The sequence below is a fragment of the Lolium perenne genome, chromosome 2, assembly GCF_019359855.2.
Source record: "Lolium perenne isolate Kyuss_39 chromosome 2, Kyuss_2.0, whole genome shotgun sequence".
Lineage (NCBI taxonomy): Eukaryota > Viridiplantae > Streptophyta > Magnoliopsida > Poales > Poaceae > Lolium > Lolium perenne.
Window position 1 is genome coordinate 63,665,778 of NC_067245.2, and position 72,089 is coordinate 63,737,866.

Genomic DNA, 72,089 nt, shown 5'->3' on the forward strand with positions numbered 1-72,089 from the left:
GTTCAGAGGTGACATAATCATTCTTAACACTTCTGGACAGTGCACAAAGCTACTGAAAGTTAATGGAATCGAAAAATCCATCAAGCATAGCAAAACAGGCAATGCGAAATAAAAGGCCGAATCTGTCAAAACAGAACAGTTCGTAAAGACGAATTTTACTGAGGCACCAGACTTGCTCAAATGAAAATGCTCAAATTGAATGAAAGTTGCGTACATATCTGAGGATCACTCACGTAAATTGGCATAATTTTCTGAGTTACCTACAGAGTATTTTGCCCAGATTCGTGACAGCAAAGAAATCTGTTTCTGCGCAGTAATCCAAATCTAGTATGAACCTTACTATCAACGACTTTACTTGACACAACAATGCACAAAACTAAGATAAGGAGAGGTTGCTACAGTAGTAAACAACTTCCAAGACTCAAATATAAAATAAAAGGTACTGTACTAAAAATATGGGTTGTCTCCCATAAGCGCTTTTCTTTAACGCCTTTCAGCTAGGCGCAGAAAGTGTGTATCAAGTGTTATCAAAAGATGGTGCATCTACAGCGGGGTGTGGAGTTTTCTCAACCATGCATAGTATATTGGATACATAAGTTTCAGCGGCTCCCTTTTCATTAGTCTTGGGCTTGCTACTCTCATCAAACAAATTTTCAGGAACAAGCCAAGCATAATTATTTTCTAGTGCCTCATGCATTGCTAGGAGCTTACATGGTATTGGTGCTTTAATCTCCCCACCATTATTAGCATTATTAGTATACTTAATTCTATCCATATCCATCTTTTCAAGTGTTCTTTTAAAATCAGTGATCATGCCAAGCCTATCATGCTTACTAAAAACTTTTCTAGCTTCTTTAGCTATATCCGCAAATTCTCGCACTAAGACTTTTAGAACAAAATCTCTCTTCTCTCTCCTCTCCATATCAGAAAGTGTAAGAAACATGTGTTGTATCATGGGGTTGAGACTAATAAATCTAGCTTCCATCATGCGTACCAAACAAACAGAGGCATCTTCATAAGTAGGGACAGCTTTTGCAAGGGGTATATCTTTAAGATCTTCATGCATACTAACATGGGTGAAAAATTCTTCTATATTATCTCTTCCAATTATAGACCCTTGTCCCACCGGTATATCTTTTACAGTAAAATTAAAAGGAAACATGATGAAATAAGTACGGTAAATGTAAGTAACTAATTTTTTTTTGTGTTTTTGATATAGAGTGCAAGACAGTAAATAAAGTAAAACTAGCAACTAATTTTTTTTGTATTTTGATTTAGTGCAGCAAACAAAGTAGTAAATAAAATAATGCAAGACAAAAACAAAGTAAAGAGATTGGGACGTGGAGACTCCCCTTGCAGCGTGTCTTGATCTCCCCGGCAACGGCGCCAGAAAAAGAGCTTGATACGCGTACAGCACGCGTCCGTTGGGAACCCCAAGAGGAAGGTGTGATGCGTACAGCAGCAAGTTTTCCCTCAGTAAGAAACCAAGGTTTATCGAACCAGTAGGAGCCAAGAAGCACGTTGAAGGTTGATGGCGGCGAGATGTAGTGCGGTGCAACACCAGGGATTCCGGCGCCAACGTGGAACCTGCACAACACAACCAAAGTACTTTGCCCCAACGAAACAGTGAGGTTGTCAATCTCACCGGCTTGCTGTAACAAAGGATTATATGTATAGTGTGGATGATGATTGTTTGCAGAGAACAGTAGAACAATTGCAGCAGATTGTATTTCAGATGTAAAGAATGGACCGGGGTCCACAGTTCACTAGAGGTGTCTCTCCCATAAGATAAATAGCATGTTGGGTGAACAAATTACAGTTGGGCAATTGACAAATAGAGAGGGCATGACCATGCACATACATGATATGATGAGTATAGTGAGATTTAATTGGGCATTACGACAAAGTACATAGACCGCTCTCCACCATGCATCTATGCCTAAAAAGTCCACCTTCAGGTTATCATCCGAACCCCTTCCAGTATTAAGTTGCAAACAACAGACAATTGCATTAAGTATGGTGCGTAATGTAATCAATAACTACATCCTCGGACATAGCATCAATGTTTTATCCCTAGTGGCAACAGTACATCCATAACCTTAGAGGTTTCTGTCACTCCCCCAGATTCACGGAGACATGAACCCACTATCGAGCATAAATACCCCCTCTTGGAGTTACTAGCAAAAACTTGGCTAGAGCCTCTACTAATAACGGAGAGCATGCAAGATCATAAATAACACATAGATATAAATTGATAATCAACATAACATAGTATTCTCTATTCATCGGATCCCAACAAACACAACATATAGCATTACAGATAGATGATCTTGATCATGTTCGGCAGCTCACAAGATCCGACAATGAAGCACATAAGGAGAAGACAACCATCTAGCTACTGCTATGGACCCATAGTCCAGGGGTAGACTACTCACTCATCACTCCGGAGGCGACCATGGCGGCGTAGAGTCCTCCGGGAGATGAATCCCCTCTCCGGCAGGGTGCCGGAGGCGATCTCCTGAATCCCCCGAGATGGGATTGGCGGCGGTGGCGTCTCTGGAAGGTTTTCCGCATCGTGGCTCTCGGTGTTGGGGGTTTCGCGACGAAGGCTATTTGTAGGCGGAAGGGCAGGTCAAGGGGCATCACGAGGGGCCCACACACTAGGTCGGCGCGGCCAGGGCTTGGGCCGCGCCGCCCTAGCGTGGCGCCGCCTCGTGGCCCCACTTCGTTAGCTCTCCGGTCTTCTGGAAGCTTCGTGTGAAAATAGGCCCCTAGGCGTTGATTTCGTCCAATTCCGAGAATATTTCCTTACTAGGATTTCTGAAACCAAAAACAGCAGAAAACAACAACTGGCTCTTCGGCATCTCGTTAATAGGTTAGTTCCAGAAAATGCATAAATATGACATAAAGTATGCATAAAACATGTAGATATCATCAATAATGTGGCATGGAAAATAAGAAATTATCGATACGTCGGAGACGTATCAGTTACCGAACCCGCACAAAGCTTGGGGCTATCTCCACAACTTAATTGGAGACTCCCAACAAATTGCCACAAAGGTCTTGTCCTTGAAGAATCTCCACAACTTAATTGGAGTCCCCAAGAACACCACTAAGATGCCACAAAGGCCTTGCCCTTGAAGATTCTCCACAACTTAATTGGAGTCCCCAAGAACACCACAAAGATGCCACAAAGGCCACTAAGCCATCTAGGGTCCAAAGACCCAAGAGAAACAACCTTCTTGCTTTCACCACCATGAATCACCGTGGAGAACTCAAACCTATGCACCAAATGCAATGGCAAGAACACCACAAAGATGCTCAAGTACTTCTCTCTCAAATTCCAACAAAGCTACAAAAGCTATTGGGGGAATAAGAGAGGAAGAACAAATAAGAGGAGGAACACCAAATTTCTCCAAGATCTAGATCTAGTGGATTCCCCTCACAAAGAGAGGGATTTGATTGGTAGGAATGTAGATCTAGATCTCCTCTTCCTTTTCCCTCAAAAAGATTCAAGAAGCATAGGATGAGTAGACGGAAAGGGAAGCTCTCAAGGTCAACAATGGTGGAGAGCACTTGGGGGAAGAGTTAGCTGCCCAAGGAGGAAGAAGGGGGTCTTAAATACCCCCTCCCATCGAAATATGACCGTTCGGGTCAGCTCAGGCCGGATTTTCCGGGCTGGATATTTGCAAAATATCCGGGGCCCCAAAATCGGCTAAGGACTTGAGAAAACTGCTCGCAGTAAGGGGGCCAGACATTTGGCCGGATATTTGGCCGGATTTTCCCAAAAACCGGATTTTTCGGGGGGGGGGGGGGGGGCGGATTATCCGGCCCAAACTTGGGCCGGAATATCCCCCCCCCCCCGAAAACTGGCAGAAACATCAAACTGAAACGGGCATAACTTTAGCATCCCGACTCCGATTTTGATGATCTTGGGCTTGTTTTAAAGCTAGGAACAAGCTCTACAAGATCATGCAGGAAACCATCATAGTACAACAAGGGAGGATAGAAACAAATGATGAAAGGTTTGACCTATCTAAAAAAGTCATACCGGTAAAACCTCCAATCTTGAAAATGCAACAAGTTGCCCATGCAAAAACCATTTTCGATGAACTAGAGCTTGTCATGAGAATAAGCACAAGCTCTAAAACATAACATGGATAAGATCCAAATAAAACCAAGAGAGATGATGAACCAAACTCGAAAACACAACAAGTGATCTATGCGAAATCCGTTTTCGATGAACTAGAGCTTGTCATGAGAATAAGCACAAGCTCTAAAACATCACATGGATAAGGTCCAAATAACAACCAAGAAAGATGATGCAAGGATGCAAAGGTTTGAGCTCTCTCCGAACGATACAATCGAGTTACTCACTCGAGAGCCCTCTTGATAGTACGGCAACTAAACTATAAACCGGTCTCCAACTACACTATGAGACCGGTGAGAAAGAAACCATATCAAGAGCAAACCTTATACTTGCGCATTCCACTTGAGCTCGATGACGATGATCTTGACCTCAACAAGATGGAACGCCTTTCTTGCTTGTGCTTTCTTGACGAAGTCTTGTGGATTGCTCCCCCATAATCCACCATGGGAGAGCTTCTTCTTCGGCGCATCTTCACATAACCATGACCACACCATGTGGATTGCTCCCCCATAATCCACCATGGGAGAGCTTCTTCTTCGGCACATCTTCACATATCCATGATCACCATATGGATGGCAAGACTCAAGCAAAGGATCTCTTCGAGATGGCTCATCTTGAACTTGCACTTCATTTCTCCATGGCAAGCTTCAAGCTTATGAACTCTTCGAGTTGGCTCATCTTGAACTTGCACTTCATTTCTTCATTCTTCATCATGTTGATGTCTTGAAGTAACTTGAGGGCTCACTTCATCTTCATCTTCAAGACATACTTGACACTTGATATCCTTCATCAATTTCTTCTTATTGCAACCTTGAAGCCAACAAATGGTTCAAGAATTGCCTATGGACAACTCCTACAAATATAACTCAATGCAAACATTAGTCCATAGGGATTGTCATTAATTACCAAAACCACACATGGGGGCTCCATGCACTTTCAATCTCCCCCATTTTGGTAATTGATGACAATCTCTTTGAGAGGGTTTATATAAGGAATTGAAGTAGCAAGCAAGTTGAATGTATAGAGCAAACTCCCCCATAATATATGCGTGTGTGAATGATCTTGACTTTCATTGCATATATTGGCATTCAAAGCCTAGTGGAGTTTCCTCTAACTATTCAACTATGCAAAGCAACAAGATGCAATGCAATAAAAGCACATGCTTGAGCACAAAGCAAAGACATAACCAAATTCTAACCAAATTCCCTTAAACCCTCCAAACTTCTCCCCCATTGGCACCAATTGCCGAAATGGGTGAAAATTTTAGAAGGTCAATATAGTGAGAGTTCCTCCATAGCGTGTGCATTTCTCATAATTTGAGTGGAATCAAATGCACGTATCCAATGACGAATATTCGGATGGAATCACACTATAGATAGGATCAAAGATTGCAAAAAGATAACAAAGTCTAGAAGCTTCAACAAATGAAGCAAGCAACCAAATGAACCACAAAGAAGATACCAAAAGAAAGATAGATATTATGTTAAGATCAAGAAGATTACTCTAAATAATATGAGGAAGCTCCCCAAGGTTTGTGCACAAAACTAGACAACTTGCATTGGAGTATAAAGTGCACAAACATGGAATCATCACTCCCATAATATCATTAAAAAACAAAAGATACCAAGTGAATCAAACTCTAATAATCACAAAAAGATAGTGCTCTAAATCAAATGAGGAAGCTCCCCAAGGTACATGCATAAATTAAAATGTTGTATTTGAATACAATATGCATAACATGGAATCCTCACTCCCTCATTACCATTTAAAACACAAACATTTGCAATAGATCATAGATAAAAAAAATAAGCTTAACACTTGCAACAAACAAATAGTTGAGCAACAAGAAAGAGGCACCATAATAAAAAGGCTCAACCAAGAGGATATGTGAAAGGCATGATAAAGCATATTATAAGACTATTACAAGGATGAGCAAAAAGCATCATCATAGTCTTCAATGAATTATATTGCTTTGCATGACCAATCAACATGCAATAAATAAGTAAGATATCAAAAGGAGATGTATCATCTCTTATGTGTATAAGTTTCTCTAAGTGGGCAATATCACAAAGATATTTATCCACAAAGAAACATGCACACACAAAATAGATACGCAAGAAAAATAGTATGATATCCAAGACGAAGTCATGCAATATACCAATAAGAATTTTTGCTTAATAGCATGGCCAAAGGCTCAATTTCATCTTATTGTACATTCATGAACTTCAACCACAAACAACTAAAATACATCACAAATATCAACAAGAGATAGAAGATAGTTGGGATGCATTTGAGAAAGGCAACAAGTATCACAAACGAGGATACCAAAAGAAGTAACTAAATTTGCACTTTCATCTATATTGCACATGTGAGAGACTTGAGGAATTGATATGCAATAAAATTTCTAGATAGGCATAGTTGGGATGGATGAATCATGAGCATGATTTAAAATACTTCCCAACAAATGCACTCATCTCAAATTACTCACATTCACAATAGAGAGGTTTAATTAAGACTTTTGCAAGAAGCACAATATTTGCAAATCAAGAGATTCATGCAAAGATGCAACCGCATGGTTGGATGCTAGAAAAATATGCATGAGAAGATACTTGTTACCGAGATAACATTGGTGTGGATGTAGTAGATATGTGTTCGTTGACCATCCTAGCTTCGCTCAAGTTACCATTGAGTCACCACTTATTCCCAAGAGTGAGACAAGCATCCAATGCATATCCATTGTACCTAACACAAAGGTAAGTACAAAAAGGTCCCCAAACTAATTGGGTCCGAATTAGTTAGACACACTACAACATATAGGACAAACTCCACAATTCTATGTGCATATAGATATGAAATTGAATTTCATGCACATCTTAGCCAAATTAGGATTTGATGGAGTTTACCCTATATATTGGATCAAAGAAAGTGACACATGCCATAAGATACACATATATTAAATATGCATGCACAATACTTTCAAGAACCAAAGGAAGATACAATTTGGACAAAACACCAAATAAATCAAGAGACAATGGTTGCCCAAATTATATCAAAGAATCAAATCAACACAAGATTGACTCCAAAGACTTATCTCATTATAAGAAGCTAATTAAGCCTAAACACAAAGGAATGAGATAACCAACTCCCAAGAGAGCAAGGTTCCAACAAATAAACCAAACCCTCGACATTTTTTATGATGGCACAAAGTACCAAAAAGAAAATTTTATGTCTCCCAAAACCAATTTTTTTATAATGATCAAGAGATGTTAAGCATTCTAACAAATATAGAAGAGCTCCCCCAAGATTAGTGCATTATCTAGGATTTTTCATATGAATACAAAATGCACAAAACTAGGATCATCACGCTACCTATATCTACTAAAAATGCTAAGAAAGTTTGAATAGACAAATTAGATCCATGAGATGCAAGGAAGACACATGGGAGTCAAAGCACAACAAATTCATGGCAATAAATAAGGCAATTTAAACACAAGCGCCAATCTAGATATGATCAATAAATATCTACCTCATAATTGATTACCAATTGTCCTAGGACAAGAGGTAGTAGGAAATATTTCCCGGTGGTAGTTTGTAAGTATACATAGGATCATATTTACAACGAACAAAGCATATGGTAAAAGATAAGAGTTAACCATAATGCAAAGAAAGTTTCTTGATAGCTTCATTTAGTCATACCAACATGCAAGGCAATTAATAGTATTCATACCAACATGCAAAGCAATTAATAGTATTCATACCAACATGCAAAGCAATTAATAGTATGACTTGAAGCACATGGTTTTCCAAAAATGTATTGAGGGACACGTTGTGAAAAACCATGCCAAGAAAAACTTTCACAAATAAGATCCACAAAGATATTAGCAATGAAGCTATTTAAGCAAATTGGAGTTTGTTTGAGCAAACATGCCACATAGGAGAGAAATAATTTACAATATCAATTCTATGTGACACAACCTCAAACGTTCACATTTTCTAGGTTTGTAATATGCACAAAGCTTATTACACCCCCATAATGTGATAAGGAATTTATTTTCACAAGAGGCAAATAAGATCCAAGTAGAGATATTAATGGACATTAGAATTTGAATTTCTCATGAAGATGACATACCACATAGCGACTAGATAATCTCGCAATATCAAATCTAAGTGATATTCCTCGTGTACACACATTGTTTAGGATCATGAAATTCCCAAAGGAATATCACTCCCCCAAAATGGGATTGTCCATTAATCGCTCATAAGAGCCATATAAGATACAACAAGATGCAAAGAGGCTCCAACAAAAACACAAATACATGGTGTGCAACCCAACATGCATAGACTTGATTTCTCAAGCAAAACAATTAGGAAGCACAACATATACAAACACATGTTAGGAACAAAACTAACACATGCAAAGGGGCGAGTAACTTTCAATATAAATGAGTTGAGAACATGTTACCGCAAGGAGGAACATTGGATATATGATAGTAGCAAGATAATCAAAAGACTTGGCTTGATATAATATAAATGATGAAGATCCCTTAATTCTTCATGATGTAGCCAAGTCTCCAATGCCCTCCAACAAGCACCTATTGATCAAGTTTTGGATTGTTGGTCCCCAACTAAGTTGGGTCCTAAGAGGTTAGTCACAATAGGCTTGGCAACTGATGTCTACGCCCCCTCCTTTTCCTGTAGACAGTGTTGGGCCTCCAAGAGCAGAGGTTCGTAGAACAGCAGCAAGTTTTCCCTTAAGTGGATCACCCAAGGTTTATCGAACTCAGGGAGGAAGAGGTCAAAGATATCCCTCTCATGCAACCCTGCAACCACAAAGCAAGAAGTCTCTTGTGTCCCCAACACACCTAATAGGTGCACTAGTTCGGCGAAGAGATAGTGAAATACAGGTGGTATGAATATATATATGAGCAGTAGCAACGGCACCAGAAAAGTGCTTTGCCCAGGACAGTAAACAAGCAGTAGTAACGCAGCAGTAGTAACGCAGTAAAACAGTAAACAAGCAGCAATAGCAGTATTTAGGAACAAGGCCTAGGGATTAGACTTTCACTAGTGGACACTCTCAACTTTGATCACATAACATAATAGATAAATGCATACTCTACACTCTCTTGTTGGATGATGAACACATTGCGTAGGATTACACGAACCCTCAATGCCGGAGTTAACAAGCTCCATAATTCAATGTTCATATTTAAATAACCTTAGAGTGTAAGATAGATCAACACAACTAAACCAAGTACTAACGTAGCATGCACACTGTCACCTTCATGCTAAGAAAGGAGACATAGATCACATCAATACTATCATAGCAATAGTTAACTTCATAATCTACAAGAGATCATAATCATAGCCTACGCCAAGTACTAACACGGATGCACACACTGTCACCATTACACCGTGCAGGAGGAGTAAAACTACTTTAATAACATCACTAGAGTAGCACATAGATGAATTGTGATACAAAACACATTGCAATCATAAAGAGATATAAATAAGCACTTCACTATGCCATTCATAACAGTGAATAAGTATTCTGTGAAATATAGCCTAAGAGACCCACACGGTGCACACACTGTCACCTTTACACACGTGGGACAAGGAGTCTCCGGAGATCACATAAGTAAAATTCACTTGACTAGCATAACGACATCTAGATTACAAGCATCATCATATGAATCTCAATCATGTAAGGCAGCTCATGAGATTATTGTATTGAAGTACATAGGAAGAGAGATGAACCACATAGCTACCGGTACAGCCCCGAGCCTCGATGGAGAACTACTCCCTCCCCATGGGAGACAGCAGCGGTGATGGAGATGGCGGTGGTGTCGATGGAGGAGCCTTCCGGGGGCACTTCCCCGTCCCGGCGGCGTGCCAGAACAGAGACTCCTGTCCCCCAGATCTTGGCTTCGCGATGGCGGCGGCTCTGGAAGGTTTCTCGTCCCGTGGCTTTTTTCGTATCGAGGTTTTAGGTCGAGGGCCCTTAAATAGGCGAAGAGGCGGCGTCAGAAGGTCGAAGGGGCGCCGACACTATAGGGGGGCGCGGGCCCCCCTGGCCGCGCCGGCCTAGGGTTTGGTGGGCCTGTGCCCCCTCTCTGGCGGTTCTCGTGTGTTCTGGATGCTTCCGGACAAAATAGGAACCTGGGCGTTGATTTCGTCCAATTCCGAGAATATTTCGTTACTAGGATTTCTGAAACCAAAAACAGCAGAAAATAGCAACTGACACTTCGGCATCTTGTTAATAGGTTAGTTCCAGAAAATGCACGAATATGACATAAAATGTGCATAAAACATGTAGATATCATCAATAATGTGGCATGGAACATAAGAAATTATCGATACGTCGGAGACGTATCAGCATCCCCAAGCTTAGTTTCTGCTCGTCCCGAGCAGGTAAACGATAACAAAGATAATTTCTGGAGTGACATGCCATCATAACCTTGATCATACTATTTGTAAAGCATATGTAGTGAATGCAGCGATCAAAACAATGTATATGACATGAGTAAACAAGTGAATCATATAGCAAAGACTTTTCATGAATAGTACTTCAAGACAAGCATTAATAAGTCTTGCATAAGAGTTAACTCATAAAGCAATAATTCATAGTAAAAGCATTGAAGCAACACAAAGGAAGATTAAGTTTCAGCGGTTGCTTTCAACTTGTAACATGTATATCTCATGGATATTGTCAACATAGAGTAATATAATAAGTGCAATATGCAAGTATGTAGGAATCAATGCACAGTTCACACAAGTGTTTGCTTCTTGAGGTGGAGAGAAATAGGTGAACTGACTCAACAATAAAAGTAAAAGAATGGTCCTCCATAGAGGAAAAGCATCGATTGCTATATTTGTGCTAGAGCTTTGATTTTGAAAACATGAAACAATTTTGTCAACGGTAGTAATAAAGCATATGAGTTATGTAAATTATATCTTACAAGTTGCAAGCCTCATGCATAGTATACTAATAGTGCCCGCACCTTGTCCTAATTAGCTTGGACTACCGGATCATCGCAATACACATGTTTTAACCAAGTGTCACAATGGGGTACCTCCATGCCGCCTGTACAAAGGTCTAAGGAGAAAGCTCGCATTTTGGATTTCTCGCTTTTGATTATTCTCAACTTAGACATCCATACCGGGACAACATGGACAACAGATAATGGACTCCTCTTTAATGCATAAGCATGTGGCAACAATTATTATTCTCATATGAGATTGAGGATATATGTCCAAAACTGAAACTTCCACCATGAATCATGGCTTTAGTTAGCGGCCCAATGTTCTTCTCTAACAATATGTATGCTCCAACCATTAAGGTGGTAGATCGCTCTTACTTCAGACAAGACGAACATGCATAGCAACTCACATGAAATTCAACAAAGAGTAGTTGATGGCGTCCCCAGGAACATGGTTATCGCACAATGAGCAACTTAATAAGAGATAAAGTGCATAAGTACATATTCAATACCACAATAGTTTTTAGGCTATCTGTCCCATGAGCTATATATTGTAAAGGTGAAGAATGGAAATTTAAAGGTAGCACTCAAGCAATTTACTTTGGAATGGCGGAGAAATACCATGTAGTAGGTAGGTATGGTGGACACAAATGGCATAGTGGTTGGCTCAAGTATTTTGGATGCATGAGAAGTATTCCCTCTCGATACAAGGTTTAGGCTAGCAAGGTTATTTGAAACAAACACAAGGATGAACCGGTGCAGCAAAACTCACATAAAAGACATATTGTAAACATTATAAGAATCTACACCGTCTTCCTTGTTGTTCAAAACTCAATACTAGATATTATCTAGACTTTAGAGAGACCAAATATGCAAACCAAATTTTAGCATGCTCTATGTATTTCTTCATTAATGGGTGCAAAGTATATGATGCAAGAGCTTAAACATGAGCACAACAATTGCCAAGTATCACATTATCCAAGACATTATAGCAATTTACTACATGCATCATTTTTCAATTCCAACCATATAACAATTTAACGAAGAAGAAACTTCGCCATGAATACTATGAGTAGAGCCTAAGGACATACTTGTCCATATGCTACAGCGGAGCGTGTCTCTCTCCCATAAAGTGAATGCTAGGATCCATTTTATTCAAACAAAAACAAAAACAAAAACAAACCGACGCTCCAAGAAAAGCACATAAGATGTGATGGAATAAAAATATAGTTTCAGGGGAGGAACCTGATAATGTTGTCGATGAAGAAGGGGATGCCTTGGGCATCCCCAAGCTTAGACGCTTGAGTCTTCTTAGAATATGCAGGGGTGAACCACCGGGGCATCCCCAAGCTTAGAGCTTTTACTCTTCTTGATCATAGTATATCATCCTCCTCTCTTGTCCCTTGAAAACTTCCTTCACACCAAACTTCTCATAAACTTCATTAGAGGGGTTAGTACATAATCAAAAACTCACATGTTCAGAGGTGACACAATCATTCTTAACACTTCTGGACATTGCTCAAAGCTACTGGAAGGTAATGGAACAAAGAAATCCACCCAACACAGCGAAAGAAGCAATGCGAAATAAAAGGCAGAATCTGTCAAAACAGAACAGTCCGTAAAGACGAATTTTTAATAAATACTTCCGTTGCTCAGATCAGAAAACTCAAAACTAATGAAAGTTGCGTACATATCTGAGGAACACGCACGTAAATTGGCATATTTTTCTGAGTTACCTACAGAGAAAACAGCCCAGATTCGTGACAGATAGAAATCTGTTTCTGCGCAGAAATCCAAATCTAGTATCAACCTTCGATTAGAGGCTTCACTTGGCACAACAAAACACAAAACTAAGATAAGGAGAGGTTGCTACAGTAGTAAACAACTTCCAAGACACAAATATAAAATAAAGTACTGTAGCAAAATAACACATTGGTTATCTCCCAAGAAGTTCTTTCTTTATAGCCAATAAGATGGGCTCAGCAGTTTTAATGATGCACTCGCAAGAAATAGTAGTTGAAGCAAAAGAGAGCATCAAGAAGCAAGTTCAAAACAAATTTAAGCCTAACATGCTTCCTATGCATAGGAATCTTGTAAATAAACAAATTCATGAAGCATAATGCAACAAGCATAGAAAGATAAAACAAGTGTAGCTTGAAAAATTTCAGCACATAGAGAGGTGTTTTAGTAACATGAAAATTTCTACAACCATATTTTCCTCTCTCATAATAACTTTCAGTAGCAACATGAGCAAACTCAACAATATAACTATCACATAAAGCATTCTTATCATGAGTCTCATGCATAAAATTATTACTCTCCACATAAGCATAATCAATTTTATTAGTTGTAGTGGGAGCAAATTCAACAAAGTAGCTATCATTATTATTCTCATCATCAAATATAGGAGGCATATTGTAATCATAATCAAATTTATCCTCCATAACAGGTTGCACCAAAAGACCACTATCATTATAATCATCATAAATAGGAGGTAAAGTATCATCAAAGAAAATTTTCTCCTCAATTCTTGGGGGACTAAAAAGATCATGCTCATCAAAACCAGCTTCCCCAAGCTTAGAATTTTCCATATCATTAGCAACAATGGTGTTCAAAGCGTTCATACTAATATCATTGCTACTAGCATGCAAATAAGATTCCATAGGTTTTTTAATTTTCGCATTAAACCATTCATGTCTTGACTCAGGAAATAGAATAAAAAGCTCACAGATGTTTTCCATTATGCCTTACTAGTGTAAACAAGAAACAAAAAGATGCAATTGCAAGATCTAAAGGAAATAGCTTCGAGTACTTACAATGCGCCGGAAAATAGCTTAGTAGCCGAGATCCGGAGTGTGAGTACCTTTTACCTTTCCTCCCCGGCAACGGCGCCAGAAAATAGCTTGATGTCTACGCCCCCTCCTTTTCCTGTAGATAGTGTTGGGCCTCCAAGAGCAGAGGTTTGTAGAACAGCAGCAAGTTTTCCCTTAAGTGGATCACCCAAGGTTTATCGAACTCAGGGAGGAAGAGGTCAAAGATATTCCTCTCATGCAACCCTGCAACCACAAAGCAAGAAGTCTCTTGTGTCCCCAACACACCTAATAGGTGTACTAGTTCGGCGAAGAGATAGTGAAATACAGGTGGTATGAATATATATATGAGCAGTAGCAACGGCACCAGAAAAGTGCTTTGCCCAGGACAGTAAACAAGCAGTAGTAACGCAGCAGTAGTAACGCAAAGAAACAAAGAACAAGCAGCAATAGCAGTATTTAGGAACAAGGCCTAGGGATTAGACTTTCACTAGTGGACACTCTCAACTTTGATCACATAACAGAATAGATAAATGCATACTCTACACTCTCTTGTTGGATGATGAACACATTGCGTAGGATTACACGAACCCACAATGCCGGAGTTAACAAGCTCCACAATTCAATGTTCATATTTAAATAACCTTAGAGTGTAAGATAGATCAACACAACTAAACCAAGTACTAACGTAGCATGCACACTGTCACCTTCATGCTAAGAAAGGAGGCATAGATCACATCAATACTATCATACCAATAGTTAACTTCATAATCTACAAGAGATCATAATCATAGCCTACGCCAAGTACTAACACGGATGCACACACTGTCACCATTACACCGTGCAGGAGGAGTAAAACTACTTTAATAACATCACTAGAGTAGCACATAGATGAATTGTGATACAAAACACATTGCAATCATAAAGAGATATAAATAAGCACTTCACTATGCCATTCATAACAGTGAATAAGTATTCTGTGAAATATAGCCTAAGAGACCCACACGGTGCACACACTGTCACCTTTACACACGTGGGACAAGGAGTCTCCGGAGATCACATAAGTAAAATTCACTTGACTAGCATAACGACATCTAGATTACAAGCATCATCATATGAATCTCAATCATGTAAGGCAGCTCATGAGATTATTGTATTGAAGTACATAGGAAGAGAGATGAACCACATAGCTACCGGTACAGCCCCGAGCCTCGATGGAGAACTACTCCCTCCTCATGGGAGACAGCAGCGGTGATGGAGATGGCGGTGGTGTCGATGGAGGAGCCTTCCGGGGGCACTTCCCCATCCCGGCGGCATGCCGGAACAGAGACTCCTGTCCCCCAGATCTTGGCTTCGCGATGGCGGCGGCTCTGGAAGGTTTCTCGTCCCGTGGCTTTTTTCGTATCGAGGTTTTAGGTCGAGGGCCCTTAAATAGGCGAAGAGGCGGCGTCAGAAGGTCGAAGGGGCGCCGACACTATAGGGGGGCGTGGGCCCCCCTGGCTACGCTGGCCTAGGGTTTGGTGGGCCTGTGCCCCCTCTCTGGCGGTTCTCGTGTGTTCTGGATGCTTCCGGGCAAAATAGGAACCTGGGCGTTGATTTCGTCCAATTCCGAGAATATTTCGTTACTAGGATTTCTGAAACCAAAAACAGCAGAAAACAGCAACTGGCACTTCGGCATCTTGTTAATAGGCTAGTTCCAGAAAATGCACGAATATGACATAAAATGTGCATAGAACATGTAGATATCATCAATAATGTGGCATGGAACATAAGAAATTATCGATACGTCGGAGACGTATCAGCAACCCAAATGGTTCTTTTCTTGACACCACTTTGAGCACCAACAAATTTGGCAAACACATTGCCACCCTCATCCTTACGAAGAGAATAAACATCATCAATGGTGATAGAGTTGGATGAGATACCAATAGTGCAAAAGGAGGAGATGTGGCCCTTCTCACGACATATGTAGCAAGTTCTTTTCTTCTCCTTCTCCTCACTAGATTTCTCCACAATGGGAGCATTGGCTTGATTCTTCTTGGGAAGTGGCATTTCTTCAACTTGAGGTTGAATATGAGTTTGAGCTTGAGTCTGCTTCCCTTTTTGCTTATTCTTCAAAGGGCAAGATCTAACATGATGCCCTTCAATTTTGCACTTGAAGCAAACAATCTTGGCCGGGTCTTTGACTTGTACTTGGCCCTTCTTCTTATTGTTGTTCTTGGACTTGTTCTTGTTGTTGGAGTTGAATCCTAGTCCACTCTTGTCATTGGGGGATTGTTGCACACTCAACATCTTGTCAAGTTTGCATTTCCCTTCATGACTCTTTACCAAGTCGTTCTTCAAAGAAGAGACTTGGGCCTTGAGCTCTTTGATTTCCTCTACATGGTTAGTAACAACACAAGTACTAGAGGAAGTAGAACCTTCATTGTTAGAGCAACAAGGCAAGGAACATAATTCATCACAAGATTTAGCAATATTATGAGTGGATGAATTACTAGAACTAGCACATGGCAATATAACACTTTGAGTAGTAGTGCTAGTACCCACATGACGCTCATAAGGTGTTGCCTTAGATATTATAGCCTCATGAGCTAACTTTAGCCTATCATGAGAGGCTAGAAGATCCTCATAGGAGCTAGAAAGCTTTCCATGGTTTTCTTCCAATTTCCATAATTGCTAGTTAGCAATTTAAGTTGAGCCCTTAGCTCAACATTCTCCTTCAAGATAGATGCTTCACAAGAAGTAGAGTTAGTAGCACAAGCATCATTATTAATAGTAATGGGAGAAGGCAAGTTGTCATGCTCTTTTAGATAAGAAGCTTTAAGTTGCTCATGCGACTCGGTGAGTTTGGTGAGCGCACTCTCAATAACCCTTGAGCCCTTTTTGAGTTGCTCAAAATCCTCAAGGAGTTTAGCATTAACAAACACAAGCTTATCATTTTTTAGCTTTAGTTCATTTGCCACCTCAATAGCTTTATCATGGTTTTCCTTTTCTCTAGACAATTCTAGAGCAAAGGTTTCCTCAAGAGCTTCCTTGGTGGTTTGTTCTTCTTCAAGTTCATCCTTTAGGGATGCCACATCATTGGCATACTCACGTTCAAGAGCACCCATTTTATCAATGGTGTTCTCATGCATCCAAATAAGTTTTTGGCTCTCAATAGCGGTAGTCAAGATTTCAAAGAAGTGAGAGCTAGCAATCTTATCTTTGCAAAGAACCTTGAATACACTCTTACCCTTATCGCGTAGAGAGACAACCCAATCCTCTTCTTCATATTCATCCTCATCCTTATCACCACGAGACATATTAGGTTCCATGGTAGGAGGTACCGTGGAACCCTTGGCCATAAGGCATACATGAGGACCGTGAGATAAAGATGAGGAGTTACTTGAGGCTCCTTTCAAGATCTTGTCTTGACCAATAGAATCTTTGGTTTCCTCTACATTGTTAGACACACAACAACTAGAGGAAATAGAAGCATTTTTATCATGGCCACAAGACAATGCAAGCATATCATCATGAGATTTATTCAAGCAACTTACACATGATATGCAAGGACAATCAACACAAGCATGTAAATCATTTCTAGTGCTTGATGTGTTTAAGTCCAAAGATGAAGCATTGCAATGAGATAGAGATGAAGAATCATCAATAGTAAGCTCAATATCAACATTGCAATTTTCATCACCACTCACCATATCATTACCTTGTGTCTTACCACACTTTGGTGAAGTGGATGAAGATGAGAACTCATCACGGCCGAAAGTGGAAGCAATACAATCATCCTCAATAATATTGGACACATCATATTTATCTTGAAGCTTTGTCCATAATTCATGAGAGCTCCCAAAAGGCATGATTGAAGAAGTAACTACATTGTTCACAACAATGGAAAACACATGAGAAGCAAGAGCATGGAGGCAAGAGTTTTTCTCCTCCTCAAGAGATAAATTTTGAGGATCCTTAGGAGAAGAAAAACCCATGCCAAGAAATCGCTCCATGTCCGGGGACATACCCCGTAAGATGTTAAGCACATAAATTTTCCATAGAGCATAATTTGTGCCATCAAATATAAACAAGTTATTGTGCACTAATCCCCTAACCGACATCTTTACTCTCAAGGCGGGGAAGCCTAAGAATGAGAGACCTTGCTCTGATACCAATTGAAAGGACACGGATGTCGCCTAGAGGGGGGGTGAATAGGCGATTTAAAACTTCTACGAGATGGGCTTAACAAATGCGGAATAAAACTAGCGTTTCCTTTGTCAAGCCCAAAGCCTATATACTATGGTTCACCTATGTGCACAACAACTTATGCTAAGCAATACAAGCAAGTATGTGATAGCAAGATATATATAACTTCAAGCACGATGGCTATCACAAGGTAAAGTGCATAAATAAAGAGCTCGGGTATAGAGATAACCGAGGCACGCGGGAGACGACGATGTAGACCGAAGTTCACACTCTTGCGAGTGCTACTCTCCGTTGGAGCGGTGTGGAGGACAAGTCACTCCAAATGCACGAGGGCCACCGTATTCTCCTCGAGAATTCCCACCAAGAGGGATGTCCTCGATCCACTATGTAACCTTAGGGAGGTTACCGAACCCGCACAAAGCTTGGGGCTATCTCCACAACTTAATTGGAGGCTCCCAACAAATTGCCACAAAGGCCTTGCCCTTGAAGAATCTCCACAACTTAATTGGAGTCCCCAAGAACACCACTAAGATGCCACAAAGGCCTTGCCCTTGAAGATTCTCCACAACTTAATTGGGGTCCCCAAGAACACCACAAAGATGCCACAAAGGCCACTAAGCCGTCTAGGGTCCAAAGACCCAAGAGAAACAACCTTCTTGCTTTCACCACCACGAATCACCGTGGAGAACTCAAACCTATGCACCAAATGCAATGGCAAGAACACCACAAAGATGCTCAAGTACTTCTCTCTCAAATTCCAACAAAGCTACAAAAGCTATTGGGGGAATAAGAGAGGAAGAACAAATAAGAGGAGGAACACCAAATTTCTCCAAGATCTAGATCTAATGGATTCCCCTCACAAAGAGAGGGATTTGATTGGTAGGAATGTAGATCTAGATCTCCTCTTCCTTTTCCCTCAAAAAGATTCAAGAAGCATAGGAGGAGTAGAGGGAAAGGGAAGCTCTGAAGGTCAACAATGGTGGAGAGCACTTGGGGGAAGAGTTAGCTGCCCAAGGAGGAAGAAGGGGGTCTTAAATACCCCCTCCCATCGAAATATGACCGTTTGGGTCAGCTCAGGCCGGATTTTCCGGGTCGGATATTTTGGGCCCCGAAAATCGGCTAAGGACTTGAGAAAACTGCTCGCAGTAAGGGGGCCGGACATTTGGCCGGATATTTGGCCGGATTTTCCCAAAAACCAGATTTTTCGGGGGGGGGGGGGGGGGATTATACGCCCCAAGGATATTTGGCCGGATTTTCCCAAAAACCAGATTTTTCGGGGGATTATCCGGCCCAAACTTGGGCCGGAATATCTGCCCCCCCCCCCCCCCCCGAAAACTGGCAGAAACATCAAACTGAAACGGGCATAACTTTAGCATCCGGACTCCGATTTTGATGATCTTGGGCTTGTTTTAAAGCTAGGAACAAGCTCTACAAGATCATGCAGGAAACCATCATAGTCCAACAAGGGAGGATAGAAACAAATGATGAAAGGTTTGACCTATCTAAAAAAGTCATACCGGTAAAACCTCCAATCTTGAAAATGCAACAAGTTGCCCATGCAAAAACCATTTTCGATGAACTAGAGCTTGTCATGAGAATAAGCACAAGCTCTAAAACATAACATGGATAAGATTCAAATAAAACCAAGAGAGATGATGAACCAAAATCGAAAACACAACAAGTGATCTATGCGAAATCCGTTTTCGATGAACTAGAGCTTGTCATGAGAATAAGCACAAGCTCTAAAACATCACATGGATAAGGTCCAAATAACAACCAATAAAGATGATGCAAGGATGCAAAGGTTTGAGCTCTCTCCGAATGATACGATCGAGTTACTCACTCGAGAGCCCTCTTGATAGTACGGCAACTAAACTATAAACCGGTCTCCAACTACACTATGAAACCGGTGAGAAAGAAACCCTATCAAGAGCAAACCTTATACTTGCGCATTCCACTTGAGCTCGATGACGACGATCTTGACCTCAACAAGATGGAATGCCTTTCTTGCTTGTGCTTTCTTGACGAAGTCTTGTGGATTGCTCCCCCATAATCCACCATGGGAGAGCTTCTTCTTCGGCGCATCTTCACATAACCATGACCACACCATGTGGATTGCTCCCCCATAATCCACCATGGGAGAGCTTCTTCTTCGGCACATCTTCACATATCCATGATCACCATATGGATGGCAAGACTCAAGCAAAGGATCTCTTCGAGATGGCTCATCTTGAACTTGCACTTCATTTCTCCATGGCAAGCTTCAAGCTTATGAACTCTTCGAGTTGGCTCATCTTGAACTTGCACTTCATTTCTTCATTCTTCGTCATGTTGATGTCTTGAAGTAACTTGAGGGCTCACTTCATCTTCATCTTCAAGACATACTTGACACTTGATATCCTTCATCAATTTCTTCTTATTGCAACCTTGAAGCCAACAAATGGTTCAAGAATTGCCTATGGACAACTCCTACAAATATAACTCAATGCAAACATTAGTCCATAGGGATTGTCATTAATTACCAAAACCACACATGGGGGCTCCATGCACTTTCACATGTTCCATATGATGTCTCGTGAGTAGTTCGTTTAGTTCTTGAGGACATGGGTGAAGTCTAAATGTTAGTAGTGAATTATGTAGGGTAATATTAAATGGTTTGATATTTAAGTTGTGGTGTTATTCTTCTAGTGGTGTCATGTGAACGTCGACTACATGATACTTCACCTTTATGGGCCTAGGGGAATACATCTTGTATTCGTTTGCTAATTGTGGGGTTGCCGGAGTGACAGAAACCTAAACCCCCGTTGGTATATCGATGCGGGGGGATAGCAGGATCTCAGAGTTTAAGGCTGTGGTTAGATTTATCTTAATTACTTTCTTGTAGTTGCGGATGCTTGCAAGGGGTATAATCACAAGTATGTATTAGTCCTAGGAAGGGCGGTGCATTAGCATAGGTTCACCCACACAACACTTATCAAAACAATGAAGATTAATCAGCTATATGAAGCGAAAGCACTACACTAAATTCCCGTGTGTCCTCAAGAACGTTTGGTCATTATAAGTAAACAAACCCGCTTGTCCTTTGTGCTAAAAAGGATTGGGCCACTCGCTGAAATTATTACTCTCGCATTTTACTTACTCGTACTTTATTTATCTGCTACATCAAAACCCCCTGAATACTTGTTTGTGAGCATTTACAGTGAATCCTTCATCGAAACTGCTTGTCAACACCTTCTGCTCCTCGTTGGGTTCGACACTCTTATTTATCGAAAGTACTACGATACACCCCCTATACTTGTGGGTCATCAATAATTTGATACTTGGCAATTGTTTTGAGCTCTCAAGTAGATCATGATTAAGCTCTTGCACCATGTAGTTTAAACCTATTAGTGGAGAACTACCATAGAGCTTGTTGAAATTGGTTTGCATGATTGGTCTCTCTAAGGTCTAGATATTTTCTGGTAAAAGTGTTTGAGCAACAAGGAAGACAGCGTAGAGTCTTGTAATGCTTGCAATATGTTCTTATGTAAGTTTTGTTGTACCGGTTCATACTTGTGTTTGCTTCAAACAACCTTGCTAGCCAAAGCCTTGTACTAAGAGAGAATGCTTCTCGTGCATCCAAAACCTTGAGCCAAAACCTATGCCATGTGTGTCCACCATACCTACCTACTATGTTGTATTTTCTGCCATTCCAAGTAAATACTTCATGTGCTACCTTTAAACAATTCAAAAGTTATTATCTCTTATTTGTGTCAATGTTTTATAGCTTATGAGGAAGTATGTGGTGTTTTATCTTTCAATCTTGTTGGGCAGACTCTCACCAATGGACTAGTGGCTTCATCCGCTTATCCAATAATTTTGCAAAAAGAGCTGGCAGCGGGGTTCCTAGCCCCAATGAATCAACTTTCATTAATAATTCTGTTCACATGTTTTGCTCTGATTCATCAGTAAGCAACTTAATTTTGCAAATAGACACTCCTCCATGGTATGTGAAATGTTGGAAGGCACCCGAGGATTCGGTTAGCCATGGCTTGAGAAAGCAAAGGTTGGGAGGAGTGTCATCTCTAAATAAAACTAAAATAAATAGACACTCCTTCATGGTATGTGAATGATTGCAAGGCACCCGAGGATTCGGTTAGCCATGGCTTGTGAAAGCAAAAGGTTGGAAGGAGTGTCACCCAAAAATAAAAATAAACTAAACTAAAGTACATGTGTAAACAAAAGAGAAGAGGGATGATCTACCTTGCTGGTAGAGATAACGTCCTTCATGGGAGCCGCTCTTTGAAAGTCTGTTTGATGTGGGGGTTAGAGTGCCCACTACCATTCGTTGACAACAACAAACACCTCTCAAAACTTTACTTTTATGCTCTCTATATGATTTCAAAACTTGAAAAGCTCTAGCACATGATTTAATCCCTGCTTCCCTTTGCGAAGGGCCTTTCTTTTAGTTTATGTTGAGTCAATTTACCTACTTCCTTCCATCTCAGAAGCAAACACTTGTGTCAACTGTGCATTGATTCTTACATACTTGCTTATTTGCACTTATTATATTACTTTGTGTTGACAATTATCCATGAGATATGCATGTTGAAAGTTCAAAGCAACCGCTGAAACTTATATCTTCCTTTGTGTTGCTTCGATGCTTTTACTTTGAATCTATTGCTTTATGAGTTAACTCTTATGCAAGACTTTTGATGCTTGTCTTGAAAGTAATATTCATGAAAAGTTTTGCTATATGTTATCTATTTGTTAGCAACTATAGATCATTGCCTTGAATCACTGCATTCATCTCATATGCTTTACAATAGTATGATCAAGGTTATGTAAGTAGCATGTCACTACAGAAATTATTCTTTTTATCGTTTACCTACTCGAGGGCGAGTAGGAACTAAGCTTGGGGATGCTTGATACGTCTCCAACGTATCTATAATTTCTGATGTTCCATGCTTGTTTTATGACAATACTTACATGTTTTGCTCGCACTTTATAATGTTTTTATGCGTTTTCCAGAACTAACCTATTAACAAGATGCCGAAGTGTCAGTTCCTATTTTCTGTTGTTTTTGGTTCCAGAAAGGCTGTTCTGGCAATATTCTCGGAATTTGACGAAACAAAGACCCAATATATTATTTTTCCCGGAAGATTCCAGAACACCGAAGGAGAGTCGGAGGCGGGCAGCAGGGGGCCCACACCATAAGGCGGCGCGGGTGGCCCCCTGGCCGCGCCAGCCTATGGTGAGGGGGCCCCAGGCGCCCTCCTGCACCGTCTCTTCGCCTATATAAGCCCTTTCGACCTAAAAACGCGAGACGAATTGACGAAACTCCAGAAAGACTCCAGGGGCGCCACCGCCATCGCGAAACTCCAATTCGGGGGACAGAATCTCTGTTCCGGCACGCGGCCGGGACGGGGAAGTGCCCCCGGAAGCCATCTCCATCGACGCCACCGCCTCCATCATGCTTCGTGAGTAGTTCCCCCATGGACTACGGGTTCTAGCAGTAGCTAGTTGGTAGTCTCTCTCCCATGTACTTCAATACAATGATCTCATGAGCTGCCTTACATGATTGAGATCCATCTGATGTAATCGGTGTTGTGTTTGTTGGGATCCGATGGATTGTTACATTATGATTAGTCTATCTATAAAGTTTGTGAAGTTATTGTTGTTGCAATCTTGTTGTGTTTAATGCTTGTCACTAGTGCACGAGTGGCATGATCTTAGATTTAAGCTCTATAATTATTGCTTAGATTGTATCTACAAGTTGTTTGCACATGTCTATGTCCGGAACCCGAGGCCCCAGAGTGACAGCAACTGGGACAACCGGAGTGGAAGGCTGTGATATGAGGATCACATGTTTTCACCGAGTGTTAATGCTTTGCTCCGGTGCTCTATTAAAAGGAGTACCCTAAAAGGAGGCACGGCTGCCACCGGCTGGTAGGACAAAAGATGTTATGCAAGTTTCTCATTGCGAGCACGTATGACTATATATGGAAAACATGCCTACATAATTAATAATCTTGATGTTCTGTCTTAATGCTATTTCAATCCTATCAATTGTCCAACTGTAATTTGTTCACCCAACACTTGTCACTTGTTATTGGAGAGTTACCACTAGTGTAGATAGCTGGGAACCCCGGTCTATCTCTCATCATCATATACTCGTTCCTATATGACATTGGAAGTAGTATCAACTATTTTCTGGTGCCATTGCCTCTGTGTTACTACTACTGCTGATGTGTTACTGTTACTATTGCTCTCATATTACTGCTGCTTTCACATCACCCCTGTTACTAGTGCTTTTCCAGGTGCAGCTGAATTGACAACTCAGTTGTTAAGGCTTATAAGTATTCTTTACCTCCCCTTGTGTCGAATCAATAAATTTGGGTTTTACTTCCCTCGAAGACTGTTGCGATCCCCTATACTTGTGGGTTATCATGCGGATGGCCGTGCTCTGGAGCTCCTAACATTTTCCCGTGGAGAATAACATGATTGCGATCTTCGTTTCCAATTTGCAGTCATGAGTGTAAAATTCTGAGGGTCTTGCTGATATAATTTACGTATTCTTTGATATCCTCTCTGTAATTTATAATCCCAATGATAAAATTAAATGCAGTTTCAATATCCTTTTGAGAGTTTCCGTTGTTAAAAAATGTCAATGATTTATTTACTTCATATTTTTGGTTGGTGAAGATTAAATGGTAAACATTTATTTGTGGATTATTACCGCGTCTTCACTACTAATCATTTGAAACTTTAGCCAATAATAATTTGGACAGATAATTTCGGAAGACATTAATTTGAAAAATGATTTAAAACGTGCGGTTGTTGATCTACCGCCCCATCGGTTCTCTTCCTATCCCCTCCATGTCGATTGCCGCTCGACAATTTTTGACCGTTGCGCTCCTGTGGGAGTGCCAGCTGCAACCCTTATCTCTTACCGCTTGTTGCCGCTCCTACGCTACCCCTCTAATTGTTGCGGTCGCCGTTCTACGCCGAATTGACCCGTTCCATCCATCCTTGTTCGGTGCTTCTTCCATGGCGCCCCGGGTGAAGGATCACGAGCTATCCAAACGTGACCATGCTGGAGAAGACTGCATCCCCGTGTGGATTGGTCCGGCGGTCAACCGACTTGGCTCCGACGCGCACCTGAAGTGGCGGATTCATGGTTGGCGTGTTTGAATTGAGAGAGCTCACACCTCGATTGTCGACGTTAGAGGTAAGTGAAACTGCTTTTTTTTTCTTTCAAATGTTGTGTGCGGTGTCTCGATATGCTGGTAACACATACTCCGTTACTCCTTACAAATATAACCGTTAGTCCCAAAAAAATCATGTCAATCACCTAACCTGTCTAGTAGTAGAAAATTTCCTCAAAAAATCTGAGTAGCTTGAGTTCAAATGGCACTAAAATAGTTTGCTACCAAATGTGGTTGCCACACAATTTGACCAAACAACACATGCTCAATCCTCCCAAAAATAGCAACCACGTTCATGGCAATGATATCCTCCTCGCACAGCACACAAAACCTTCCCCGGAAACTTAGGGGAGAGTCGTAGTAAAAAAAATCCGCGAGATTCGACCCGTCGCCTCGCCTGCAATGGAAGGAAGGAGGGAAGGAGAAGGAAAATCCGGAGATGTCCGTACTGGCACAGCCACCGAGCCCCAATCCCCTCTGCATCCGCACGCCAGTCCAAGCCTACCATATCATGTTCCATTCGCTGACACCGTGGCCCACCACAGCTGGTCCCACGGAAAAATCAGAGAGGCTCCAAGACGCCGGCGTCGCGAAGCCGAGCACGCAACCTTCACCGCTGTCATGGGAACATCCGGTCAATAATCAATCCAATACATAATTTTATACACGATATCAATAAGTTCAGCAGGCCATTCCTGGTTAAAACATGCCGCATTTCGTGCCTTCTAGAGAGCCCAGAAAACAGCAGCAACTCCAACCGAAATTAGTCTCCTTTTTTTTTGGAAATCATTTCAGCCAAACCACAAAGCAATTATCTATATCTGTGAATTGGCAAGAAAAGCCAGTTGCACAGCTGAAAATGCCCCAGACATATCTGGCTACAGGACATTTAAATAAGAGATGATTGATAGATTCATTTTTACCACAAAAAGGCAGTTCTTTGGACAAGCTCCTCCTGGCTTGAGCAAAACGTCTCTAGAATGATTTTTTTCAAAACCATCCGGACAAAGGTTTTAACTCTGAGAGGGATTTTAACCCGCCATAGAAAGTTAAACGGTATTTTTCCACAATTCTGCATAGCAATATAAAAGGATTTGACACTAAATCCCCCAGATGGGGATAGTGTCCAGATGAGCTTGTCTTCAACATTACTGTTGAGCGAAACATCATTCCAAATTTTTAAAATTTTAAATCAAGATTTTGCTTTATTTCCAACTAGCCTACGTCTAAAAGTTAAATTTGTGATGCCACCCTGGGAAACTTTTTCTACTGTTATCTGTTGGTTTTGAGTGACTAAGTATAGATCAGGAAAAATCTGTTCTAGCACCACTCCCCACTTTAATTCAACAACATGGCCAAAAGAGTTTTTTCACATCCATTAGACCCTACCAAAAATGAGAATCTCCATTTTTGGCAACGACTTGGCCCAGAGTGGTTTTGGAAAGATATTTCTCCAAATAAGATCTTGCCATGGACCAGTTCCATTGAATAATTTCCACAACCACTTGGATAGCAAGGAAATATTCATGACTTCCAAATCTAGGATACCTAGGCCACCTTGGTCTCTAGGAAGGCAAACAGTTGACCATTTAACCAAGTGATATTTCTTATTGTTCTTATCCCCACTCCAAAGAAAACGGGACTCAATCATGTTCACTTTATGTTTAATACCGACTGGTAACCTATAGAAGGTTAACATGTATAGAAGAATACTAGTCAAGGAAGAGGAAATTAAAGTGGATCTCCCACTAATAACTAGATTCTTCCCTTGCCAGCAACTCAATTTGTTTTCATGCTTTTCCAGGATAGGTTTCCAATCTTTTAAGTTAAGTACTTTTTTCATCAATGGGAATTCCCAGGTATTTCATAGGAAGTACACGAGATTTGCAATGGAAAATCTCCTCAAAATCCATTCACATATTCTTTGCATCTCCCAGGCATATAACCTCACTTTTGTGAAAATTTATTTTCAAGCCCGACATTTTCTCGAAAAGACATAAAATGAATTTTAATTTCTTGGCCTGTTCTAAATCATCTTCCAGGAGAAGAATCATGTCATCTGCATACTGCAGAATTGACACTCCATTTTATACTAGTCTAGACGCAAGCCCCTTTAAAATCCCACTATCAACGGCTCTCTCGATCATAATAGACAAAGCATCTGCAGCTAGGTCAAATAGCAGGAGAGAAAGTGGATCTCCCTGCCTTAATCCTTGATGCGTGCAAAAATAAGGACCAATATCATTGTTCACTCTAATTGCCACTTCCCCCCTTTTATAGTGTTCATGAGCAAGTCATTCCAGCTAGGCGGGAACCCTTTCATCTAAAGAATTTGTAAAAGGAAAGTCCAATTGACTTTATCAAAAGCTTTTTCAAAATCAATTTTGAAAAGAACTCCCGAATATTTTTTGTATGCATCTCATTAAAAATTTCATGCATTAACACCACACCCTCAAAAATATATCTTCCTTTAAGAAAAGTTGTTTGCGAGAGTTTAATCACTTTCCAGATAATCTTAACTAATCTAGTGACAAGAGCTTTTGTGAATTTTTTTAAAATCACATTCAAGAGACAGATGGGTCTATATTTATGGATGCAGTCAGCGTCTTTCCCCTTAGGGATAAGAGTGACCACACCATAATTGAATCTTGTAATGTCCAACTTTCCAGCATAGAATTTATCAAACATAGACTTGATATCACTTTTAACCAGCTCCCAATTTTTTTGGTAAAAATCCGCATTGAAGCCATCCGGGCCTGCTGCTTTATTTGGCTCCATGCCAAACACAGCTTCCTTGATTTCTTCCAGCGAGAATTGCTCCAACAAACATTTTTGGTCATCATTAGAGATTTTATCCACACCTTCAGGGTCTAGAGATATTTGGGATATTTCAGACTTCCCAAAAACTGTTTTATAAAACTCGGTAATATATTTGGTTAAGTTCTGTTGCCCTTCAATCACACCCTCTGCTTGGTTTAACCTAACAATATTTATTTCCTTCGGCGCCCTTTTGCTTTTTGATGGTAATATTTTGAGTTAATGTATCCTTCTTTTAATTCAAGTTCCTTCGCCCTGTGAATCCATTTCACTTCTTCCTCTCTATTTAGCAATCTCAGTTGATGCTGCAACTGGATTTGAGTTCATCTATTTTGAGTTGTCATCCCAATCACCTCACTAAGTCTATCTAGCTTGTCTATTTCCTCTAAAATGTCCTTTTTAATTTTCTGGTTTTTCCTTCAACATTTATGTTCCATCCTTGTAGCGTTTGCCTCATGTTTCTCATCTGGTTCTGCCATACTTCCTATATACTCTAAACTCATTACTCCACTCATTAGCAATGACTTGCTTCAGATCAGGCCTTAGAAACCAGCATTTTACAAATCTGGAGATTGTTGGGTGCTTAGGCTTTTCTCCCGTTATCAACAATAGCGGGGTATGATCAGAAAGCTCTCGATTTAAAGCTAACACGATTTAAAGCTAACACCGAAACTAATGGGTATTTTTCCTTCCAGGCCGGAGAAACTAGCACTCTGCCCAATAATTCATAGGTGGGATTGTCCTTATGATTATTTGACCGGGTGTATTTTCTACCACTAAGAGAAATTTCCATCAATTCCCCCTGAGCTATAATAGAATTAAAAAGCATACTCCATTTGTTGTAGCCACCCGGTTTGGTCTTGTCACTATCTCTCCTAGTTAGGTTGAAATCCCTAGCAATTAGCATTGGCAATTTTGTTTTATTGATGAACCGAGCTGGTTCAATCAAAAAAGCAATTTACCAGATTGTTGGGCATCACCATAAACTATGATTAGATTCCAACAGAACCCATCGATTTTGTTACTGAGCTTAATTCTAATATAGTAAGTTCCTAATTCTTTCTCTATTACTTGGAGGGAATTTTTATTAGTGCCAACCAAAATACCTCTGGATGGGATACTTGTTCAATTAAAATCAAGGTTTCCACGGAGAGAATTTAGAAAACTCTCCGGGTACTCTTGCGTAATAGTTTCTTATATCCCAATGAAATCTACCGAGAAATTAACGGTGGTGTCACGTATAAAATCCCTTTTATTTACATCTCTAACTCCACGACCATTCAAAATGAAACCAGTCAACATTTCTTTATTGGTGGGCCTAGAAGATGCTTGGGCCAATTGTTCGAGCAGAAATAGTTGGTGCAATGGTGGTCACATTTTAAAACAGTTGTCTTATATATAATCTTTTGTGGCAATGCTTTTCAAGCACTATGTTGGATATTCTTTCCATGTTTTAAGAAGTGCACGACAATATGTACCGTGTCAACAAATTGCTCCAAGGAAAAGTTCAATTCCATAACCAACGAGAACACAATAAGTGTACAAGACGCACGAATGTTCCTCCCATACGGCCACTTAGTATGTACAATGCATAGTAAATTAAGTTCAGAAGTAGCCAAACTAGACAACTACTATTCTTCCCTAAAAATATAACCGTTAGTCCCAAAAATTCATGCCGACCATCTAATCTGACTAGAAATTTTGCTGAAAAAACCTGACCCAAGCAGCGACCCATGCACCCTGAGCCCAAATAGCTTGATCAAGTACAAATGGCAGTAAAATAGTCTGCTCCAAAATGTGGTAGCAAAACAGTATGACAAAACAACACATGATCAGTCCTCCCAAAAATAGCAACCATGTTCATGTCAATGATCTCCATCTCACCCTCTAACCTGGGCACATCAACCTTCCGCGAGAACTAAGGGGAGGCTCGCAGTAAAGAATCGGCTAAACTTGGCGAGATCCACCACGTCGCCTGCAATGGAAGAAAGAAAATCCGGAGACGTTTCGAGCTCTAGTGCTGGCCGCTAACTACGGCTATCTCTCATGCAACTTTCGCCATTGTTCCAAATGGGAGCCCTTCATGAGCTTCAATGTGGCAAGCTCTGTTTTCTCCACCCCAAGTGTGTAATCTCGGCATGTTGAGGGCTTCGTTAATTCAAAGTTGGGCTTTCCAGCCTTAAATTTAAAAAGAAGTCCTTGATGGTCGTGCGGGTGACTGTGTTCTAGAGCTCCAAGCATTTCACGTGGAGAAGAACCTTATTACGATCTTTGTTTGCAATTTGGGGCATGTGTGTAATATCCAAGGACTATTATATAATTTATGTTTTATTTAAGCTCTTTGTGATTTGTAATACTACCTCTGAAACTTGCTGCTGTTTCTAGGTCCTTAGGGCCCCTTCCGTTGTTTAATAAAAATGGTTGGTGATTTATTTACTAGGTTATTTTTGGTTGCTAAAGTTTAAATCCCAAGCATTTAATTGTGGATTATTACCATGTCTTCACTAATAATTTCAAACTTTTGGCACCAACTATTTGGACACACAATTTTTGAAGACATTAATTTGGAAAATGATTTAAATCACACCGTCGTGAATCTACCGCCCTGGTGTTGCTCCTTGTCTCCCCTCTCCTTCGATTGCTTCTTACAAAATTTTGACCGCCGCACTCGTCTAGACGAGCCGGCTACTGCCCTTATCTCTCCTACCGCTTGTTGTCGCTCCTCCGTCGCTCGTCTAATTGTTGCAGCCGCCGTTCTACACCAAAGTTGCATGCTCCATCCTCATCCGGTGCTTCCCTCATGGTGCCCCACGTGTAGGACATTGAGCTCCCCATGGATGGCAAGCTCCCCAGACTCCACCATGCCGGAGAAGACTATGCCCGTGAGTGGATTGGTTCGGTAGTCAACCGATCCAGCTTCGATGCGCCTCTGGAGTAGCAGATTCATGGTCGGCAAGCTTAAATTGAAAATGTTCTGGCTTCTATTGTTGACGTGAGAGGTAAGTAAAACGGTTTTCGTTTTAGTGTTGTATACGGTGTTTCAACGTGCTGCTAACCATGGAAAATAATTTTGTTTGAATAAATGTTTCGCTCACCAACGAAATTAATGAAATTTCCAAAAGTTTGTAAGTTCCGTATATTATTTCATAGAAATTAACAAATTTTATTTGAATTTGAATAAATTTGACATCAAACTAACCTATATAAAGAATATTATACGTGTTATCACAGAACCTTTAACGTCCTAGTGGTCTTTTCACTATCGCCACCAAGTTTAGTTCCTGGCGATGCAATATATTTTAGCAACAAAAAATCTGATTTGGTGCTCAAAATAAAGACACCTAGATAGGAACCCAGAAGACTTATTACCACCGTTGCAGGAAACTTCTTGTTATTAAGAACATATTTTGTAGATTCTTAGTCGGCAAGTATAAACGTACTAATATATTTTGAGCGAAATCTAAATATTTTGCCGACCTCCGAAATGAACAAAATTTAGAGAATTTTAAACCGTATTTCATCGATTCTAGGGTATTATCCAAGGGAATTTCTCTCATGTTGCAAACACGTTTCCTTTTTATTGTGTGTGTTATCCACATACACTTCGTATATTTGTGTCTGATGTTGTATATATGCAATCATATTTTCTTGATTATTTTTCCAATCACGGAAACTCGTTAAAGATGGATTAGAAACGAGACACTCCGCTCACGAAATAGCAATGCTCTCGGACACACTCCATCCATCAGGTGGCGTGGACATTAATTGGCATGCATACTGTTGTCTTATGAGCGGATTTGGTAACATCATAACACTGGTTTTCACCGTCCTGTAATAGTTAGCCCATAACATGAGTTACACATCAAGAGAGTATGCAACAATAATGCATTATTAAGCGGATCTAGCAGATGGTGGGATCGCCGGTTCTTGTACTAATATTGTTGGTGAAATGGTGTTCACATTTTAATACAATGACGCAAAAATGTTTTTCTAGCAGCACATTAGATATTCTTTCCCGGTTTTAAGAAGTGCACGGCAATATGCATCATCTCAACACATTGCACCAAGGAAAGGTTCAATTCTGTCACCGGTGACAATGCAAAAATTGTACCAGACGCACAAATGTTCCTCCCTTCTAGCCGCATATGTAGAACATATGGTAAATTAAAAAGAGAAGGGGCCACACTAGACAACTGTAACTACTATTTCCCCCCAGAAAAACTGAGACTGACCGACGCACCCTCTGCTCAAATAGCTTGTGTGAAAATGCCAGTAAAATAGTTCGCTCCTAAATGTGGCAGCAAAATAATCTGACCAAGCAACACATAAATGCTTGGAGCTCTAGAACATGGTCAGTCGCACCACCATCAGGGACTGCACCACTTGGGGTGGAGAAAGCAGAGCTTGCCCCGTTAAGTCCTTCCTGTTTGACTGGCAACGAAGGTTACGTAAGAGATAGACGCAGGTAGCGGCTGGCCCTAGAGCTCCTACGGGGACCTGAGCTATAATAGAATTAAAAGGCATACACCCTTTGTTGTAGCCACCCGGTTTGTTCTTGTCACTATCTCTCCTAGTTAGGTTGAAATCCCTAGCAATTAGCATTGTCAATTTTGTTTTATTGATGAACTGAGCCAGTTCAATCAAAAAAACAATTTTACCAGATTGTTGGGCATCACCATAAATTATGATTAGATTCCGACAAAACCCATCGATTTTGTTACTAAGCTTAATTCTAATACAGTAAGTTCCTAATTCTTTCTCTATTACTTGGAGGGAATTTTTATTAGTGCCAACCAAAATACCCCCGGATCTACCTCTGGATAGGATACTTGTCCAATTGAAATCAAGGTTTCCGAGAATTTAGAGAACTCTCCGGGTACTCTTGCGTAATAGTTTCTTATATCCCAATGAAATCTACCGAGGAATTAATGGTGTTGTCACGTATAAAATCCCTTTTATTTACATCCCTAACTCCACGACCATTCCAAATGAAACTACTTAACATTTATTTATTGGCGGACCTAGAAGATGCTAGGGCCAATTGTTCGAGCAGAAATAGTTGGTGCAATGGTGGTCACATTTTAAAACAGTGGTCTTATATATAATATTATGCGGCAATGCTTTTCAAGCACCACGTTGGATATTCTTTCCATGTTTTAAGAAGTGCACGACAATATGTACTGTGTCAACAAATTGCACCAACGGAAAAGTTCAATTCCATCACCAATGAGAACACAATAAGTGTACAAGACGCACAAGTGTTCCTCCCATACAGCCACTTAGTATGTACAATGCATATTAAATTAAGTTCAGAAGCAGCCAAACTAGACAACTACTATTCTTCCCTAAAAATATAACCGTTAGTCCCAAAAATTCATGCCGACCATCTAATCTTACTAGAAATTTTGCTGAAAAAACCTGACCCAAGCAGCGACCGATGCACCCTGAGCCCAAATAGCTCGATCGAGTATAAATGGCAGTAAAATAGTCTGCTCCTAAATGTGGTAGCAAAACAGTATGACCAAACAACACATGATCAGTCCTCCCAAAAATAGCAACCATGTTCATGTCAATGATCTCCTTCTCACCCTCTAACCTGGGCACATCAACCTTCTGCGGGAACAAAGGGGAGGCTCGCAGTAAAGAATCGGCTAAACTTGGCGAGATCCACCACGTCGCCTGCAATGGAAGAAAGAAAATCCAGAGACGTTTCGAGCTCTAGTGCTGGCCGCTAACTACGGCTATCTCTCATGCAACTTTCGCCATTGTTCCAAAAGGGAGCCCTTCATGAGCTTCAATGTGGCAAGCTCTGTCTTCTCCACCCCAAGTGTGTAATCTCGGCCTGTTGAGGGCTTTGTTAATTCAAAGTCGGGCTTTCGAGCCTTATGTTTGAAAAGAAGTCCTTGATGGTCGTACGGGTGACCGTGTTCTAGAGCTCCAAGCATTTCACGTGGAGAAGAACCTTATTACGATCTTTGTTTGCAATTTGGGGCATGTGTGTAAAATCCAAGGACTATGATATAATTTATGTTTTATTTAAGCTCTTTGTGATTTGTAATCCTACCGATGAAACTTTCTGCTATTTCTAGGTCCTTGGGGCACCTTCTGTTGTTTAATAAAAATGGTTGGTGATTTATTTACTAGGTTATTTTTGGTTGCTAAAGTTTAAATCCCAAGCTTTTAATTGTGGATTATTACCATGTCTTCACTAATAATTTCAAACTTTTGGCACTAACTATTTGGACACACAATTTTTGAAGACATTAATTTGGAAAATGATTTAAATCACACGGTCGTTACTCTACCGCCCTGGTGTTGCTCCTTGTCTCCCCTCTCCTTCGATTGCTTCTTAGCAAATTTTGACCACCGCACTCCTCTAGATGAGCTGGCTACTGCCCTCGCTTCTTGTCGCTCCTCCGTCGCTCGTCTAATTGTTGTTGCCGCCGTTCTACACCAAAGTTGCATGCTCCATACTCATCCGGTGCTTCCCTCATGGCGGCCCATGTGTAGGACATTGAGCTCGCCATGGACGGCAAGCTCCCCAGACTCCACCATGTCGGAGAAGACTATGCCCGCGAGTGGATTGGTTCGTTAGTCAACCGATCCAGCTTCGATGCGCCTCTGGAGTAGCAGATTCATGGTCGCCAAGCTTAAATTGAAAATTTTCTTTCTTCTATTGTTGATGTGAGAGGTAAGTAAAACGGTTTTCCTTTTAGTGTTGTATACGGTGTTTCAACGTGCAGCTAACCATGGAAAATAATTTTGCTTCAATAAATGTTTCGCTCACCAACGAAATTAACGAAATTTCCAAAAGTTTGTAAGTTCCGTATATTATTTCATAGAAATTAACAAATTTTATTTGAATTTGAATAAATTTGACGTCAAAATAACCTATATAAAGAATATTCTACTTGTTATCACAGAACCTTTACCGTCCTAGTGGTCTTTTCACTATCGCCAACAAGTTCAGTTCCCGGCGATGCAAAATATTTTAGCAAAGAAAAATCTGATTTGGTGCTCAAAATAAAGACACCAAGCTAGGAACCCAGGAGACTTATTACCACCGTTGCAGGAAACTTCTTTTTATTAAAAACATATTTTGTAGATTCTTAGTCGGCAAGTATAAACGTACTAATATATTTTGAGCGAAATCTAAATATTTTGCCGACCTCCGAAACGAACAAAATTTAGAGAATTTTAAACCGTGTTTCATCGATTCTAGGGTATTATCCAAGGGAATTTCTCTCATGTTGCAAACACGTTCCCTTTTTATTGTGTGCGTTATCCACATACACTTCGTATATTTGTGTCTGATGTTGTATATATGCAATCATATTTTCTTGATTATGTTTCCAATCACGGAAACTCGTTAAAGATGGATTAGAAACGAGACACTCCGCTCACGAAATAGCAATGCTATCGGACACACTCCATCCATCAGGTGGCGTGGACATTAATTGGCATGCATATTGCTGTCTTATGAGCAGATTAGGTAACATCATAACACTGGTTTTCACCGTCATGTAATAGTTAGCCCATAACATGAGTTACACATCAAGAGAGTATGCAACAATAATGCATTATTAAGCGGATCTAGCAGATGGTGGGATCGCCGGTTATTGTACTAATATTGTTGGTGAAATGGTGTTCACATTTTAATACAATGACGCAAAAATGTTTTTCTAGCGGCACATTAGATATTCTTTCCCGGTTTTAAGAAGTGCACGACAATATGCATCATCTCAACACATTGCACCAAGGAAATATTCAATTGTATCACCGGTGACAATGCAATAATTGTACCAGACGCACAAATGTTCCTCCCTTCTAGCCGCATATGTACAACATATGGTAAATTAAAAAGAGAAGGGGCCACACTAGACAACTGTAACTACTATTTCCCCCCAGAAAAACTGAGTCTGACCGACGCACCCTCAGCTCAAATAGCTTGTGTGAAAATGCCAGTAAAATAGTTCGCTCCTAAATGTGGCAGCAAAATAATCTGACCAAGCAACACAGAAATGCTTGGAGCTCTAGAACATGGTCAGTCGCACCACCATCAGGGACTGCACCACTTGGGGTGGAGAAAGCAGAGCTTGCCCCGTTAAGTCCTTCCTTTTTGACTGACAACGAAGGTTACGTAAGAGATAGACGCAGGTAGCGGCTGGCCCTAGAGCTCCTACGGGGACCTGAGCTATAATAGAATTAAAAGGCATACTCCCTTTGTTGTAGCCACCCGGTTTGTTCTTGTCACTATCTCTCCTAGTTAGGTTGAAATCCCTAGAAATTAGCATTGGCAATTTTGTTTTATTGATGAACTGAGCCAGTTCAATCAAAAAAGCAATTTTACCAGATTGTTGGGCATCACCATAAATTATGATTAGATTCCGACAGAACCCATCGATTTTGTTACTGAGCTTAATTCTAATACAGTAAGTTCCTAATTCTTTCTCTATTACTTGGAGGGAATTTTTATTAGTGCCAACCAAAATACCCCCGGATCTACCTCTGGATAGGATACTTGTCCAATTGAAATCAAGGTTTCCGAGAATTTAGAGAACTCTCTGGGTACTCCTGCGTAATAGTTTCTTATATCCCAATGAAATCTACCGAGGAATTAATGGTGTTGTCACGTATAAAATCCCTTTTATTTACATCCCTAACTCCACGACCATTCCAAATGAAACCACTTAACATTTATTTATTGGCGGACCTAGAAGATGCTAGGGCCAACTGTTCGAGCAGAAATAGTTGGTGCAATGGTGGTCACATTTTAAAACAGTGGTCTTATATATAATATTATGCGGCAATGCTTTTCAAGCACCACGTTGGATATTCTTTCCATGTTTTAAGAAGTGCACGACAATATGTACTGTGTCAACAAATTGCACCAACGGAAAAGTTCAATTTCATCACCAATGAGAACACAATAAGTGTACAAGACGCACAAATGTTCCTCCCATACAGCCACTTAGTATGTACAATGCATATTAAATTAAGTTCAGAAGCAGCCAAACTAGACAAATACTATTCTTCCCTAAAAATATAACCGTTAGTCCCAAAAATTCATGCCGACCATCTAATCTGACTAGAAATTTTGCTGAAAAAACCTGACCCAAGCAGTGACCGATGCACCCTGAGCCCAAATAGCTCGATCGGGTATAAATGGCAGTAAAATAGTCTGCTCCTAAATGTGGTAGCAAAACAGTATGACCAAACAACACATGATCAGTCCTCCCAAAAATAGCAACCATGTTCATGTCAATGATCTCCTTCTCACCCTCTAACCTGGGCACATCAACCTTCCGCGAGAACTAAGGGGAGGCTCGCAGTAAAGAATCGGCTAAACTTGGCGAGATCCACCACGTCGCCTGCAATGGAAGACAGAAAATCCGGAGACGTTTCGAGCTCTAGTGCTGGCCGCTAACTACGGCTATCTCTCATGCAACTTTTGCCATTGTTCCAAAAGGGAGCCCTTCATGAGCTTCAATGTGGCAAGCTCTGTCTTCTCCACCCCAAGTGTGTAATCTCGGCCTGTTGAGGGCTTTGTTAATTCAAAGTCGGGCTTTCGAGCCTTATGTTTGAAAAGAAGTCCTTGATGGTCGTGCGGGTGACCGTGTTCTAGAGCTCCAAGCATTTCACGTGGAGAAGAACCTTATTACGATCTTTGTTTGCAATTTGGGGCTTGTGTGTAAAATCCAAGGACTATGATATAATTTATGTTTTATTTAAGCTCTTTGTGATTTGTAATCCTACCGATGAAACTTTCTGCTATTTCTAGGTCGTTGGGGCACCTTCTGTTGTTTAATAAAAATGGTTGGTGATTTATTTACTAGGTTATTTTTGGTTGCTAAAGTTTAAATCCCAAGCTTTTAATTGTGGATTATTACCATATCTTCACTAATAATTTCAAACTTTTGGCACTAACTATTTGGACACAAAATTTTTGAAGACATTAATTTGGAAAATGATTTAAATCACACGGTCGTTACTCTACCGCCCTGGTGTTGCTCCTTGTCTCCCCTCTCCTTCGATTGCTTCTTAGAAAATTTTGACCACCGCACTCCTCTAGATGAGCCGGCTACTGCCCTTATCTTCTACCGCTTGTTGTCGCTCCGCCGTCGCTCGTCTAATTGTTGTTTCCGCCGTTCTACACCAAAGTTGCATGCTCCATCCTTATCCGGTGCTTCCCTCATGGCGCCCCATGTGTAGGACATTGAGCTCGCCATGGACGGCAAGCTCCCCAGACTCCACCATGTCGGAGAAGACTATGCCCGCGAGTGGATTGGTTCGTTAGTCAACCGATCCAGCTTCGATGCGCCTCTGGAGTAGCAGATTCATGGTCGCCAAGCTTAAATTGAAAATTCTCTGGCTTCTATTGTTGATGTGAGAGGTAAGTAAAACGGTTTTCCTTTTAGTGTTGTATACGGTGTTTCAACGTGCAGCTAACCATGGAAAATAATTTTGCTTCAATAAATGTTTCGCTCACCAACGAAATTAACGAAATTTCCAAAAGTTCGTAAGTTCCGTATATTATTTCATAGAAATTAACAAATTTTATTTGAATTTGAATAAATTTGACGTCAAAATAACCTATAGAAAGAATATTCTACTTGTTATCACAGAACCTTTACCGTCCTAGTGGTCTTTTCATTATCGCCAACAAGTTCAGTTCCCGGCGATGCAAAATATTTTAGCAAAGAAAAATCTGATTTGGTGCTCAAAATAAAGACACCAAGCTAGGAACCCAGGAGACTTATTACCACCGTTGCAGGAAACTTCTTATTATTAAAAACATATTTTGTAGATTCTTAGTCGGCAAGTATAAATGTACTAATATATTTTGAGCGAAATCTAAATATTTTTCTGACCTCCGAAACGAACAAAATTTAGAGAATTTTAAACCGTGTTTCATCGATTCTAGGGTATTATCCAAGGGAATTTCTCTCATGTTGCAAACACGTTCCCTTTTTATTGTGTGCGTTATCCACATACACTTCGTATATTTGTGTCTGATGTTGTATATATGCAATCATATTTTCTTGATTATGTTTCCAATCACGGAAACTCGTTAAAGATGGATTAGAAACGAGACACTCCGCTCACGAAATAGCAATGCTATCGGACACACTCCATCCATCAGGTGGCGTGGACATTAATTGGCATGCATATTGCTATCTTATGAGCGGATTAGGTAACATTATAACACTGGTTTTCACCGTCATGTAATAGTTAGCCCATAACATGAGTTACACATCAAGAGAGTATGCAACAATAATGCATTATTAAGCGGATCTAGCAGATGGTGGGATCGCCGGTTCTTGTACTAATATTGTTGGTGAAATGGTGTTCACATTTTAATACAATGATGCAAAAATGTTTTTCTAGCATCACATTAGATATTCTTTCCCGGTTTTAAAAAGTGCACGGCAATATGCATCATCTCAAGTTGATAATATCACCGGTGACAATGCAATAATTGTACCAGACACACAAATGTTCCACCCTTCTGGCCGCTGATGTACAACACATGGTAAATTAAAAAGAGAAGGGACCACACTAGACAACTGTAATTGCTATTTTCCCTCAGAAAAACTGAGCCTGGCCGACGGACCCTGTGCTCAAATAGCTTATGTGCAAATGCCAGTAAAATAGTTCGCTCCTAAATGTGGCAGCAAAATAATCTGACCAAACAACACATAAATGCTTGGAGCTCTAGAACATGGTCAATCGCACCACCATCAGGGACTGCACCACTTGGGGTGGAGAAAGCAGAGCTTGCCCCGTTAAGTCCTTCCTTTTTGATTGACAACGAATATTACATAAGAGATAGACGCAGGTAGCGGCTGGCCCTGGATCTCCTACGGGAACCTGAGCTATAATAGAATTAAAAAAGCATACTTCATTTGTTGTAGCCACCCGGTTTGTTCTTGTCACTATCTCTCCTAGTTAGGTTGAAATCCCTAGCAATTAGCATTGCAATTTTGTTTTATTGATGAACCAAGCCAGTTAATTCAAAAAAGCAATTTTACCAGATTGTTGGGCATCACCATAAACTTTGATTAGATTCCAACAGAACCCATCGGTTTTGTTACTGAGCTTAATTCTAATACAGTAAGTTCCTAATTCTTTCTCTATTACTTGGAGGGAATTTTTATTAGTGTCAACCAAAACACCCCCGGATCTACCTCTGAAAAATCCCCGGGTACTCTTGTGTAATAGTTTCTTATATCCCAATGAAATCTACCGAGGAATTAATGGTGGTGTCACGTATAAAATCCCTTTTATTTACATCTCTAACTCCACGACTATTCCAAATGAAACCAGTCAATATTTCTGCGGTCAATAATCAATCCAATACATAATTCTATACACGATGTCAATAAGTTCAGCAGGTCATTTCGGGTTAAAACATGCCGCATTTCATGCCTTCCAGAGAGCCCAGAAAACAACAGCAACTCCAACCGAAATTAGTCTCCTTTTCTTTTTTGGAAATCCTTTCAGCCAAACCACAAAGCAATCATCTATATCTGTGAATTGGCAAGAAAAGCCAGTTGCACAGCTGGCAATGCCCCAGACATATCTGGCTACGGGACATTTAAAGAAGAGATGATTGATAGATTCATTTTTACCACAAAAAAAGCAGTTCTTTGGACAAGCTCCTCTTGGCTTGAGCAAAACGTCTCTTTTTTCGAAACCATCCGGACAAAGGTTTTAACTCTGATAGGGATTTTAACCCGTCCATAGAAAGTTAAAGGGTATTTTTCCACAATTCTGCATAGCAACATAAAAGGATTTGACACTAAGTCCCCCACATGGGGATAGTGTCCAGATGAGCTTGTCTTCAACATTACTGTTGAGCGAAACATCATTCCAAAAAAAAAAAATTTTAAATCAAGATTTTGCTCTATTTCCAACTAGCCTACGTCTAAAAGTTAAATTGGTGATGCCACCCTGGGAAGCTTTTTCTACTGTTATCCGTTGGTTTTGAGTGAATAAGTATAGATCAGGAAAATTCTGCTCTAGCACCACTCCCCACTTTAATTCAACAACATGGTCAAATGAGTTTTTTCACATCCATTAGACCCTGCCAAAAATGAGAATCTCCCACTAATAACTAGATTCTTCCCTTGCCAGCAACTCAATTTGTTTTCATGCTTTTCCAAGATAGGTTTCCAATCTTTTAAGTTAAGTATTTTTTTCATCAATGGGATTTCCCAGGTATTTCATAGGAAGTACACCAGATTTGCAAGTGAAAATCTCCTCAAAATCCATTGACCTATTCTTTGCATCTCCCAGGCATATAACCTCACTTTTGTGAAAGTTTATTTTCAAGCCCGACATTTGCTCGAAAAGACATAAAATTAATTTTAATTTCCTGGCCTGTTCTAAATCATCTTCCAGGAGAAGAATCGTGTCGTCTGCATGCTGCAGAATTGACACTCCATTTTCTACTAGTCTAGACGCAAGCCCCTTTAAAATCCCACTATCAACGGCTCTCTTGATCATAATAGCCAAAGCATCTGCAGCTAGGTCAAATAGCAGGAGAGAAATTGGATCTCCCTGCCTTAATCCCTTATGCGTGCACAAATAAGGACCAATATCATCGTTCACTCTAATTGCCACTTTCCCCCCTTTTATAGTGTTCATGAGCAAGTCATTCCAGCTAGGCAGGAACCCTTTCATCTCAAGAATTTGTAAAAGGAAAGTCCATTTAACTTTATCAGAAGCTTTTTCAAAATCAATTTTGAAAAGAACTCTTGGATATTTTTTTGTATGCATCTCATTAAAAATTTCATGCATTAACACCACACCCTCTAAAATATATCGTCCTTTAAGAAAAGCAGTTTGCGAGAGTTTAATCAATTTCCAGATAATCTTGACTAATCTACTGACAAGAACTTTTGTGAAATTTTTTAAAATCACATTCAAGAGACATATGGGTCTATATTTATGGATGAAGTCAGCGTCTTTCCCCTTAGGGATAAGAGTGACCACACCATAATTGAATCTTGTAATGTCCAACTTTCCAGCATAGAATTTATCAAACATATACTTGATATCACTTTTAACCAGCTCCCAATTTTTTTCGTAAAATTCCGCATTAAAGCCATCCGGGCCTGCTGCTTTATTTGGCTCCATGCCAAACACAGCTTCCTTGATTTCTTCCAGCGAGAATTGCTCCAACAAAGATTTTTGGCCATCATTAGAGATTTTATCCACACATTTAGGGTCTAAAGATATCTGGGATATTTCAGACTTCCCAAAAACTGTTTTATAAAACTCTGTAATGTATTTGGTTATGTTCTGTTGCCCTTCAATCACAACCTCTACTTGGTTTAACCTAATAATATTTTTTCCTTCGGCGCCCTTTTGCTTTTTGATGGTAATATTTTGAGTTAATGTATCCTTCTTTTAATTCAAGTTCCTTCGCCCTGTGAATCCATTTCACTTCTTCCTCTCTATTTAGCAATCTCAGTTGATGCTGCAACTGGATTTGAGTTCCTCTATTTTGAGTTGTCAGCCCATCCAGCTCACTAAGTCTATCTAGCTTGTCGATTTCCTCTAAAATGCCCTTTTTAATTTTATGTTTTTTCCTTCAACATTTTTGTTCCATCCTTGTAGCGTTTGCCTCATGTTTCTCATCTGGTGTTGTCATACTTCCTCAATACTCCTACCTCTAAACTCATTATTCCACTCATTAGCAATGATTTGCTTCAGATCAGGCCTTAGAAACCAGCATTTTACAAATCTGAACATTGTTGGGTGCTTAGGCTTTTCTCCCGTTGTCAACAATAGTGGGGTATGATCAGAAAGCTCTCGATTTAAAGCTAACACGATTTAAAGCTAACACCGAAACTAATGGGTATTTTTCCTTCCAGGCCGGAGAAACTAGCACTCTGCCCAATAATTCATAGGTGGGATTGTCCTTATGATTATTTGACCAGGTGTATTTTCTACCACTAAAAGAAATTTCCATCAATTCCCCCTGAGCTATAATAGAATTAAAAAGCATAATCCATTTGTTGTAGCCACCCGGTTTGGTCTTGTCACTATCTCTCCTAGTTAGGTTGGAATCCCTAGCAATTAGCATTGGCAAGTTTGTTTTATTGATGAACCGAGCCAGTTCAATCAAAAAAGCAATTTACCAGATTGTTGGGCATCACCATAAACTATGATTATATTACAACAGAACCCATCGATTTTGTTACTGAGCTTAATTCTAATACAGTAAGTTCCTAATTCTTTCTCTATTACTTGGAGGGAATTTTTATTAGTGCCAACCAAAATACCACCGCATCTACCTCTGAAAACTCTCCGGGTACTCTTGTGTAATAGTTTCTTATATACCAATGAAATCTACTGAGGAATTAATGGTGGTGTCACGTATAAAATCCCTTTTATTTACATCTCTAACTCCACGACCATTCCAAATGAAACCAGTCAACATTTCTTTATTGGCGGGCCCAGAAGATGCTAGGGCCAATTGTTCGAGCAGAAATAGTTTGTGCAATGGTAGTCACATTTTAAAATAGTTGTCTTTTGCGGCAATGCTTTTCAGGCACCACGTTGGATATTCTTTCCATGTTTTAAGAAGTGCACGACAATATGTACCGTGTCAACAAATTACACCAACGAAAAGTTCAATTCCATCACCAATGAGAACACAATAAGTGTACAAGAAGCACAAATGTTCCTCCCATACGGCCACTTAGTATGTATAATGCATAGTAAATTAAATTCAGAAGCAGCCAAACTAGACAACTACTATTCTTCCCTAAAAATATAATCGTTAGTCCATAAAATTCATGCCGACCATCTAATCTGACTAGAAATTTTGCTGAAAAAACCTTACCCAAGCAGCGACCGATGCACCCTGAGCCCAAATAGCTTGATCGACTACAAATGGCGGCAAAATAGTCTGCTCCGAAATGTGGTAGCAAAACAGTATGACCAAACAACACATGATCACTCCTCCCAAAAATAGCAACCATGTTCATGTCAATGATCTCCTTCTCACCCTCTAACATGGGCACATCAACCTTCCACGAGAACTAAGGGGAGGCTCGTAGTAAAGAATCGGCTAAACTCGACGAGATCCAACATGTCACCTGCAATGGAAGAAAGAAAATCCGGAGACGTTTCGAGCTCTAGTGCTGGCCGCTAACTACGGCTATCTCTCATGCAACTTTCGCCATTGTTCCAAAAGGGAGCCCTTCACGAGCTTCAATGTGGCAAGCTCTGTCTTCTCCACCCCAAGTGTGTAATCTCCTCCTGTTGAGGGCTTTGTTAATTCAAAGTCGGGCTTTCGAGCCTTATGTTTAAAAACAAGTCCTTGATGGTCGTGCGGGTCACCGTGTTCTAGAGCTCCAAGCATTTCACGTGGAGAAGAACCTTATTACGATCTTCGTTTGCAATTTGGGGCATGTGTGTAAAATCCAAGGACTATGATATAATTTATGTTTTATTTAAGCTCTTTGTGATTTGTAATCCTACCGATGAAACTAGGTCCTTGGGGCACCTTCCGTTGTTTAATAAAAATGGTTGGTGATTTATTTACTAGGTTATTTTTGGTTGCTAAAGTTTAAATCCCAAGCATTTAATTGTGGATTATTACCATGTCTTCACTAATAATTTCAAACTTTTGTCACTAACTATTTGGACACACAATTTTTGAAGACACTAATTTGGAAAATGATTTAAATCACACGGTCGTGACTCTACCGCCCTGGTGTTGCCCCTTGTCTCCCCTCTCCTTCGATTGCTTCTTAGAAAAGTTTGACCGCCGCACTCCTCTAGACGAGCCGGCTACTGCCCTTATCTCTCCTACCGCTTGTTGTCGCTCCTCCGTCGCTTGTCTAATTGTTGCAGCCTCCGTTCTACACCAAAGTAGCATGCTCCATCCTCATCCGGTGCTTCCCTCATGGCGCCCCACGTGTAGGACATTGAGCTCCCCATGGACGGCAAGCTAGCCAGATTCCACCATGCCGGAGAAGACTATCCTCGCGAGTGGATTGGTTCGGTAGTCAACCGATCCAGCTTCGATGCACCTCTTGAGTAGCAGATTCATGGCCGGCAAGCTTAAATTGAAAATGCTCTGCCTTCTATTATTGACGTGAGAGGTAAGTAAAAACGGTTTTCGTTTTAGTGTTGTATACGGTGTTTCAACGTGCTACTAACCATGGAAAATAATTTTTCCTGAATAAATGTTTCGCTCACCAACGAAATTAATGAAATTTCCAAGAGTTCGTAAGTTCCGTATATTATTTCATAGAAATTAACAAATTTTATTTGAATTTGAATAAATTTGACGTCAAAATAACCTATATAAAGAATATTCTACTTGTTATCACAGAACCTTTACCGTCCTAGTGGTCTTATCACTATCGCCACCAAGTTCAGTTCGCGGCGATGCAAAATATTTTAGGAAAGAAAAATCTGATTTGGTGCTCAAAATAAAGACACCTAGCTTGGAACCCAGAAGACTTATTACCACCGAACTTCTTGTTATTAAGAACATATTTTGTAGATTCTTAGTCGGCAAGTATAAACGTACTAATATATTTTGAGCGAAATCTAAATATTTTGCCGACCTCCGAAACGAACAAAATTTAGAGAATTTTAAACCGTGTTTCATCGATTCTAGGGTATTATCCAAGGGAATTTCTCTCATGTTGCAAACACGTTCCCTTTTTATTGTGTGCGTTATCCACATACACTTCGTATATTTGTGTCTGATGTTGTATATATGCAATCATATTTTCTTGATTATGTTTCCAATCACGGAAACTCGTTAAAGATGGATTAGAAACGAGACACTCCGCTCACGAAATAGCAATGCTATCGGACACACTCCATCCATCAGGTGGCGTGGACATTAATTGGCATGCATATTGCTATCTTATGAGCGGATTAGGTAACATTATAACACTGGTTTTCACCGTCATGTAATAGTTAGCCCATAACATGAGTTACACATCAAGAGAGTATGCAACAATAATGCATTATTAAGCGGATCTAGCAGATGGTGGGATCGCCGGTTCTTGTACTAATATTGTTGGTGAAATGGTGTTCACATTTTAATACAATGACACAAAAAAAAATTAGCAGCACATTAGATATTCTTTCCCGGTTTTAAGAAGTGCACGGCAATATGCATCATCTCAACACATTGCACCAAGGAAAGGTTCAATTCTATCACCGGTGACAATGCAATAATTGTACCATACGCACAAATGTTCCTCTCTTCTGGCCGCTTATGTACAACACATGATAAATTAAAAAGAGAAGGGGCCACACTAGACAAATGTAACTACTATTTTCCCTCAGAAAAACTGAGCCTGACCGAAGCACCCTCAGCTCAAATAGCTTGTGTGTAAATGCCAGTAAAATAGTTCGCTCCTAAATGTGGCAGCAAAATAATCTGACCAAACAACACAGAAATGCTTGGAGCTCTAGAACATGGTCAGTCGCACCACCATCAGGGACTGCACCACTTGGGGTGGAGAAAGCAGAGCTTGCCCCGTTAAGTCCTTCCCCTTTTTGATTGACAACGAAGGTTACATAAGAGATAGACGCAGGTAGCGGCTGGCCCTAGAGCTCCTACGGGGACCTGAGCTATAATAGAATTAAAAAGCATACTCCATTTGTTGTAGCCACCCGGTTTGTTCTTGTCACCATCTCTCCTAGTTAGGTTGAAATCCCTAGCAATTAGCATTGGCAATTTTGTTTTATTGATGAACCGAGCCAGTTCAATCAAAAAAGCAATTTTACCAGATTTTTGGGCATCACCATAAACTATGATTAGATTCCGACAGAACCCATCGGTTTTTTTACTGAGCTTAATTCTAATACAGTAAGTTCCTAATTCTTTCTCTATTACTTGGAGGGAGTTTTTATTACTTCCAACCAAAATACCCCCGGATCTACCTCTGGATAGGATACTTGTTCAATTGAAATCAAGGTTTTGTAAGGGTATTTCACCCTTATCCATTATTTTGGTAACGATGACACCGTGCTAAAGTATTTGGCTTAATATGTTTATAAGGATAATCTCAGGTATTAGGCAATGAGGCGTAAATGGTGTATCAAAGGAACAAGAAGGCTAAAGGAGACCCCCCATTTCAACAACAATCAAAAAGGGGTTACAGGAGAAATCCGGTCTACAGCCCGGTCCAACCGGGCCAGCAACCGGCCTGTCCGGCGTGCTGGCCGGTCAACCGGGCGGCAACCGGGCTCCAAAGGAGGAGCCAGCAGATCAGGTTTGCGCCCGGTCAACCGGGCTCCTGACCGGCGGGTCCGGCGCTCCGTCCGGTCGACCGGGCGGCAACCGGGCAGCAACCGGAGAAGCGCCAGGATGACGCAAAGGAGCTCCGGTCACTGATCCGGTCTGACCGGCCTCACGACCGGGCTGTCCGGTCTGTGGCCCGGTCAACCGGGTTTGTCGAGGAAAAATGCTGAGGTGGCAAGTGGCAACGGCCAGATTTTGAAGAACACTATAAATACCTCTTCTTCTACCTTGGAAGGGTTAGGCAACATACTACAAGCTGTTCTTGAGCTCTCTCTCTCTTACTCCATTGTTAGAAACACCAAAAGCCTCCGATCTCCCTCCTCCTCCACCCAAACTCAAATCCCTCCGGGGAATCACTAGAGGAGGACCCGATCTACTGTTCTACCAAGCCAAATCTCATTCCCCCTTGTATTCATTGAGAAGCTTGCTTCCTAGGGTTCCTTGGAAACCCTAGGTGGGCAAGAGGAGTCCGGAAGCATCCGGGTTGTGGATTTGCTCCGGGCAAGATTGTGAAGGTTTGGAGGCTACCTCAAAGTCTACCACAAGTGAGTGAGCTATTCCTTCGTGGGATAGGCTCCGGAGAATAGGGTGAGCCTTCGTGGCGTGGGGAATCCTTCGTGGGACCTCCACCCCTCCAAACGTGACGTACCTTGTTGCAAAGCAAGGGAACACGGGAATACATCCTCGTCTCCGCGTGCTATCGGTTATCTCTAACCGAACTCCTTACTTGTGATTTAAACTGCCTGAGAGAGCCTTCGTGCTCGAGATAGTTGTATCTTCATATAGGTTGCTTCACCTAGTTTGCATTAGGCTCATCTTTATATTCCGCAAAGCCTAATATTGCAAAGAAAGAATTAAAATTTGTAGAAACCTATTCACCCCCCCTCTAGGTTTACCATCTCTATACTTTCAATTGGTATCAGAGCCTGGACTCTTATTAAGGGCTTCACCGCCTTAAGAGTGAGATGGAAAAACTATTTGAGGGTCTAGATGAAAACTCTAACCTTTCGGTTAAAGAGATGAAATCTAGATTCTTGGCATATGATGCCGAGAAGAAGAAAAAGGAGGATGAGCTACAAAGCCAAATGGCAGAAATGTCTACCATGCTTAAGAACTTGACTAGTGGGCCTCCTAGTACGGCTTCGGCCTCACTAGGGAGTTATCGCGAAGTCAACCATGACTATCCCAAGAACACCTCACCCATGCCTCATATAAACCATAGTGGGAATGTTCCCCATTTTGATGGAACTCACTTTCCTTTTTGGAAATCTTCTATGGAATCTCATATTCGCAGCTGCAGCGTGGAGTTGTGGGAGATCATTGTTCATGGATACCGGGAGCCACAAGATCCCATTCGGTTGACCTCCACCGAATTCTACAACCGTCAACTCAACGCCTCCGCCCGTGACAAGATTAGGAGTGGCATCAACCGCAAGCTCCTTGATCAAGTCAATGACATAGAGTCCGCTAAAGAGTTGTGGGATCGAATCGTAGTACTCCAAGAGGGAACCGATTTGATCCAATCCGCTCTTTATGAGACCGCAAAGCAAGAGGCTCATCAATTCATGATTCGAGAAGGAGAGTCCGTGGCCGATGCTTATGCAAGACTCGGTGCTCTTAGAGTAAGGGTCAAGGGACTCGGTGTTGAGAAGTACAATGACGGCTTCGAGATGAATGAAGCATTCATAAAGTCCAAGGTCATTGCTATGATTGCCGTCAAACAAGAAGACACCAACCTTGCACTCAACTTGCAAATCATGACCAAGAGTGCCGACCTCAACTCCGATGATCTAGTCTCTTATGTGGCCGCCAATGAAAACATGGCCAAAGCGGGAAAGAGGCTCATGGCAATGAACCGTGTTGATGAAGCCTCACACAACCATGAAGCGCCACGCAATCTTGCTCTCAAGGCTAGGGCTGATCATGGAGAAGAAGAAGAATATGAATTTGAAGAAGAGGAAGAGATGACCTCAACTAGTGACATTGTTACCGACTTTGCCTTCTTTGCCAAGAAGTACAAGGGAAAGCTTCCAATGCTCTTCAACGACAAGAAGAAGAAGAGAAATTGCTACAATTGTGATGAAGATAGCCACTTTGCAAATGAGTGCCCTTATGAGAAAAGGGTAGACAAGCCAAAGTTCATCAAAGGGGTCAAGCCAAGGTTGAAGCCAAACCCAATCAATGATCAATACAAGAAGAACAAGGGAAGGGCCTTTGTTGGGGCCGAGTACTTGTCCGATGATGAAGAGGAAGATGAGGAGAAGGAGGCCGGGGTGGCCGGTTTGGCTTTCTCTAAGCCCGGGTCACTCTTCACATATGACTACTCCAAGGACTACTCCATGGAGAATGATGTTGGATCCTCTTTCATGGCGAGGATAACTCAAGATGATGACTCCGATGACTCTACCTCATCTACAATCATTGGCTCTTGTCTTATGGCAAGGGAAACCAAGGTAATGGAACCTCCACCTTCCCTATCTAGTGTTCTAGATGATGAGAACGAAAATCAAGATGAATTAATTGTGCTTAAGGAACTCTATGATGTTAGATGCACCCTTCGTGGTGAAGCTCTTGTCAAGTTTGATTTCTTGATGGACTCACTCAAAGAAAAGGATGAGTCCATTGAGGAATTAGAATATCAATTGAATGAGAAGGAACGGAGATTCAATCTCCTAAGACAAGAGCTAAAAACCGAAAGGTGCATATCTCAAGGCCTTAAGCAACAAATTGAAACTTATGAACTTGATAAAGTTAAGGACCTAGAAACTATTGATAGGGCTCAATTATTGACCCAAGAGCTCAATGCCTCAAAGGAGGAGCTTGAAGTTGCTCATGCTTCTCTCACTAGGGATCTTGACCACATTGAAAGAGCTAACAAGCTTGTCAAGGATGAGCTCAAGAAACTTGGAGAGAACCATGATCTACTTCAAGAATCCTACAAAAAGGCTCTTGGATCAATGAAAGATCCCATTGATGTTGAAAAGTTTGCTTGTTCCTCCACTTCCTTTACTAGTGAGCATGCTAAACTTGTTGAGGAACATGTTCGTTTACAAGAGGAACTTTCTTTACATGTTGAGACCAATACATATCTTGAGTCCTTGGTGACTAAATATGGTCTTGACTATCATCCTAATGAATCTTCTTGTGAGCAAGCATCTATTCTTGAGGAAAATGTTAGGCTAACAAAGGAACTTGCAAAGTTCACCACCGCCAAGAACAAGATGGGATTGGATGACCTCTTGAGTAAGCAAAGGTCAAACAATCAAAAGTATGGACTTGGATATGCTCCCAAGTCCCACAAGAAGAACAACTACAAGAAGGAGAAACCCGCTCAAGATAAGAACAAGAAGGTCACTAACAATGGCAAAGCCTCAAAGGGCAAAGCCACTAGTGGTGACCGCACGGGGCCAAACGATCACTATGCATTATTTGTTGATTATTATGGTGATGTCTATGCTAACTATGTTGGCCCTCCTAATGGCTATGCTTATAGAGAATACTCAATTTGGGTACCAAAAGATATTGTTGCCATTGCAAAGGAACCCATTAATCGATGAGTTCCTAAATCCTCTACTTGATTTTTTAGGGGTATTCCTCCGGCGGTCCAAAATGGGTGTTTGATAGTGGATGCACCAATCATATGACCGGAGGAAAAGGTGTGCTTGATCAATTCATTGAAGATATCAACAAGAAGTCAAGCATCACCTTTGGTGACAACTCAAAGGGAAAGGTACTTGGGTATGGCAAGGTAGCAATCTCTAAGGACTTGTGCCTTGAGACGGTTATGCTTGTTGAACACCTTGGCTATAACTTACTTTCTATATATCATCTTGCCGATGCCGGTTACAATTCATATTTTACTAAATATTATGTGCAAGTCTTTAGGAGTGACAATCTCAAATTGGTCCTTGTTGGATATGTGGAGAACAACCTTTACGTGGTTGACCTCTCGAAAGAGAGCCCCTCCTTCTCCACATGTCTAATGGCGGCCAAGCATGACGAAGGTTGGTTGTGGCATCGCCGCCTTGGTCATGTCAACATGAGGAATCTTAAACAACTCCTAAAGGGTGAGCATATTGTGGGACTAACCGGCATTTCTTTTGAGAAAGACCGTGTTTGTAGTGCATGTGTAGCCGGAAAGCAACTCAAGAAGAAGCATCCCATCAAGAGTATTGTTACCACATCTAGGCCTTTGGAGCTCCTTCATTTGGATCTCTTTGGGCCATCACATTATGATACTCTTGGTGGGAGCAAGTATGGACTTGTCATTGTTGATGATTACTCAAGATACTCTTGGGTCTTTCTCCTTAAGTCTAAGGACGAGACCCATAGAGAGTTCATCACCTTTGCCAAGAAAGCTCAACGTATGTATGAATCCGAGATCAAGGCAATTAGGACCGACAATGGCACCGAGTTCAAGAACTACACTATGCAAGAGTTTGTTGATGATGAGGGCATCAAGCATGAGTTTTCGGCGACATACACCCCTCAACAAAACGGTGTTGTTGAAAGGAAGAACCGGACTATCATTGAGATGGCAAGACCCATGTTGAGTGAATTCAACTCTCCCCACAACTTTTGGGGAGAAGCCATCTCTACGGCCGTCCACTACTCCAACCGGCTCTTCCTCTGTCCCCTCCACAACAAAACCCCATACGAGCTCCTTACCAGTAACAAGCCTAATGTCATGTATATTCGTGTCTTTGGATGCAAATGCCTTGTTAAGAACAACAAAGGAAAGCTCGGTAAATTTGAAACTAGAACCATAGAGGGTATATTTGTTGGATATGCGGAGAACTCTAACGCCTATAGATATTACAACCGGTCCTCCGGGACTATTGAAGTATCTTGTGACGTGGTGTTCTTGGAGGATAATGGCTCCCAAGTGGAGCAAGTTGTTCCATGTGTTGCAGGTAATGATGATGATCCATCTAGTGCCATCAAGCATATGGGCATTGGACACATCCGGCCCATGGAGGTTCATAATGATGATCAAGATGATGGAGTAGATGTTTCAAGCACGCCACAAGTGGATCCTAGCTCAACTCAAGCCGAACCATCAAGTGCAACTCAAGAACCATCCTCTACTCAAGATGAGTCTCAATCCGAAGAACAAGAAGAAGATCCTCATTCCATGGAGCAAGATCATGATGACGATCAAGAAACATCCTCAACTCATGATCAAGCTCAAGTTGTCCCTCATGATCAAGTACTAGCAAGAGATGAATTCATTGATCATGAAGGAACCGTTCGGAAGATCAAGGCCGCTACAAGGGCAAGTGACATGAAAGTGGATCAAGTCCTTGGTAGCATCTCAAGAGGAGTGGTAACTCGTAGACACCATGCATTACTTATCACTTATTGTCAACATCATGCTTTTGTGTCTAGTTTTGAACCACTTAAGGTACATGAAGCCTTGGTCGATCCGGATTGGGTAATTGCCATGCAAGAAGAATTGGAGTGTTTCACTTGTAATGAAGTATGGTCTCTAGTTGAGAGACCCAAGGATCATCGCATCAATGTCATTGGGACCAAATGGGTATTCAAGAACAAGCAAGATGAGAATGGCATTGTCATACGAAACAAAGCAAGGTTAGTGGCGCAAGGGTTTGCCCAAATAGAAGGTATGGATTTTGAGGATACCTTTGCGCCGGTAGCCCGTCTTGAAGCTATTCGTCTTTTGCTTGCATTTGCATCTTTCCACAATTTCAAATTATATCAAATGGATGTGAAAAGTGCATTTTTGAATGGTCCCCTAAAAGAAACCGCATATGTGGCTCAACCCCCGGGTTTCGAAGACCCATGCCGACCCAACCACGTGTATTTACTCCATAAGGCACTCTACGGTCTCAAGCAAGCTCCACGTGCTTGGTATGAGTTCCTTAGGGATTTCTTACTACATAATGGGTTTTGCATGGGTACGGTCGATTCCTCCCTTTTCACCAAGCGGGTTAAAGGGGGTGGCCTCTTTATATGTCAAATATATGTTGATGATATTATCTTTGGTGGAACTAACCCCAATCATAACAAAGCTTTTGAGCTATTGATGACTAGGAAATTTGAGATGTCCATGATGGGAGAGTTGAAGTTCTTTGTAGGCTTCCAAGTGAGGCAACTTGCAAAAGGCACCTTCATCTCTCAAGAAAAGTATGTGAAGGACATGCTCAAGAAATTCAACATGACCAATGCGAGTCCAATGAAGACACCCATGCCCGTAAAGGGGCAACTTGGTTCATGTGACGGTGAGAAGGATGTGGACATAAAGGTATACCGCTCCATGATAGGATCCTTGCTCTACCTTTGTGCCTCTAGGCCGGATATCATGCTAAGTGTAGGGATGTGTGCTCGTTTTCAATCCGCTCCCAAGGAGAGCCATTTAGTGGCGGTCAAACGGATACTAAGATACCTTGTTCTCACTCCTACTCTCGGGCTATGGTATCCAAAGGGGTCAATCTTTGAACTCATTGGCTATTCGGATTCCGATTGGGCCGGTGATAAGGTTGATCGGAAGTCTACCTCCGGGGCTTGCCAATTTATTGGCCGGTCATTGGTGAGTTGGTCATCCAAGAAACAAAACTCCACCGCCCTATCCACCGCCGAAGCCGAATACATATCCGCGGCATCTTGTTGCACTCAATTGTTATGGATGAAGCAAACCTTGAAATACTATGGTGTGTCTCTTGGTACGGTGCCTCTTCTTTGTGACAATGAAAGTGCAATAAAGATCGCCAACAACCCGGTTCAACATTGTCGCACCAAACATATTGACATTCGCCATCACTTCCTACGTGATCATGTTGCCAATAAGGATATTGATCTCACTCATGTGGGAACAACCTACCAATTGGCGGATATTTTCACTAAGCCTTTGGATGAAGCCCGCTTTGTTAACTTGAGAGGAGAACTTGGTATTCTTGATCCTAAAAACTTGGATTGATTAACTTCTTGCACTATATTCTTGCATTTATCTTGCTATCTAGCTTAGAGGCATAGCACATATGGGGATAGTCATCTTACCACATCTTGGTATGATGCATACCTATGTGTGCAACAAAAATAGACCCAATGTCATTATATGGACCCAAGCATGTCTCTTCGCGGTCACATGACATTTGCGCTTTCACATAGGGGGAGTAATCCCCCGCCCCTCATTGAGCCTTCATTACAAATTGATTTGACTATATAAGGCCCAATGATCTTATTGCGAGCATCATTTCCAAAATGACTTATGGTACTTGATATACACTTCGAATCATGCCCATTGTTGCTATTCACATCTTGTTTGGATTTTCTCTCCAATGGGTATGCCTAGAGAACTTTGTGTTTCCAACCCCATGTCTATGCTCATCTCATCATCATCTATCTATCTATATGTACATGTCATCATTTGAGCACTCACACACATTTACACAAAGCATAGGGGCAAAAACGAGGCAAAATTAGACAATTCTGGGCTAGCCGGTCCCTGGCCCGGTTGGACCGGGTCCCTGACCGGATGGTCCGGTTGACCGGGCGGCAACCGGGGTCTGGGCCGGGTCAGCCGGTCACCAGCCCGGTCTGACCGGACTCCTGACCGGTCGCGCAGCCTCCTATATATTGGGGAAGGGATACCCCTTGGGGTCATCTTCCCCATTGTTCCCCAACCTCCAACCTCCATGGCCGGCGCCCTGACCATCTCCACCACAGCCTAGGTCTTTCCCACCGCTAGTTCCTCCCCAAACTTCACCCAACCGTAGATCGGGGTCTCTCAAGCTTCTTCACCGAAGGATTTGGTCCTTCTCGAGTTCGTTTGGGAGATCTTGGGGATTTGGCCCTCAAGCCCTCTTCACGTGTTCTTCTTGCTCACTTGGGCACCAAGGACAATGTCATCGGGTAAATCTCCCTTCTATTCCCTCTCCTTCTTGCTTTCCCTCTCCCATTGCCACATGTTGAGGAAAGTTGAGAAAACTTAGGGTTAGGGTTTGTAAAGTCCTCATGCCTTTAGAGTGTCTCACACCACAATGCACTTCTCCACTATATTGCTATAGTCTATATTCAAGTTTATGAGCTTTTGCATGGTTTTGTGGTAGAAAATCTGGGCACAACATCTCAACTCGACAGACCCGGTCACCCGCCCGGTCGACCGGCCGCTCAACCGGCCGGCCCGGTGCATGGCCCGGTCAACCGGGCGCTAACCGGCATGTCCGGTCTGCTGCCCGGTTTGACCGGCCTGTGCGCCGGGTTGCCCAGTTTTCGCACAATTTCATCATTACACTTGGATATATGCTATGCTCTTTTGTCATCCTGACAGAGTGAGGAAGATTGATGGCTGTGATCTTATCTACTGTGAACTGAAGAGAGCAATTATGGACCGCATGACTCCTAACTACGCTCAGTATGTTCAGCGGCTCATCAACTACATTGTTCCCACTCCTAAGAACGTTCTTGGTGAACGAGTCATCATGGACACATTCAAGTTCCCCATTCAGGAGGCCACTCGTCCAGACGTTCCCTCCATGATGCCCCCCTCTGAGCGCCGTTCCAAGGCACACCATGATCATGATGCTAGCTCCAGTCACTCTCGGCGCTCCCAGCATGGGGCCGCTCGATTCTTCACCAGCATGTGGCAAATGTGCAAGAACAGCAATGATGTTGCACATCAGACCCTTACTATGACCCAGGAGACACGGAGGCGCCAGAATGAGTTCATGGCCTCTAGGAACCACCCTGTTCCTCCTCCTGGACCTGAGATGGAGCCTGTGGTAGCGCCTCAGTGGGAGATGCCTCCTCTTACCGATGAGATGCTCCAGAACTTCGACTTCTCTGTGTACGCTCATGGTGCTCTTCCTACTAGGACTGCTCGTGCTCCCATTCCTGATGATGATGATGATGGTCATGACGATGATGATGATGAGGTTGATGCGGGTGCACGCGATGATGATGGCGAGAGCTCCTCCTCGATGGGGCTTGGTCACTACTGATGGGTTCGATAGCATCTCTCCTCTTTTCTTTGCCTTTTTGGTGTTCCGATGCCAAAGGGGGAGAAGAGAGTAGAGTCTAGGACCATGGGGTTCTTTGATTGCCACAAGCCATGGGAGTTGCTTTATTTGGATTTTATATGGCTTGTGCTTGTTTACTTTGAGTTTTTCAAGAACCATTTGCTATTTCCAATAATTCGTGTATGGATGTGTATGGACGACTATTATGTGTGCTACTCTATGTTAGGATGATTATGTGTGCTATGCTTATATATCTTGATATGCACATCTCCATAGCATGCTTGTTTCCTAAAGATATTGGGGGAGCTTCTCATGTTTCACAAATGGTGCACTTTGCATTCAAACGCAAATTCTCCAAGTGCACACATTATGGGGGAGCTTTCGTAATATCTTATATGGAATCAAGGTTTAGAGCTTATCATAATATCTATTTGTGACTCTAGCTCGGTTTGTCATCGTATACCAAAAAGGGGGAGATTGTAAGGGTATTTCACCCTTATCCATTATTTTGGTAACGATGACACCGTGCTAAAGTATTTGGCCTAATATGTTTATAAGGATAATCTTAGGTATTAGGCAATGAGGCGTAAATGGTGTATCAAAGGAACAAGAAGGCTAAAGGAGACCCCCCATTTCAACAACAATCAAAAAGGGGTTACAGGAGAAATCCGGTCTACAGCCCGGTCCAACCGGGCCAGCAACCGGCTTGTCCGGCGTGCTGGCCGGTCAACCGGGCGGCAACCGGGCTCCAAAGGAGGAGCCAGCAGATCCGGTTTGCGCCCGGTCAACCGGGCTCCTGACCGGCGGGTCCGGCGCTCCGTCCGGTCGACCGGGCGGCAACCGGGCGGCAACCGGGCAGCAACCGGAGAAGCGCCAGGACGACGCAAAGGAGCTCCAGTCACTTATCCGGTCTGACCGGCCTCACGACCGGGCTGTCCGGTCTGTGGCCCGGTCAACCGGGTTTGTCGAGGAAAAATGCTGAGGTGGCAAGTGGCAACGGCCAGATTTTGAAGAACACTATAAATACCTCTTCTTCTACCTTGGAAGGGTTAGGCAACATACTACAAGCTGTTCTTGAGCTCTCTCTCTCTTACTCCATTGTTAGAAACACCAAAAGCCTCCGATCTCCCTCCTCCTCACCCAAACTCAAATCCCTCCGGGGAATCACTAGAGGAGGACCCGATCTACTGTTCTACCAAGCCAAATCTCATTCCCCCTTGTATTCATTGATAAGCTTGCTTCCTAGGTTTCCTTGGAAACCCTAGGTGGGCAAGAGGAGTCCGGAAGCATCCGGGTTGTGGATTTGCTCCGGGCAAGATTGTGAAGGTTTGGAGGCTACCTCAAAGTCTACCACAAGTGAGTGAGCTATTCCTTCGTGGGATAGGCTCCGGAAAATAGGGTGAGCCTTCGTGGCGTGGGGAATCCTTCGTGGGACCTCCACCCCTCCAAACGTGACGTACCTTGTTGCAAAGCAAGGGAACACGGGAATACATCCTCGTCTCCGCGTGCTATCGGTTATCTCTAACCGAACTCCTTACTTGTGATTTAAACTGCCTGAGAGAGCCTTCGTGCTCGAGATAGTTGTATCTTCATATAGGTTGCTTCACCTAGTTTGCATTAGGCTCATCTTTATATTCCGCAAAGCCTAATATTGCAAAGAAAGAATTAAAATTTGTAGAAACCTATTCACCCCCCCTCTAGGTTTACCATCTCTATACTTTCAGGTTTCCACATAGAGAATTTACAAAACTCTCCAGGTACTCTTGCATAATAGTTTCTTATATCCCAATGAAATCTACCGATGAATCAATGGTGTTGTCACGTATAAAATCCCTTTTATTTAAATCCTTAACTCCACGACCATTCCAAATGAAACCAGTCAACATTTCTTTATTGGCGGACCTAGAAGATGCTAGGGCCAATTGTTCGAGCAGAAATAGTTGGTAAAATGGTGGTCACATTTTAAAGCAGTGGTCTTATATATAATCTTATGCGGCAATGCTTTTCAAGCACCACGTTGGATATTCTTTCCATGTTTTAAGAAGTGCAAGACAATATGTACCGTGTCAACAAATTGCACCAACGAAAAGTTCAATTCCATCACCAATGAGAACACAATAAGTGTACAAGACGCACAAATGTTCCTCTCATACAGCCACTTAGTATGTACAATGGATAGTAAATTAAGTTCAGAAGCAGCCAAACTAGACAACTACTATTCTTCCCTAAAAATATAACCGTTAGTCCCAAAAATTCATGCCGACCATCTAATCTGACTAGAAATTTTGCTGAAAAACCTGACCCAAGCAGCGACCGATGCACCCTGAGCCCAAATAGCTTGATCGAGTACAAATGGCAGTAAAATAGTCTGCTCCTAAATGTGGTAGAAAAGCGGTATGACCAACCAACACATGATCAGTCCTCCCAAAAATAGCAACCATGTTCATGTCAATGATCTCCTTCTCACCCTCTAACTTGGGAACATCAACCTTCCGCGAGAACTAAGGGGAGGCTCGCAGTAAAGACTCGGCTAAACTCGGAGAGATCCACCACGTCGCCTGCAATGGAAGAAAGAAAATCCGGAGAAGTTTCGAACTCTAGTGCTGGCTGATACGCCTCCAACGTATCGATAATTTCTTATGTTCCATGCTTGTTTTATGACAATACCTACATGTTTTTTTCATACTTTATGATGTTTTTATGCGTTTTCCGGAACTAACCTATTGACGAGATGCCGAAGTGCCAGTTCATGTTTTCTGCTGTTTTTGGTTTCAGAAATCCTAGTAAGGAAATATTCTCGGAATTGGACGAAATCAACGCCCAGCATCTTAGAATCACACGAAGCTTCCAGAACACCCGAGAGCCACCAGAGGAGGGCCCTGTGGGCCCCAGACGCCAGGGTGGCGCGGCCCAGGCCTTGGCCGCGTCCCCCTAGTGTGTCACCGCCTCGTCAACCCTCCGACTCTGCCTCTTCGCCTATATAAAGGTCCCTAACCTAAATCTTCGATACGGAAAAACCACGGTACGAGAAACCTTCCAGAGCCGTCGCCATCGCGAAGCCAAGATCTGGGGGACAGGAGTCTCTATTCCGGCACGCCGCCGGGACGGGGAAGTGCCCCCGGAAGGCTCCTCCATCGACACCACCGCCATCTTCATCACCGCTGCTGTCTCCCATGAGGAGGGATTAGTTCTCCATCGAGGCTAAGGGCTGTACCGGTAGCTATGTGGTTAATCTCTCTCCTATGTACTTCAATACAATGATCTCATGAGCTGCCTTACATGATTGAGATTCATATGAGTTTTGTATCACTATTTATCTATGTGCTACTCTAGTGATGTTATTAAAGTAGTCTATTCCTCCTACACGGTGTAATGGTGACAGTGTGTGCATCGTGTAGTACTTGGCGTAGGTTATGATTGTAATCTCTTGTAGATTATGAAGTTAATTATTGCTATGATAGTGTTGATGTGATCTATGCCTCCTTCATAGTGTGATGGTGACAGTGTGCATGCTATGTTAGTACTTGGTGTAATTGCAATGATCTATCATGCACTCTAAGGTTATTTAAACATGAATATCAAATATTGTGGAGCTTGTTAACTCCGGCATTGAGGGTTCATGTAATCCTACACAATTAGTGGTGTTCATCATCCAACAAGAGAGTGTAGAGTAGAGCATATATCTATTTATTCTGTTATGTGATCAATGATTGAGAGTGTCCACTAGTGAAAGTATAATCCCTAGGCCTTGTTTCCAAATACTGCAATCATCGCTTGTTTACTGTTCTACTGCATCTGTACTTCCTGCAATATTACCAACATCAACCACACTTCAGTTGTAGCAGCAAGCTATTTTCTGGTGCCGTTACTACTGCTCATATACATTTATACCACCTGTATTTCACTATCTCTTCGCCGAACTAGTGCACCTATACATCTGACAAGTGTATTAGGTGTGTTGGGGACACAAGAGACTTCTTGCTTTGTGGTTGCAGGGTTGCATGAGAGGGATATCTTTGACCTCTTCCTCCCTGAGTTCGATAAACCTTGGGTGATCCACTTAAGGGAAAACTTGCTGCTGTTCTACAAAACTCTCCTCTTGGAGGCCCAACACTGTCTACAGGAAAAGAAGCGTGAGTAGACATCAAGCACTTTTCTGGCGCCGTTGCCGGGGAACGAAGGAAAGCTACACCATTTCCTCCCTCGTCAACCACGCGCCAGTCCTGGGCAGCAAGCACTTTTCTGGCGCCGTTGCCGGGGAGGAAAGGTAAAAGGTACTCACAATCCGGATCTCGGCTACTAAGCTATTTTCCGGCGCCATTGTAAGTACTCGAAGCTATTTCCTTTAGATCCTGCAATTGCATCTTTTTGTTTCTTGTTTTACACTAGTTTGGCATAATGGATAGCAACATGGAGCTTTTTATTCTTTTTCCTGAGTTAAGACATGGATGGTTTGATGCGAAAATTAAAAAACCCATGGAACATATTAGTATGAACACTTTGAACACCATTGTTGCTAATGATATGGAAAATTCTAAGCTTGGGGAAGCTGGTTTTGATGAGCATGATCTTTTTAGTCCCCCGAGCATTGAGGAGAAAATTTACTTTGATGATACTTTACCTCCTATTTATGATGATTATAATGATAGTGGTCTTTTGGTGCCGCCTGTTATGGAGGATAAATTTGATTATGATTACAATATGCCTCCTATATTTGATGATAGCTACTTTGTTGAATTTGCTCCCACTATTACTAATAATATTGATTATGCTTATGTGGAGAGTAGTAATTATTTTATGCATGAGACTCATGATAAGAATGCTTTATGTGATAGTTATATTGTTGAGTTTGCTCATGATGCTACTGGATATTATTATGAGAGAGAAAAATATGGTTGTAGAAATTTTCATGTTACTAAAACACCTCTCTTTTTGCTGAAAATCTTGAAGCTGCACTTGTTTTATCTTTCTATGCTTGTTGCATTATGCTTCTTGAACTTGTTTATTTACAAGATTCCTATGCATAGGAAGCATGTTAGGCTTAAATTTGTTTTGAATTTGCTTCTTGATGCTCTCTTTTGCTTCAAATACTATTTCTTGCGAGTGCATCATTAAAACTGCTGAGCCCATCTTAATGGCTATAAAGAAAGAACTTCTTGGGAGATAACCCATGTGTTTATTTTACTACAGTAATTTTGTTTTATATTTGTGTTTTGGAAGTTGTTACTACTGTAGCAACCTCTCCTTATCTTTATTTTATTGCATTGTTGTGCCAAGTAAAGTCTTTGATAGCAAGGTTGATACTAGATTTGGATAACTGCGCAGCAATAGATTTCTGTCTGTCACGAATCTGGGCCTAATTCTCTGTAGGTAACTCAGAAAATTCTGCCAATTTACGTGAGTGATCAACTTTCGTTCAATTTGAGCATTTTCATTTGAGCAAGTCTGGTGCCTCAATAAAATTCGTCTTTACGGACTGTTCTGTTTTGACAGATTCTGCCTTTTATTTCGCATTGCCTCCTTTGCTATGTGGGATGGATTTCTCTGTTCCATTAACTTCCAGTAGCTTTGAGCAATGTCCAGAAGTGTTAAGAATGATTTTGTCACCTCTGAACATGTGAGTTTTTGATTATGCACTAACCCTCTAATGAGTTTGTTTCGAGTTTGGTGTGGAGGAAGTTTTCAAGGGTCAAGAGAGGAGGATGATACAATATGATCAAGGAGAGTGAAAGCTTTAAGCTTGGGGATGCCTCGGTGGTTCACCCCTGCATATTTCAAGAAGACTCAAGCATCTAAGCTTGGGGATGCCCAAGGCATCCCCTTCTTCATCGACAAATTATCAGGTTCCTTCTCTTGAAACTATATTTTTATTCCATCACATCTTATGTACTTTACTTGGAGCGTCTATTTGTTTTTGTTTTTGTTTTTGTTTGAATAAATGCTTGTGTGGGAGAGAGACACGCTCCTCTGGTTCATATGAACACATGTGTTCTTAGCTTTTAATGTTCATGGCGAAGGTTGAAACTGCTTCGTTAATTGTTATATGGTTGGAAACGGAAAATGCTACATGTGGTAGTGGTATAATGAAATAGTTGCATAATCTTGTAGATCATTGAGCTTTTATAACTTGATTCTTTGCAAATGTTTTGAGGTATTTAGATGGTAAGGCTTGCTGGATAAATAAGTCAAAATTAGTAGTGGATTGTTGTCTTTAAGCTTGTGTCATACTACAAACTCTACTTAAATAGTTGAAGGTGTAGTTGGACTTGATAGCTTTCCATGTCTGAGAGTTCATCGTAATAACTAAGTTGTGCTGAAGGTCGAGGGAGCTAGCGGGGTACTTGTGCCACCGTGAACGGCCCTCCTTGGAGTAAATTTTAATCATGCTCTTAATGATGAACCTGCTAGTTGTTTGCAATAAGCTTGTGAGTTCTTTTTTACTAATGTTAAGCTACGGTTTTTGGCACTTCCACCATCTAAATTTGCTAGCCTCTTGATCGTGCATTGCCTTTTGCTCACATTGAGGATTGTGCATACTTCGCCGGTACATCCAAACCCGTGGGAGGACTTTCTCTTGTCCTCCTACACATAAGCCCATACATCTCCTCAAAACAGCCACCATACCTACCTACCACAGTATTTTCATAGCTGTTCCGAGATATATTGCCATGCAACATATCCATTTTACATTCCATGCCATGTTGTCATTCATTATTTATATATTGCTTTGCATGATTCTATACAGCTGATGTGAGTTTTACCCATGTTACGCTAGATCATTGCACATCCTGCTACACTGGTAGAGGCATACAGTTTCATACATCATGTTTTATTCATTATGAGTTATTTGTACCAAAAAGTGTGTTGTCATATTAGGATGTTGCCCCTAAAAGTGAAAAGAGCCATGGAGGCCATCAAAAAGAGAAAAAGAAAAGAAAGAAAAAAATAGAAAAGAAAAAGAAAAGAAAAAAAGAGAATAAAGAAAAAAGGGGCAGCATTACTATCTTTTATCCACACTTGTGCTCATGTTTTAGCACCCGCATTATTCATAGTCATCATTTGTGCTCATGTTTAGCACCTACACTTCATATGAGAGAGTTTTCATGTTTTATTAGTATAACTATGTGGGGAATTTACACTATAGAACTTGGGTTGTATATTCCAATGATGAGCCTCCTCAAAAGTGCTCTAGGTCTTCGTGAGCAACCAAGTTGGATGCACCCCCACTAGTTCCATTGGAGAGCTTTCATACACATATAGCTCTATGTGCATCCGTTGCATGGCAATCACTACTCCTTGCATAGCTTCGATCATAAGGCTTCCTCTTGTCTAATGGTCACTTATAGCTTTGCAAGCCTTTCTTCCATTTGGCCTTCCAAACCCCCATTAACGTTCTTTATGCCATAACATCCTGGTGCTAATACCAAATACTTGCGCTCACCGGTTGAGTAGACTTCGAAACAGTTGATTCATGACATTGTTATCACCAGAATTTGACCGAATCAGAGGTGGGCCGCGATCAAGATGGGCTTGAAGAATATACATGGAAGGAATACATGAATCGGCCTTATATGCAAAGTTTGGGCTAGTTCGCCCGTGTATCTGTAATAGAGTAGGATACGTGTCGGTTAGTTAGAGTTTGGCTCGTGCACGGTTGGGATTATTCCCACGTTAGAAAGTCTACGGACTATAAATATGTATCTAGAGTTTATGAAATAAACAACAATCACGTTCACCACAAACCAATCCAGGCGCATCGCCAACTCCCTTGTCTCGAGGGTTTCTTCCGGGTAAGCATCATGCTGCCTAGATCGCATCTTACGATCTAGGCAGTACAAGTTTATTCGCTGTTCATGCGTTGCTCGTACTGAAGCCTTTTTTATGGCGAGCAACGTAGTTATCTTAGATGTGTTAGGGTTAGCATTGTTCATCGTATCATATGCTGTCGTCGTGCAACCCTGAGACATCTAGCCGCCCTTACACCTATCTTAGGTGTAGGAGCGGCACCCCGCTTGATCATTATTTAGTAGATCCGATCCGTTATGGTTGCTCCTTGTTCTTCAAGGATTAGTTTAATATCTGCATAGTTAGGCCTTACAAACGGATTGAAGGATCCAGTGGCGCGCAGGGTGTAGTTTGCTAGCCCTAGACAGGATGTTCCGGGGATCAACCTCGTGTTGGTTTTTAGGCCTTGTCTAGGGATGGTTTACGATCACCGTGCGTGGCCGCCAGGCTCAATCATGAGTAGGATGTTCCGATTATGTGGTGAAAACCCTAAATCGTAGTAGATCGTTTTAGCTTTATATTGATCAAGCAGGACCACCATATATTCGTACACCTCGTGGGAATCATGGGTGGATCGGCTCTTTGAGCCGATTCACAGGACAACCTGAGAGCCGATCGAGGCTCGTATTTAATGTTTACGTGTATGCCATGCAGGAAACTAAGCGAGGCACATCCATCACCTTCCTGACCAGGTATAGGTCAGGTGGCACGCCCTTGCACCAGCATCGGACGTGCGTGCCGAGTCTTTGCGGGCCGTCGCTCGGAGGGACCAGGGCCAGCCGCGATCTGGGAGCCTCCCGGCTCTACTGTGTTGCCCATCGCTGCTCGCCGGTGGGTTTCTGACCGCAACACATTCTGGCACGCCCGGTGGGACCGTCTTCGACATCAACCGCATCGCCATCTACATCTGAGATGGCGGACGGCACCCCAGTCACGTACGAGGATCTAACCGAGGAGCTCAAGAAGAAGTATGACGAGGTCAAAGCGATCCTCGAAGCCGACCTCATCGGCTCTTTTCACAGAACCCGCTCACATGGCATCAGGTGGAAAGGGTTCTCACCTGAAGGCGCGCTCGATGGAGTGGATCTGTCCGCCCCGTCAGAAGAACGCACCAGGTCCCTGCGTCAGGAGGTTAACTTCATGGTAGCTCATTCGCTACACCGCCATTCTGAGAGCCTGGTGAACACTTTGGAGCGTGTCGCTCTTCGGGTGATCCAGGAAATCATGAGGCATCAGTACTCTCCGTCAGGACCAGCTCTCGGGACTTACCAAGGAGAGATGCCACTCCAGTCCCGTCCACCACTGCCATTCGCGTTGGCAGCACCAGAAGTGCCGAATTCACCGGCATGCGCCGTTGACATGGTGGAATGCACGTACCCTGGGAGGTGCCAGCCAAGATTCTCGTTCAACATCAACATGGTAGGACCTGGGCGCCACCCTGATAAGGACAGAGACGAGGGCAGCTGCTCTCATAGCGAGGACAAGGAGGAAGCCGTTCCACACGATCGGCCCCGGCAATTCCAAAAAGTCCCGGTTACAATCAAGATGAAGGCCGATTCCAGCAATCGGCCCGTATTATCCTTACCACACGTTCTCCCTGAATTTAGTGTCGATCTAACGGGTGACGGAAAGCTAGGGTATGGGTTTACATCGGCTGATGAGCTAGAAGAAGTCGACATCGGACCTGGGGATAAGCCGCGACCAACTTTTATCAGCAAGAAGTTAGATCCACATCTTAGGAGTCAGATGATAGCTCTGTTAAAAGAATACCCAGATTGCTTTGCATGGGATTACACAGAAATGCCTGGGTTAGACAGGAGCATCATTGAGCATCGGCTCCCCCTTAAGAAGGGATTTCGGCCGTTCCAACAACGAGCACGTCAGATGAAGGCCGAAATTCTGGAAGAGGTCAAGAAAGAGATTGAGAAGATGTTGGCCGCCGGGTTCATCAGGCCATGCAGGTATGCTGAATGGATCTCCAGTATCGTTCCTATAGAAAAGAAGGATGGCCGATGGCGTGTGGCCATCGATTTCCGAGATCTCAATAGAGCCACTCCAAAAGATGAATATCCGATGCCTGTGGCAGAAACGTTGATCAATGCAGCTGCTGGCCACAAGGTGTTGAGCTTCATGGACGGCAACGCCGGCTATAACCAAATCTTCATGGCTCCAGAAGATATACACAAGACCGCATTCAGAGTACCAGGGGCAGTAGGCTTGTTTGAATATGTAGTCATGACCTTTGGGTTGAAGAATGCTGGTGCAACGTACCCAAGAGCCATGAATTATATATTTCATGATCTGATCGGTAAGTTGGTGCAAATCTACATCGATGACGTGGTAGTCAAATCTGTCTCCATGGAGGGACACTTGGATGATTTGCGACGCATCCTAGACCGAACTCGGAAGTTTGGACTGAGAATGAATCCAAAGAAGTGTACTTTTGGTGTGACGGCTGGTCAGTTCCTAGGTTTTCTGGTTCATGAACGGGGAATTGAGATCGGCCTGAAAAGTCAAGAGGCAGTGCGTACCATGCAGCCGCCCACCACGAAGAAGGAGCTCCAACGTCTCATCGGCAAGATCAATTTTGTCCGACGGTTCATCTCTAACCTGTCAGGACGAATCGAGTCGTTCATAGCACTGGTGAAAATTAAATCTGATGACGAGTTTCATCAAAGGGGAAACAGCAGGCGTTTGATGAGATTAAGCGGTATCTGACAACGCCACCTGTGCTAGTTCCGCCCCAACAAGACAGGCCGTTCTATATCTACTTGTCAGTAGCTGACACGTCCATCGCTTCGGTGGTGGTGCAACTCTATGAGGGTGTTGAAAAGGTCGTTTTCTACCTCAGCAGAAGGATGTTGGATGCGGAGACAAGGTATCCTAAGGTCGAGAAGCTTTGCCTTTGCCTGTTCTTCACCTGCACCAAGCTTCATCACATCCTTTTGACGGCAGAGATCATCGTCATATGCAAGTCAGACGTTGTCAAGCACATGCTGTCGGCCCCTGTTTTGAAAGGCCGACTTGGCAAGTGGATGTTTGCATTATCAGAGTTCGATTTTTGGTATCAGCCTGCGAAAGCAGTCAAGGGACAAGCGTTGGCCGATCTTATAGCTGAACGGATCAATACCAATATAGCAGCACTATCTATACGTGCATGGGCTATGTTCTTCGATGGATCGGCTTGTGACGATGGTTGTGGCATCGGCATTCTGCTCGTGTCGCCTCGGGGGGCAATGTACTCCTTCTCCATCAGACTATCTACCCCTTGCACCAACAATGTCGCTGAGTATGAGGCAGTATGTAAGGGAATGGAGTTGCTGCTGGAAGCCGGGGCAGAAGCGGTAGAGCTTTTTGGAAACTCGAAGTTGGTGATTAACCAGCTCACGGATGAATATAAGTGCGAAAGTGAATCGCTTTTCCCATATTGGATGGAATGCCGTGAGTTGATGACACGGTTTCGGTACATCAACTTTAATTGGGTCCCGAGATCCCGAAATACCGAGGCCAACGATCTCGCACAAATGGCGTCAGGCTATAAGGACATATCAGACGGGTCAGAAGTTGGGTGCGGTTCTGGAACAGGATGATTGGAGAGCCGAAATCTTCAATTACTTAAAAGATTCGGCTCGGGGGGCACCTAAACGGATAAGATACAAGGCCATGAAGTATGTCCTCATAGGAGACGACATGTTCTACAGGACGTTGGAAGGGTTACTACTCAAGTGCCTGGGACCAACTGAGTCTAATCGGCTCTTACATGAGGTGCATGAAGGCGCCTGTGGAACTCACCAGTCGGCTCATAAGATGAAGTGGCTAATTAGGCGATCAGGGTTTTATTGGTCCACCATGCTTGAGGATTGCTTCAAGTACTACAAGGGGTGCCAAGCGTGCCAGATGTTCGGGAAGATTCAGATGGTACCCGCATCAGCAATGAACCCTATCATCAAGCCGTGGCCGTTTCGAGGGTGGGGCATGGATATGATCGGCAAAATCCATCCGGCGTCGAGTAAGAAACATGAATGGATTTTGGTCATTACAGATTACTTCACCAAGTGGGTGGAGGCCGTCCCTATGAAGAAGGTGAAATCAGAAGATGTGATCAAGTTTGTGAAAGAACACGTCATTCATAGGTTCGGGATTCCCCAAACCATCACGACCGATGGAGGTTCGGTCTTTGTTTCTAAAGAATTCAGAAAGTTCTGTGATGACATGGGGATTAAGCTGATCCGATCATCTCCATACTATGCTCAAGCCAACGGGCAAGCTGAAGCGTCCAATCAGAGCCTGATCAAGCTGATCAAGAGGAAAATTGACGAGAACCCTAGGGATTGGCATGAAATGTTATCAGAAGCTTTGTGGGCCTACCGCATCTCGTGCCATGGAGCTATAAAAACTTCGCCATACTAGCTCGTTTATGGGCAGGAAGCCGTATTACCTTGGGAAATTTCGGCTGGATCAAGACGTGTCACGTTTCAGAATGATCTAACAGCTGAAGAATATGCAGCTTTGATGAGTGACACTATTGAGGATGCAACGGAACTTAGACTTTGGTCGTTGGAGAAGATTAAAGAGAACAAAGCCAGTGTAGCTCGTGCATACAATAAGAAGGTTAGACCAAAGGAGTTTCAAGTTGGTGATCTAGTGTGGGAAGCTGTGTTGCCATTAGGAACCAAGGGCAAAGCATATGGCAAATGGTCTCCTAATTGGCACGGTCCGTACAAAGTCATCCAGACCTTGAAGGGTAATGCATACATGCTGGAGCAGCTGGACGGCGTTAAGTTTCCAGTAGCCGTCAATGGTCAACACCTCAAGAAGTATTTCCCAAGCATGTGGGATGACCAGTAAATGAAGTATGAAGGGGGGCCGATTGGAAATCGGCCAGTGAAATTTTTTTATACGAATCTTAGCCGATGCGCAGACATTGACTTGAGAAATATGGATACCAGTATAGCCGATGTACGGACATCGACTTTAGAATAATGAAAAAGCCGATGTGTAGCCATCGACTCTAGAGGAACAAAACTCAATGGAGCGGATTAGATCATGCCAGAATTCATGGCACCTGAGGTATTTTTCCCGTGGATTTTGCTGAATCTGTGCGTTTGAGACCGGGAGATGGCGTGGACACGAATTGGATCTGTTGACCGCGTGAATAGGCAACTTTTATGGCCTTAAAGCATGTTTATGGCATAAGCCGATGCCCTGCCATCGGTTCTTTGTGCATCGACTTCGTTTGACAATCGGCAAAATCGACAAAGAGGCAGAATTAATGGGGGAATATTTCTTCATTAATAAAGGATTTCTTACAAGGAAAGAGCCGATTGCTCACGGGAGGAAGAACAAAAGAAGGGCCTATCGGCCGATCTGCTACTATTACTAGACCTATACTAGTCATCCCTACTCTACGGGCCGTCGCTGCCCTCGTCATCGGAGCTCTCGTCAGCGCTGCTACCGGCGAGCTCCTCGTCGCTGCTCCCATAGCCCTCTATGGGAGCCTCCTCCTCCTCCTCGTCGTCGTCGTCGTCGTCATCATCCGATCCGGTGCGGAAGCGCTTCGCCGGCGGGTAGTCCTCGAGGGAGTCGTCGTCGTCTTCTTCTTCCTCCTCTTCGGAGGAAGTGTAGCCATCCCACGAGAACGAGTCGTCCTCGCTCGTCGCTTCCAGCTCCCCATCGGCAAGGAACTGAAGGTCGTCGTCGCCACTGGTCAAGGACTTGTCGTCCTCGGACCAGACGTAGGGCTCGTGGTCCTCCTTGTCCCACTCCGATGCGGCGAGGATGTCGTGCGCCGCCAGCGAGCCCCACTCCGGCGTAGGCTCGCGAGATGAGGAAGAGTCGGAGAAGACTGACGAGGCGGAGGAGGACGAAGAGGAGAAGGACTGGGAAGAAAGATCCGACGAGGCGGAGGAGGAAGAAGAAGAAGACATGGCTCCGGGAGATTGGGGATTTTTGGGTGCCGATGGCCAGAACAGAGCAAGGGGATGAAGTGGCGAACTGTTCAGAGCGGTTAAATAAAGGGGGTGTAGTGGAGATTTAATGCCACAGCAGTTTCCGAGGAAGTGGTGCCCAACAAAAAAGTTTTTGCCAGGTCACGCGGAGAAGTGGAAAAGGCAAGGCATCATGATGAAGGATACTGCGACGGTTCTGCCACGACATGACCCGACGAAGAAAAGCAGAGTGATTTTGGAATTATCAATTCCAAAACCAGGGGGGCATGTGTTATCACCAGAATTTGACCGAATCAGAGGTGGGCCGCGATCAAGATGGGCTTGAAGAATATACATGGAAGGAATACATGAATCGGCCTTATATGGAAAGTTTGGGCTAGTTCGCCCGTGTATCTGTAATAGAGTAGGATACGTGTCGGTTAGTTAGAGTTTGGCTCGTGCACGGTTGGGATTATTCCCACGTTAGAAAGTCTACGGACTATAAATATGTATCTAGGGTTTATGAAATAAACAACAATCACGTTCACCACAAACCAATCCAGGCGCATCGCCAACTCCCTTGTCTCGAGGGTTTCTTCCGGGTAAGCATCATGCTGCCTAGATCGCATCTTGCGATCTAGGCAGTACAAGTTTATTCGCTGTTCATGCGTTGCTCGTACTGAAGCCTTTTTGATGGCGAGCAACGTAGTTATCTTAGATGTGTTAGGGTTAGCATTGTTCATCGTATCATATGCTGTCGTCGTGCAACCCTGAGACATCTAGCCGCCCTTACACCTATCTTAGGTGTAGGGGAGGCACCCCACTTGATCATTATTTAGTAGATCCGATCCGTTATGGTTGCTCCTTGTTCTTCAAGGATTAGTTTAATATCTGCATAGTTAGGCCTTACAAACGGATTAAAGGATCCAGTGGCGCGCAGGGTGTAGTTTGCTAGCCCTAGACAGGATGTTCCGGGGATCAACCTCGTGTTGGTTTTTAGGCCTTGTCTAGGGACGGTTTACGATCACCGTGCGTGGCCGCCAGGCTCAATCACGAGTAGGATGTTCCGATTATGTGGTGAAAACCCTAAATCGTAGTAGATCGTTTTAGCTTTATATTGATCAAGCAGGACCACCATATATTCGTACACCTCGTGCGAATCATGGGTGGATCGGCTCTTTGAGCCGATTCACAGGACAACCTGAGAGCCGATCGAGGCTCGTATTTAATGATTACATGTATGCCATGCAGGAAACTAAGCGAGGCACATCCATCACCTTCCTGACCAGGTATAGGTCAGGTGGCACGCCCTTGCACCAGCATCGGACGTGCGTTCCGAGTCTTTGCGGGCCGTCGCTCGGAGGGACCAGGGCCAGCCGCAGTCCTGGGAGCCTCTCCCGGCTCTACTGTGTTGCCCGTCGCTGCTCGCCGGTGGGTTTCTGACCGCAACAGACATTCATGTTTATGTTTACTTGACTGAATCCTTCTTACGTTGTGAAAATTTACTTGATGCTTGGAATGAAGGATAGAACTTCTATGCTGGATACTTAACACATCTTTAATGAACTTTGTACGGTTTCATGTCTTTGAAGCAATAGTTCATGAAAACTTCTAGCTTGTTTAACTCTTGCATTATCATCTCTTATATCAATATAGACATTTGCTTTGAGTGATTTGATCTCAGTTCATATGCTTTACATTATTATTGGATCAATATTATGTTGGTAGCATGTCACTTCAGAAATTATCTTTGTTATCGTTTACCTACTCGGGACGAGTAGGAACTAAGCTTGGGGATGCTGATACGTCTCCAACGTATCGATAATTTCTTATGTTCCATGCTTGTTTTATGACAATACCTACATGTTTTGTTCATACTTTATGATGTTTTTATGCGTTTTCTGGAACTAAACTATTGATGAGAAGCCGAAGTGCCAGTTCCTGTTTTCTGTTGTTTTTGGTTTCAGAAATCC